Below are 72,089 nucleotides of genomic sequence, written 5' to 3'. Positions count from 1 at the left end.
TCCCAAACGTCCTGGAAAACAGTTGACAATAGTTGTAGAAACTTGCGGTTGTGGAAGCTGGAATATGTATAGAGCTTCTGCACTGGCACACCAGTTAAAGTATACCAGAGATGAGAGCCGTTCAACAGTTTATTGTCCTTAGTTTCCCACTTCAACAGTTGACTGACAGATGATTAAACAGTAATGCATCCAGTACACAGTCAACTGGGAAGGATTAGCGAGGCTTCATGCTAACCCACATGCTGCAGCAAACAAATGGAAAGGGCTGAGCAGGGCCTCATCAGGCCTTTTATCAGTTCAGGTGTGGCCTGACAGGTTGTGGCAAAGAGGTTTGAGCATTTCAAATCCTCCCTGAAAGTGTTTTATTAGCAATTAATCATACAAGTTTTGAGCAAGCAGAACATAAACCTAAATACGACATCTTTGACTTCCAGCAGTCACCTCTCCTCTCATGCACAGCCACTGTATGTACTGGCGCCGGCTTTAGAAACTGCGTTGGTTTGACTGCACTTAAACGCTCTGCTACGAAGCTAGTGCTAATAGGAGAGATGACTCCCTGTGATTTCTCACAATATAAAAGCCATTTTTGCTTGTGCTACATTTTACTCTTTTGCATACTGGGACATTTTCTTGCGTACCTGGACTTTTCACAAGCTGCCGGTTCTCTTTCCTGCCCTGCCCTCTCCATATCAGCTTCTGTGGGCACTACGCAATGCTCACCTGTTCCCTTTCTCGCCTGCCTGCTAATCTCTGTATATTGCAGAGACAGAACAGGGAGAAGCTCAGTGCCTTTTATGCAGCTGTGTGCATAAAGTTGCTTGTCAAAGTCACTTTTCGTGAACTGACCAATCAGCCTTGATCAGGCGGGACATTAAAAAAAGGTTGACGCGCTTCAGAAAACTTTTTTTGTATTATTGACAAGTTAGTACTTTAAGCTAAGGTTCAGCAGAATGCTGGGATTTGTTAGTCACAAAATTCTGCAATTATTTGTTCAGTTATTGGTGTTCAGGCAGCAGTGGTTAAAACATAATTCATAAGAAAAGCACTTGCCTAGTACACAACACAAAGGCCTTCCAAAAGAAACAAAAAAATACAATGGCAATACTATAAAAAATAATAACAACATTAAAACATAGCATTAAAACAAGGCAAGATCAATTTGTCATTATATCTACCCATGTAATAGATGATTTCATAGATAACTTAGTGTATGATTGCCTGTTTGTCACACGAGCTAGATCATCACTGACAGCATCCCGCAACAGTCCTGACATAATCTGGGAAAAGAGTGGGAACCCTTAGCACAAAGCAATACAGTGTCATCCAGTAACACACTGCATTGGCCAGTCAACAGGGCAATTTTATTGTTTACCTAGTGATCGTACAGAGGGAGGATAAAAATACTGAAAAGGTGTTTTAGTGTCTGATAACCCTTCAAACTCATGGATGTATTAAACAGACTGGGCTTCATGGATCAAGGGCATCTGTTTGGTTTCAGAAACGGGAAGGGAAGCAATGAATTCAGAGGTTGTTAAACAAAAATAAATTAATAATATTGAATGCTAATTCCTTTGTGAAATTTTTTAAATAAAGTTGCTACACTTAATAATACTAACTAAATAATGTTGTATTTTTATCTTTACAACACAGAGCATTGTCATTTACTGCACTACCTTGCAGTGAATATTGAGAAGAATATTAACTGTTTAAAATATTGACAAATTATTTTTATAATTTATAATACAGGGAAGCCAGAGAGACAAAATCTGGGGCAAAAGACAATCCACAAAACACTCGTAAAGCTTTTGAGGTGATGCCACAGTAATTATTGACAGCAGTTTATATGAGTGCATCAGTATTTAATCCCAAGTAGTAATTACACTTTTTAAAAAATAAAATAAAACAGAGCTAATTTTAGTTAAAACACCATCTTATGGTGGCAACGGTGTTCCTGCTTCTCTGTGGCGTGAATAACACTTCATACCTTCATTCCAACATTCCAGTGCTGAAACTTGCTCCATCCTCTTTGTCTGAGCTGCAGAGAGGGCTGCAGGATGCCCGTCAGTGGCATGGCTCATATAATGACTTATTGATAGGAAAGGATTCTGTGTGCCCTGTGAATATTAGCATGACACCAGCTTGTCGCAGTATTGCTGCTTCTCCACCCAGAGCATTGCTAATGCAATTACATGTACGGGGCCTGTACACAGAGGGTGCGCTGCTGTCATTTCATATTCGTTTATACATCTTAATCTTGCCATGCAGTAGTTTGGCTAGTTTAGTCAAGCCACAAAGTAGCCTGATTATTCTGGGGGAGTCCTTTAAAATACAAAATTACATTGACGGTGTAATTTTGTTGTATGACTCTGGCACCAATAGAATACTTAGCACTCTCTACTACTACTTAAATGTAGGTAGAGTGGAAGAAAACAAGACTAAGGGGAACAAGGGATATATTGTATACATGTCTTTTATATTTATTGATATATATTTGTATGTATTTTTAGATTTGGCTTAGTTATACATTTCAGCTTAATCTGTTCTTTCTCACACAATCATAAAAACAACAAAAGCAAACATGGACTCATCATTACTAAGCAATGGAGAGTTCCCACATGTTTCCCAGTTGAAATCTTTGTACACTGAGATGAAAAACATTTCTAGCAGGGCCAACTAAATGATCCTGGAGTATCAAGGGAGCTTGGGATTCGGGAGGGAGGGGAGATGGTTGCTAGATTCCCAGCATGTCCACATATGACAGTCCTTTGCCCAGGGCTGGCCGCTGCAGCGACATTGTGCGCCTGTCATAGATGCCCTTCAACAGCAGATGAAGCTGTCAGCAGGACGATGACTTTATTCTGACAGCCGCTCCGCCCTCTCTCTTCAGAGCGTTGCAAATAAATATGTTGGGTTTCAAATCTGCCAAGGCAGACGTTGGACAGTGGGTCAGGGGGCCAAACGCAGAGCAAAAGCATTCCCTTCCCCTCGTAACCTGTTCTCAATGAGCCTGGTCACCTCGCCAGGGCACCCATTCAGAGTGAGCCATCCAAAGGGCCCCAGGGCCCCAGATCTCACACACTGCCTGTCGGGGGAGTTTTCTCTCTCCCTCTGACAGCCATCACTCTCTCTCTCTCTCTCTCTCTCCCTTTCTCTGTGCATCTCTGTGTTTGCCATGTTGGAGAGCCAAAAATATCCTCAGCAGAGAGAAATAGCTAGTACACCGAGCAGTTCAAACCATTTCTGACAGAATGTGATTCAATCTGAGGAGGATGAAATGACCTCTCCCCACTGACTCAGTGTGAGAAGAAATATTTATTCATAAAGTTTCTCTTGATGAAGTCGAAATGTCATCATCAGAGCAACATGCAGGTAAAAGAAAAGCACAGGTTTGTATTTTGTTGTTTGAATGGAGCTGACAGACCATCTGCAGTGTGAGATCTTCCCTTCCTTCTCCTCTCACCTCCTTTTTCTCCTGTTGTGGACACAAAACCATGACTCATCTTCATCTTCATTTTTCAAACTAACTAAACGTTATACAAAAAAAATGTTTTCAATTTGCTTGAAAAGTTGTGTGTGGTATCAGAATACAAAGAAAAATTAATGAACAATTTTGAGAATCCATTAATTAACTTATCAGAATCAGCTTTATTGGCCAAGTATATGTACACAGGACTTTGACTGTGCAATGTACTTAACTGTTGTTTTTGTTGCTCTCGGTGTAACAGAAATAAACATACAGCTAAAAACAAGGACTGCAGAACATACATACAGTGTCTATATACAAGTCAGACTGTTTCGGTAAACAAGAATACAATAATAGTGCAATGCTCTTAGTGCAAATATGCTGGAATAACTCTTAAGTGATTAATGTAACATGTTTATATAATTGATGTAATTGGTTTTGGTCTTTTGGTCAGACAAATCAATATGAAGATGTCACCTTGAACTCCGGGTTTTGATTTTTCACTGTTCCCTGACATTTTATTGACTAAACGGTTAATCAAAATTTGAATGATGAATTAACAATGAAAATAGCCTTTGGTTGCAGCCCCCATCAGAGTAAAGTTAATGTTAGTTTATCCCAAAAATGAGTTACTGCACCATGAAATAAATGGAAGCTTGCCAAGGTTACGGAGGTGTACCCTGGTGAAGATGGATGTGTGAGGAGGCTGTAATTGTTGATCTGTGACTCAGACAACCAAGAAAAGCGACTCACCCACAAGACCCTGCTTGAAGCTGAGTAATTACAGCCTTGCTGTCTTTACCTTTCCTTGAACCGGGTCTTGTAAATATTCTTAGTTAAATCCTACATTTAAGTTAATTAGAGAAATCACCAGTGATTTGGTGGGTGTAGCTGTCATCAGCTGGTTATACAGTTTAATGTCAATTTAATATATGAATCATTTCTGTTGAAAACACATATTTTATTTGGTAAGCTGAATATATATATGTGCTATATATATGTGAGGACATACACGTGACAACAAAGTATGTCTAAAGAGACATGCAACTTATTTTATAGCGGAACTAATATTCTTGTGACACAGTGGGGTCGGGTCATTCTTGGTGGCACTCTGTTAGCATTAGAGGGAGAACGCCTGAACTATCCGACGGAGGATGATGTCTGGATCTCCGTGGCTGTTTAGAGATGTTATGAAGATTTATTCAGTAAAGAAGATAAAGCTTGACGGTTCCTTTACTCCCCTTAAAGTAACGCGGCAAATGAGGCGTGTGACGACGTGAATGTCCGAAAAAATGCCTGTAACCAAAGGAACTCCTTGTGTTCAAAGTACAAGCATTGTGTCCCATATCTCACAGCATGATCTGCTATTGCTATGGCAGCTAAAAGGTTTAATTAAACACTGTGTAAGCAATAATTCATCCTTCCATCCATCCATCCATCCATCCATTGTCAACCGCTTATCCTGCTTACAGATTCCCGTACAGATAATTAATTTTAATTTTAATTTTTGGAACTTACTTACTTAAGAGGACAAACAATTTTGGCTGTCAGATTAAAACAAACTCTGGAACCCACCAATTTAAGTACAGGACATTTCACTTATTATTATATAACAGATTAGAGCTTCCTGTTATATAACACATCTAAATGGGGAGTTTCTCTTACAGCAAAACTGATGCTAGTTTTTGGATTAAGATTTTATTTCCTCCATTTCTTTGACATCGTGGACTTAAAAGTGGAACTTTTTGACAATATTAAGAATATATATTTTACACTATCAAAAGAAACACTGCAAATATTCTGTTAAATGATATTACCTAAAGATAGAAAGTGTGACATGGTCACACAGAAACTCAAAATCCAGGTGAAAGACAGACAGAAAATAGTCCTGACCTCTATTGGCTTTTCCGCTTTTTAAAATGTAAAAGGAAAGCTTTTGTAAAATACATATTGTTAATGCTGTTACCCTGACAGCACTCTAAATAAAATCTAATGCAATGTATGTAAACCAATGTAATTACACTTCAGCTCAATAGAGTAATGCCTGAGTTTGCACTCATTGAGATGCGTTTTGAGCAGATTTAGCTCTTTCCTGTGCAAATCCATGAAGAAGTAGCTGCAAGGAGAGTCCCATCTCCAATAAAACAAATAACAGTCCGCTATCAGTGTGTACACTAGTGGTGAAACCTCTCTTGATGTCAAATGATGATTTAGAGGAGAGAACCAGCATCAGAGAGGCTGTTTTGGCTAATTTGCTTCTTATTACATTTGGTGAATAAGTTCTAAATTGTTTATAAAAGGTATGTGCATGTCATTACATTTCACATTGCTTTTTTAATAAAAATAATTCACAAAATGTAAAAATATGGTGACAGACCTAGTTTGAAATTTGACTGCTGTCCATGCTGACGCCTTTATAAAAAGACATGGATGTGACAGAGGAGTTAGATGTTAAACAATGTCTGTGATTGATAAAAAAAAAAAAAAGTTTTGCATTTTCCAGACCAAACTGAGTCTTGAGATCTTGAAATAATGAGAAAAACTGGGACGTTTGACTAAACCAAATGAGGGCTTCATTCTCTGTGATGGACCTTTTTGAAAGATTCACGCTCTATGAGAATGAATAGGTGCAGCCGTCTTCCTGTTTATGGAGGAATGAGTCGTGATATGTTGATATCCTGACGATGCTGACTGCTTGTCAGGAAAAATGTAAAGCAGAAGGACTATCTAAACCACTGACTCAAACTCAAAACAGAACCGTTGGAATCCTTTATGATCAAAACTTTGGACTCATTAGTGCTCCTTCTTTTGTTTTTTAAAAGCGTCCGACCAGCCGAAGCTACGGCAGTTTACTGTTCCAAACTTAGTAAAATTTAAGAAAATTTAAGCTGTATCTCTTTCCTGCGGTTTTAGGCTGTTAAAGCTGAATATAGCACTATATTACCTTTTTCTTTATCACTAACACATTTTAAGCTTGCTGCTTGAGGCCGTATGGACCCAGAGCCCCAACGCCCACCCCACACATCTCAGACCCATAGCCTTATAGTCCTTAAGAAGAGAGAAAAATAAAAAAGGGAAGTGACAACTTTTGAGTTAAAACATGTTAGGCTTGAGGAATTTCAATGATTCTCTGATCCACTGTCATCTAATATCCCGGATCAGCAAGATTACAAACAGCCAGTATTCAGGAGTTCAAGAGGTCAAGGGTCACAGCACACAGACAATATTCCTTTGACCCATGAATGATCACTAATGATTAAGAAGTGCTAAGAAGGAAATAAAAGTCCTTCTGTCTTTGTTAGGAACAATGCTACGCTAGAGGCAAATGCAAACCCAGACTGGGAATCCTCTGTGTGCACAGAAATGTCTCTTTGGGCTACTTTATATATTTGCCAACGAATGTCTACATCTGTCATTGTCCCCTGTCCCCTCTAAGATGTTAATTTCATAGTTTCATGTTCAACATTCCCCCCAGACATCTAAAATGTTTAAGTTTTTCATAACATCAATTGACTTCTGTCTGTTTTCACAGGCCCCTGAGATAAAAACACCTAGTTTTTCTTGACTGTTTAAAATAATATTATAATTAAAGCACACAAAAGAAGAAAAAGAAGAGACATAAAGGAAGGAAGGAATCATTCAAGCTGCAAGAAGCTGCAAGAAAGCACAATGGATGGGTAAAGCAGTAGAAAAAGAACATTTATTTATTTAATCAATAGGTCATTTTTGAGAATGTCGTTTGCACTGTTGTTGAATTGTAATGTTATACTGAAAGATATTAAAGATATAAAATAAAGACAGCCCTCAGTAATACAAATGTTCATGAAGAGAGGATTTATTGCAGGGCTGTTGTATTAGACTCTGTTGGTTTTAGCTGGGTATACTTATAAATAACTTTGTCACCAGCAAAGGTTAAAAACTTGTACAGCCAGCTGGGTCTCAGTTTTTTTTTAATGTTCACTATAACTTGTTGAAGACTTAATGGGTTGCTGTTCTTAATTTCAACTTCTCTGTGGCGATCTTTGGTGAACGTTATAAACAGTAACACTGAGGATCTACAGGTAATTTTGAAGCGATTGTCTTATCACTTCAAAATTTACTGCCACTGGGTAGCAGTTAGCAAACCTCATGTCGCCAACGTCCTCTCAGAAATGTAGAGACTTTTTGAGCTTTTAATATAGTGCCATTAGAAATAGTAGCCACTATGAGACCAACCTCACTTTAGATTAGACTTCTGTGCAAAGTAACATGACCTGGCTGTATATGTATTTTTTGATAAGGCAGTTTTAAGTTAAGTTTAAGTGTAAGAGTTAGGTTTTAGTCTGTGGGTGACAACTTAAATATACAGGTACCACACAGGTATATGCTGAGTGACTATTGTATCATGCTGTAATACAGATCATTTCTCCAACCCCAAACCTCTCAGCCCAGTCGCAATCTCCATTCTGCAGAAAATGAAAATGATTTTAACACTGAATCCAGCTTTAATATGCGTATACAGTTAGGCAGTTTAGTCCGGTGGTTCCTTTTAGGTCCCTTCCAATGGGTCCCAAGATAAATCTGAGTGAGATGAGTATTGCAAGAAAGAAGAAGCTTATTATATATATTTTTATGTAAAATCTTTATTTGAAAAGCAACTAAGGACCATAGCTGTCAGGAAAATGTAGTGGAGTAAAAATACAATATTTCCGTCTGAAGTGTCTGTGAAATAACATAGAACTAAAATACAAGTCCCTGAAACTTACCTTGTACTGAAGTATGGTACTTGAATACATGCACTTAGTTACTTTTCACCACTGTAAGAAAGTATCAGCAACAAAGCCATCCAGTGATACTAATATTCCTGTCAATTTGTTTCTAATCAGCGAGCTTCCTGTATGAAACAACATTGATCACTTTAAATGTTACAATCTGACTGCATCTTGGACATTATGAGAAACTGACATTTAATTTTATACTTTGATATTTACTACATCTACAGATGTCTCCGGTCTGATCTGACTTTGCCATAATGTGTGATTTAAGTGTTGGCAAGATTTTCATCATCCCAGTATGATTTTTCCTTTTGCCCCAGTTGCCTTTTCAGTAAAAAACAAAACAACCCCCCCCCCAAACTTTTCAAAAAGGAAGATTTGCATCTTAATAGATCTTAGCAACAGCAGAGGCCCTCTCCGCACTGTGCTTTTCATAAACACATGCGACAGTATGCATTAACAAACAAACAAACAAAAAATACTATTTCACATGTCAGATTACTACCCATTCCAGGAAACTTGTTTCGATTGTGTTGCTGAAACAGATCACTGATAGTGATGCATTAGTGGGGGATTAACATGAATTTCTGTGCACAACAAAGCTTTAATCTCGGCTCTGACTGGGAGGACGGGCTGCCGGGCCTGGCCAATGAGGTGCCTCTGTGTCGGTATCATATCCACGCCCATGGGTGTCTCCTGTGGTGGTGCAGCCCAGCCTGGCAGCAGACGCGGTGACAGACGAGCCCCTGGGATTCCACCTGTCAGCCACAAATGCACTAATCGACAGGCCTCATATAAGCTGAACTCTCTGTCACCTCTCTGTCAAATCTTCATCTTCTCATTCCACTGACAGATTTCCTCTACCCACCCCCCGCCCGCTTTCCATCCATCCCAAACTCCGCCCATCCACCAGCCTGCATAAAACGCACCAACATCAACCATCAAAACAAGATTCATTCTGTCATGTGAAAAAAATATGAAAATTGATTTGTTTTTGCTTTAAGGAATAATTCTAAATCTTCTGTGCAGCCTCTTGCCACTCTGGGACAAACCCTGTCCCCTCCACCTCCCTGCCTTTCAGCTTTAATGTGACAGAGGTGGGCTTTAATGTTCAGTAGTAATTGGGTACGAGAGGGAGAGACTGTTTGGGAGGGGAAGGAGGAGGAGGAAGGGTCATGGTCAGGTTTCTCATGGAGGTTATTCTGCATCTGTCTCTTAGCAACGGCAGACCACTCTTTGTACAGTCCTTGAGTTGATTGGTGCATATTTTTTTCCCTTCTTGGTCTCTGAAGTGTTTTGCGAGGGGGCACCTCGGCAGACAGGATTCCTCCCATATTCACTGCTTTTAAGAATTTGTTTCCATGAGCATCAGATGGGCTCGCTGAGGCGCGGCACTCGCCGTAGCTTCGCCTTCTCTAAGTGTAAATGTGCATTATTCAAGTGAGGAGAAAATGACACATTTGAAACAAAACAAAAACGCAATCTTTTCAGTGAGCATTTCAGATCAGTGTTTCTTTAAAGATGATTGTTCTTTAATTAATAATCACATTTTCAGACCTACTGTTTGGAAGTTTTGAGAAATGACATTAAATCAAGTGACTGTGTCAGAGTTTGGTGGTTTGATGCTCCAGCTCATCATCCCCTGAGCATCTCACCTCTATCCGAGCCAGTGTCAGGGAAAGGGCAGCCCGGGGTCAAAGGTCACTGCAAGGAGCTAGGGGAACCTCTTGATTCACAACGTCAGCTTGAAGACATCAGAGCAGGGAGCCAGAGTGGCTTGATGTCAGTCAGACACAGAACAGGATTAAAAGGGCAATTCAGGGACAAGGAAGAGAACTAAAGGAAGAAGGAAAGACCTTGTTCTCTTTCCCCAGCAGCTTGGATTTGCCCATAGATAGATAGATAGATAGATAGATAAATATGGAGGTGGATAGAAGGATGTTCACAGACTGGACTGGAAAACACATGATGGATGAAGTCTGGATAATTGTAATTGACACGGCGCAACGCATTTCCAACAATTAAATGACAAAAGTGAATTTAGTAATTGTCAAGTGGAACTATTAATTGCCTGTAAAGACTTAAAGATGATTTATCTTTGATCTGACATTATGTTGTTGCCCATGTTGAATGTAGATTTAATGCTCTTCAAACAGGCTTTCCACACAAAATGTGAAATTGGTTCTCAGATGCTTTAGCCTGCAGGTCCGTGTATTGCCAGCTTCCAGACAGATGGAGCTTCAATTCAGTAATGAAAGTGATTTTAATTAGTTATCTCACAAATAACACCACTTCCAAATCAATGAAGCCCCACAGGGACACCAGAGCAACTGCATATGTAAACTTTTATAGATGATTAATGTGGTTGTTCTGTATGCGTGTGTGCGGCTGTAAGACGAGTGGAAACCTCTCTGTGACCTGATGTGTTTTTGAGAAAGAGGATTCTGGTCGTTTTAGCTTCAGTCGGTACATCTGATTAAAAGCGTTAAGTTAAGCCCCTGTACAGTAGGTACCACTGTGTACACCTATTTCCCGAATAGGACACAGTTTTACAGTCTTTACTTTCATCACATAAAAGCGCAAAATAAGAAACAAATAGCCTTAAGTAAGTCCGTCAGTAAATAAATACGTTCATGTGAGGAGATCCAGGATCGTGTACAATAAAATTAGACTTGATAGGACACATTAAAATTAATTGGCTATGTTGCCTATGTCAAAGGATTTATGGCGGTAAAATAGGCCTACCGTAAAGTGATATTGCGCTTTCTTCTGTCGGCCCAAACGCTCAAATACACCCGGGGTCACTGTAGGAATAGGCCTATTTCTTGTTTTCCATCTGTTAATCTAACCTCAATTATTTTGTTCTTTTTATTGCAACTAGCTTGTTTCATTTTGAAAATAGGATAACTTTTTTTCACCCAAGACTTGCTTTTCACAGTAGAAATGTGAGAAAAGCATGTCAAAATTATTTATAGGCCTAGAAAAAATCTAGAAAAAAAAATTGCCTAACAAAATATCTTTAAATTAAAGAAAAAGAGGGGAGGAAATGAGAAATGTAGGCTTTTTGGATGACAAACAATTACAACAGAGCTGTTTCAAATATCAGAACTGGATATTTATTATGTTTTCCGCTGAATTCTTGAAAACAAATGTAATAATCAAGACGTGATTCAGTCAATGGCGCAAAATTAATATATAAACTATCCGATGGCTCTGAGATACCAAATATTAGACTAGGCCTATATTTCAAGCCACAACTCTCATCACAAGTATTTAACAGTTTATTTAGGAGCAGGTGATTCTCTGAAATAATTGCCAGCACTTTGTGTTTGTACGTTTCCAGTTAGATTCATTAACAGACATAAAACATTAAACCATTTAACTCAAACAAACCAGTGTTTTAAAAATAACAGGAAAACAAGAGAAAAAGAAGAACTGACAATGTAGATTTCCATCGTCTATCGAGTGCGTTTCAAAGAAAAGTCAAACAGCAACAACAGGCGATATTCGGGATATTTTCCCCCTTTTCCTCTTTTCACAACTTTAAAGCTGTATCTCCGCTCTACGAGAGGCAACGATATCTTTGTGTGCTAAAGAAGGAGATGATGAAAGTGACGTTTTTGTTCTGTTTCTTTTTCTCTCTCTAAGGATGGACTGGACTGGAAACAGGAGGAAAACGAAGTCGCTTTATGTTGCCCGATTTCATTTCAACCCAAGAATGATCCCAAACCTCTTTGAAAATCTTCTGGATTTTTAAAATACAGTAAAGTAATTTATAAACGTAGCCTATATCAAGGCAACGTAATGGGGTTGAAATTAAATTTGTCGGGGATTATGAACCAGTTCGACATCATTATAGATTTGAGAGTGATAATTATGGGTTTAGAGCATGTCATTGAAAGGCTTCAAAAGCTGCAGTCAGCAGTTATTTCACATCACAAATAAAACTGGAGTTGGATGACCACGTCCTAGTAACCATTTCATTTATTAACATTCCGTTGTAATTCTCATAATTACATTGAATGATTTATTTATTTTACCACTCTGCTGTAGAAAAATAAGCTTAAAATAGGCCTATATTGCACAGACTTGTGTACGTGGCTCCTATTCAGTCCCTGGCTACATTAACACGGAACAGCTGGGAAGCGTGCGGCTGTGTTTACAAAACTAATGGCAGTTGCCTAACAATAGCTTTACATTTGACGTTATATAATTTCTTGTTCAATGCTGTTCAATCGTTCTCAGTATTTTTCAGAAGCGTCTACATCCTAAAAAAGGTTCAAATCAGGGACGTGCACAGGAATTTTGAAGGGCAGTTGCTCTGACCTGAAATATTAAAAAATATACAAAAAGTAAAAACACTTAAATACAGCACTCAATAACCTAAACTACTATTAATAACAAAACAGAAAAACATGACTCGAGTCATGAAAAAAGAGTTCCTTATATTATTGTTTATCGTTTTTTTTAAACATTATTTTTTATTTTTTTTCCTTTTTTTTTTTATTTGAAAATAAATAATCTAGATTGAATTGACAGATGGGGAAAACTCGCTTCTAATAAAATATTAAATAAAAAAACGCTTAGATTTCGGAAAAAAATACAATCCTTTTTTAACCTTTTGGCTTCCCGTACATTCAGTTGCGCTTCTAGCTCGTATTCACTTCTGTTGGTACGTATCACGTATGGTAACTGGGCAAAACTACGCATGATTTGTTGTAGTATGATTGCATAAAGGAAGGAAACAGGAATTCCGGTAGGGAACAGAATCGACTGACGTGCAGGCAGCGCTGCAGCAGTGCAGCCACTTAAACAGAGTTTGCCCTTCCCCTACTGACTTTCACTTTCGGTGCCCGAATGGAAGTGAATGAGGCTTTGCGATCGCGATTATTTTTGTTATTTTATTTTTTTTTCTCGGAAGGGCAACTTGAGTCAGGAAAGGCAAACGGGCAGTTGCCCGGGCAACCAGAGCAACCCCCCTGTGCACGTCCCTGGTTCAAATGATTTTATATTCAATATTAGCGACTACTGTATTGGTTCAGAAGGTTAACTTGCATCATAAACAAGGTACATTTCATCATCCCACAAAAAACCTTTAAGAAGAATATTTGGGTGGAACATTATCAGATAAATATTTAATTGTATAAGCCAGGCCTGCATATTATTTGCCATTAAGTGTATTCTATTAAGCCTTCTTGAAATCTGTAAACATCGTGATATTAAAGCTTCCTGTGGGCCTGAGCCTCCAGGTTATAGTTAGTCCTCACATGACATGCTGAATATAAATATTAAAAAAAAATACTCAAGAGTGATCTGATTGGCTACACGCTTTCATTCCTGAAAGCTGATTGGCTATAAGTCCAAACCGTGCTGCTGTAATGACTGTATTCCCCACAAACAGCAGAGGCACATTGCTTGTGACTTGAACCAATCTTAGAAAACTGACGTAAATACGGAAGCAAATGGAAATCAATTTGTGCAAGAGTGCTGGTAATTCTCTTGCTTGCAGATCTTAGCCTCCAACGAATCTCCTCCTCACACTCCTTGGCATTTTCTTCTGTTGGACCTGTATGTGTGTGTGGGAAAGTGCTCCATTGTTTTTTGCTGGCCCTTTGGCCAGAACACCCAGGGGCCGTCGAGCGCCCTGCTTCGTCCTCCTCAGGGTAAACTGTTGTGACAGAGCACTCAGGGGCCTCTCATTAGCTCTCTCTCCACTAAGAAGCAAAGAAGGTGCTTTAATCCTGTCTGTCCTCCTCAATCTGGCAACACAAATGCGATTATAATTCCATTCTGCTTTCTTGTCTTTTGCAGACTTTCAGACTACCTTTATGAATTAATCCTTATTAGCAAAAAAGCATGTTTGTAAAGAGGTGTTAAGTTAGGGGTCAATTTGTGTATTTCTCCCTGGTCTATTCCCTGTAGAACAATAATCCATTTTTGTGTTTTGGTTGTTGTTTCAGTCTTTACAAGGGTGATTAATATACAAAAAATTAAGTTGGTCCAATAATTGTTTAAAGAGTAAAATTCACACACAAAATCCAAAACCTGAATCTGCTTTAAAATTAAAATAAACACATCTGGCATGCAGGGTCAACAGTGTGTGTGTGCTGGTTGTTGAGCGTTTTGTCAACACTTTAAATATGTTTCCATTGGTTAACTGTCTCATGAAGCCCAGCGTAGCATAACTGCGGGAGAAAAGCTACATGTTTCCCTGCAGCAGGTCTTCAAATAAGGCAAATTCAAATAAATCTTGACACACGCATAAGGTCTGTCAATGGGAAGCAATTAGTGTGGTTAAAATATCTGATTAGTAACAATAGTATATAGTCAGAAACTGGCTCGAGAACACCAGACAGCTCTGCTTTCACTTCCTTTCATAGTTTCAGTACATCAACTCGTGCTCGCTCACACACACACACACACAGACACACACACAGGCATCACACACACACATACACAAACAGCACACACACAGGCACACACACACACGCACATTGTTTCTTCTTTTGCAAGTGGAGGCAGTCATAAACAACACAGAACTGAAATGGCAAAATAAACAAACAAATACACTTTATTTATAAATCTTGAGTTATAATTTAATACGGTACCAATATGTTAACCAATATGCTTTCACAGTACATCAGAGAGGTTGTCAAAAAGAAGTAAACACAAATACATGCTCTCTCAAAACACACACACACACACACACACACATACATACACACACACGCTTTCAGTTCAGCAATACCCTGCAGTGGCCTGTTGTGCCATTAATGTGGCCTGGGCTCATATATGCATGAATTATAATGAAATACATTTGTTACTTGACCTGGGAGGTTGTGTACAGTTAATTTATCCCATTGAGAAACTGTATTTACAGTATACATCAGGCCCAGTGCTCTTAAAATCTCTCTTAGACGGTCAGCGTAAAAACCTGGAAACGTACATGATTTAGAAGTGTTTGATAATGCATTCATCATTACTCCATTAATGTCATTACTTTTCCCCATAACATGTTAGCCACCAAAAGAGTAAAATTTTGATTCGAAATATAAAAATATCAGATTAACGTACAGCTATCTAACATTCAACCTCCTTCCCCTTATCTGTTTTTGCCATTAGCCTTGTCGTCATCTCTCAGTTTAGATGTGAAAAGTTTAATTTCTCTGAGTGCTAAAATTCAGTAATTTGATAAGAAATAAACATGATGTTGACAAGTTTCTGATTCTTCAAATGGAAAAAAAGTTTTTAAATTATGGCAAGAGGGAAAAATCACATCTGTATTAACTAACATATTTAAGGTAATATTAATGTAGTGTAATAGAAAGTAATGATTTTACCTATGAAAGGAGTAATACCTTACTTGGCGCAACATACACGGATCATATGAAGTGCATTACAAACATTTTTTGCTCTTGTTCTTAACTGTCCGTAACTGAAACAGAGCATTAATCTCACCTCTGTACACAATTGAGCAAATAGGTCAAATTTTGTGTTAAATCTTACTGAAATGTTCCTTTAGACCAAAGTGCCATGTCTGGAAGGTATGAAACAAAAACAAAAACATATCGACACAAGACAATCCCTGCAGTTTTCTCACTGGCCGGGGCAAAAATACGTAAAACATTTAAAAAAGGAGCCAAAACATAATTTACAAGCACGATAAATATACACACGGGGTCCAATAAATATTGTTTGTTATCCCAAAAATCTGTGAGTGGTCGACCCACTGCAAAAATTGTCCATCGTCATTTCATCTCATGAAACATTGTTTCTCTTTGAACAGGTAAAAAAATCTGCCAGTAGGATCAAATCATTGAGCATTGGCCAAATGGTAAATTTATTTCAGTAACCTTTCTAGACACATGCAGAGTAAGGCAGCTCGCTCCTCTGGTATCAAGAAAATGGTTGCTGACATTAAGAAAAATGATGAAAAGACATAATTGTTTTTACATTGCATGTGCCTGTAATTATCTCATTATGCTGGCAGTGTTTTTTCTTGTTCAAAACAACAGATTTTATGCCGCACTGAAATGACTCCATTTGAGGTGTGGGACCTGTCCTGACCTTGGTAGCATCACTGTAGCTTTTTCCTCTATTGAATCGGCATGTAAGGCCAGTTGAAGCTGCTTCCGGACAGCAACATGTCCCTTATCAGAGTTTCTATGGGGGTTTTCCCCACCAGACGAACGAAGAAAAGCTGCTCTATGACAGAGGAAGAGACGGTGCGGAGGGAAGGCAAGCGGAGCAGCAGCTTCCCAAACCTGTTAGGCTGGTTGGGATACTGGCTCCTCACATACTCCTCTAAAGCACACTGGGATTTCTCCTGCAGACCCTCGACATGGGCCATGTCCGACAGACCACAAGCATCTACAGACAGAGAGAACGACAGCGAGACAAAAAAGAACCAGGAGAAAAAGCAGTCAAGACCAGTGGGTCAACCAAGCATCGGAAGGACGGTCAGCTAAATGAGGGATAGTTTAATGTTGCAGTTATTTCATTAACTAGGTTAACACAGAGTGACTACAATACACAGCAACGTAGGGAGGACAGGACCGGTCAGTGGTTGATGAAGTGTTGTAAGTCAACTATGATCATCACAAGGCAAAAAAACATCAGGCCTAAGAACCCAAAGTGCATTATAGCAGATTTGAATGTATTTTTTAAACTTGAAATAATTTACTTACTAGCCTATATCACTGATTAAGGCATTAAAGCATTTATGACTGGCTTCAAAAAGTTTATCATTTATAATAAGCTGATCTGAGTAAGTCTGGGTGATATAGTAACATAAAGCAGGTACATATAACACCCACCGTCACCAATTTTTAACAATAAATTAATATATGTCAGCGAGACATGGTCAGGCAACAATGGATAAGCACAAAGGTGTCAAAATGTAATACATAAATCAGACAAACCTCTGCATGATGGAAAAATAATCACTATAGTTGCCCTGTTGTTGAGATAAAATGATATCTCATCAATCTCATGGCATCAGGTATCAAAGATGGTGCTATTTTACCATCAAATCTAAAAAATGGTGTTCAGAACAAGAAATAAAGAAACAGTATCAATGTGTCAGAGCACACTCAGAGTGTCAAGTGCTTTACTGTATAAGACCTTTACCTACTGTATGTTCAGTATTTCTAGGAGACCCCTCAGTTTGTACTGTAATGCTGCAGGCTGGATGGCAGCAGGGGTTAAAGAACGGTCTCCGTGTCCCAGTTTAAAGACACGTGCTCTGATGTGCTCATGGGGACTGAAATAGACCTACATAAGAGACCTTTTTTTTTTTACTATGCTGCTACTCATCCTTTTGGTCCTGTTCATGATACAGCTGTCAAGCATCATTCTGACACTTATTCAAAGGCTCTGGAATAACTAATGCATTTTGCAATCCACAATTTCACTTCAGTAAAGGTCTTTTTGAAATAATTAGTTGTAAGCCAAATTCAAAGGTCTAACAATTTAAAGATATCACAAAAATAAATATATCTATTTGTATTTATATCTTTGGTAATTTGTGTTTAAAGCAATGGTAAGAATTTGTTATAAAAAATTTACATTTCTCCTATTTAATTATTTAATAAATAAATAGATGCAAAATTTAAAGCCTGCAAATTAACTTCAGTTAATTAAACTGCTTTCTGTTCAAATAAACTGATAAAACAGTAAAGTTTTTAAATTTTTTTATAAAATATTACATGGCCTTAAACGTTAGATATCCAGCCCTGTTTGTTTTTTTTCGAGGGCTACTGCATGATTCATGCAGTGTTTCATATTTGGGGGCAGCAGGAGTTTGATGCAGTTTGTAAACCCACCAAACTCACTCACAGCCTCTTATATGTTATAATAATAAACTTCATAATACTTCTTTAAGGGCTGGCAAACTGTATGAAGTCATTTACATGCACGGTGGAGCCTAGAAAAAATGTTCTGTTAAAATGTTTTTTTTCTTCTCTTTCTTTTTAGGCTTTTAAAATGGCTTCATAATGATTTGGAAGTCAGAGTTTTGGTCAAATTGAAATTTGCAGGAAAATACGTTTTGCATCAAATAATGCTTTTTACTATTTTTTTTTTACGGACCCATAACACCAAATATGCGCATTTCGCGGAAATATACATTTAAGTAGGCTTAAATACATATGTTATGCCTACATAAGTTCTGAAACGCATTTGTGGTTTTCCTAGAAAGGGACACATTTCTGTGAAAAGCTTTTTTGGGGTTTAAACCAGCTTTTTATTTCCCACCAATATTCAGACCGTCATCATTAAACAGTCGTTTTCTGAAAATATTTATTATTTAAAGCATAATTTATTGTTTTTCCGTTTTGGTCTTTTTAAACGCTTTTCTTGACAATAAAAATGTTCATAGTTGACGTTTTATTTTCATAGTGATGTTTTATTTAAAATATCCTTATTTAGTTCGTATGCCTGGTGGTGGTTTGACAGGATCATTTTCTTCACTATCACACCACTGTCCACACGTCAGTGTACGGAGAGAAGCATTTGCGAAAAAGCCACCCCGGCGTCCATGTTCGGACAAGCGAAAGACAGTTTACCTGTGGTGAACAGCACGATGGCTTTGATGCAGCTGTACTCTGCTGAATCCACGTGCAGCACCTTGAGCTTCTCCACCTGGTCCTGGAATACCCGATGTGGTCCATGAAGGCCACCACCCGGTCCGCGGACATCGGGGACGCATGCAGGCCGGCGGCGGCCAGCAGCGGGGCGACGTGGACGGGCATGGAGCACTGGGCGGCGTTCAGGACGAACAGTTCGCTCCAGGTGAGGCGGAGCAGGGCCACCTGGTCCGTCACCTGCAGGTCCGGGAAGAAAGGGATGTTGCGGGCCCACTCCACGGCGCTGAAGAGCATCCGAGCCGCTAGCTCACAGATGTTCTCTATCCCCATAATGTTGTTGCCCTGCAGGCACTGAGAGCCGAACCTGGAGGTCGGGTAGGGCTCGGCCCGCAGCAGGAGAGAGATGTATCCCGATAGATAGGAATGGCACTGTAGAGGGTCTCCGTTTGTCAGCGCAAACTGGCCGTGATAAGACTGGGTAGGAAGTCTGCCTCTCTGGACAGCTGCAACGAAACAGCAGAAATGTCAGATAGCGCTACAAGGGGATTAATACAGCCCAGATGACATTTAAAGAAAAGCAGTTAAACGCAGGAGATGTCTTGTAAAGTAACAGAGATGTCATTTAAAACAATAGAACATCTAAAACACACACACACACACACACACACACACACTTACATTAGAGTTCATTTCTAAGGCTAATTGTGGCATATGGTGGACTAGTTCTTCAGAAATGGACACGAAAAGGCCTAACTGTTTTAGACAGCTCATGGAAATAAGCTCGATTGCTCGGGAATCTGTTTCTAGGCCACGACCTGCAGATAATGGCGCACGAGATTTTTTGTGGGTCTTTTAAGGGTCTTAAATTATTTCAAATTGTTTAAAGTCGAGGCCAAAACTGTCGCATTTGTACCCTTGAGTCATTGCTTCTAACCTAGCTATTTATGGCGAGTAACTTCATTTGTAGCCTACTCAGTTTTTATGTTTTGGTGTTGGAATCTGTAGGCTATCCAACTTCATTCACATTTTTCTAGCTTATAGAACTGTTCTTAAATAGCAGTTATTCCCGAAGAGGTAATCGTAGGCTACAGTAGGTTACGTTGGGCCTGTAAGACCAGCATGCGTGATGAATTGCCTTCGAGCAGACACACTCACACTCAGTCCACATGCGCAAACACATTATCTACCAAAAACGTCACTCTTTTGAAAGCTTCAATTTAAAGGGGAAAAAAAGCATCGGCATTAGACTAAAATGTAGCAAAATGACATTCGACTTTGGACATGTGACATTTAAAGCAGCTGCGTGCTTCTTCAGTCACACAATAGCCACGACGGACATAAATCGGGCGAATAGCAACAGTAACTAAACATGCTACGAGATGCTAGCTGGAACACACTAATCTCTGTGAGATCACAGGCCAGGCAGGAATAGAGACTATCCGAGACAAATTGTCCAATATGAATATATGAATAGGCGGAAAAACACATCTCTTCAATATCACGGACTAGACAAAGGCAACACAAATGGCCGTGTCCAGGAGGAAATTTTGTAGACATTAGCAATACAAATGTCGCACGCACTGAATATATAGCAGTTTACTGGACAGACATGTGAAATGTCAAAGAAAATAATGTCGATAATTTGGGAGCATTTGCCTATGTGAAACTAAACCGTGTCCTGAACCTTGTAGTACTGGATAATATGATGTGATAATACCGATAGCAACAACAGGAGGACGCCAGCCCGTACCTTCCCTCCTCATCCCGACTTTGAGGCATTTCTTGAGGCGACAGTACTGGCACTGGTTGCGGTGGTGCTGGTCTACGGGACAGTTCCTGTTGGCCCTGCAGGTGTAGGACAGGTTCCTCCTGACGCTGCGTTTAAAGAAGCTCTTACATCCCTCACACGTGAATTGTCCGTAGTGCTTCCCGCTGGATTTATCCCCGCACACGATGCACTCGATTTGCTGGCTCTGGTGTTTGTCCATGGAGGAGGAGGAGGAGGAGGAAGAGGACGTGTTGTTGTTATTGTTGGTGGTTGTCGCGGTGGTGGTGCTGGATGGATTGGGCGGCGGTGCGCCCTGGGGTGCTGCTGGGGGTATTTCCAGAGATGATGCCGGGTTCATGTGTCCCGCCAGCTCCCCGGGCAGAGACAGAGGTGCAACCTGGGACACCGAGGAGGAGAGGGTCCCCTGAGTGTCCCCGACCCCCTCGGCGTTTCTCCACGCCACCATAGCCATATCGACCGTCTCCAAAACTTTGCGCGCCCAACTTTCCTCTTTTTAAGCTTTAATTAACCCACACGATTTTTCTGCATGAATTACCAATACACGTTCAAGGAAACCGCTGCATTGTTTGACTACAAAATTAAATAGCCTACAGGTTACGACTCAAATAGAGCCGGTAAGATAACGGCAAAATAATTCTAACGCTCCACTTCACAAGTAAGGAATGTCCCCCAGTCTGTCACCCACAAACAGCTTCGGCGCGTTGGAAATCCAAAAAGAAAGCGTCAGTCAGGCCGAGAATATGCACTTTAACATCCACAGGAGGGGGAAATAAAGACACATAACCCGGAGCCAAAATCCACTGAGGAAAGCAACGTTATCCCAAAATATACAATCTGATCCTTTCTGTCCTGTATGTCCAGCTTTAAACAGAATACCATGCGAGCAGATCCTTCATCAGAGATGTTGTCACCGGACCAGGCTTTCCAGACGCTCCCTGTTCTCCCGATCAGTCAGAAGTTACATTAAAGACAACAGAAGAGAGAGAGAGAGAGAGGGAGAGAGAGGGAGAGAGAGAGAGAGTAATGGATGGTGATTTTGATGATGCTTTGCTCCGGGACGGAGGAGGAGAGTGGTGCGTCCACACGTCACGGGCTGTGACTCGGTGACGTCTGCGTTTGGGGCGGGGTTTACAAGCTCCCGGAGCAGCGGCGTGGGGCTCCAGTTGGATTTCTACTGATACACATTGCTGAGTGTGGAGACAGCACGTATCTTCCCCTGATCGTTTCCGTTTGCCTTCTCTCTCTGTTTGTGTGTGTGTGTGTGTGTGTATTGCACAGTGATTCTGTCAGGCTATTGTCTGTGTCAAATATAGCCTACATTTAAGGAGAAGACATACTTCGGCTCACACTTTATTAGTCACACATGAGGAGTGCATGAAGCGGATCCAACTGCAGTAATTTGATGCCACCTAGTGTCATCAGTAAATTACACAGAAAATTACCTTATAGCATAGACTTAGGAAAACTGGCTTGAGGAGATACATGTAGCCCACTACATTTGTAATGAATTGTCCTCAACCTGCATGTTATTTAAAGTGTTCATCAGACATACATGGAAGTATGTTTGATTAAATTCTCCCCTGATACCTCTGTGGCAGAAGCCTGACTGTAAGTTTGCATGAATGTACTTTTCTCCATGTTTTTCATATGTCAATAATTTTATGGGGTTTCCATAATATTTGTTAATACATTTTTACATCTACTTAATTTCAATTTGACCAAGGAGAGAAAACTTCTAGGATACTGTGTTACTGCTTTTCATCTCTAACCCTACCATAGTTCAAAATTTCCCTTGCTTTAATTGAATATTTTAAAAATAATAAGTCAGGTCAAATACAAAGAAAAACAATTTTTGCACAGCCAGGTGTCATGTGTTTAAAATCAATATGAAATGTATTAGGCTAATCTTATCTACCACCACTACTAAAATATATTAGTAGCTAAAATTAAAGGCACTGCCATTCCTACAGTGACACAGAGATACACTGGAATGATTCAGCGCACACTTTGTATTTTTCCTGTTTAAGATCTAATGTGTGTATTTGTGCTACTAGTTGCTCTGATTGTAGATCTGTAGAAATTAAACACTTCTTTGCACTTATAAGATCGCATGCACTGTGTTGTCCTCTTGTCCCTGTCCCTCCAAATACAGTTTTAGTTTTAGCTCCTGATGTGTTTCTGCACCGGCGTCAATGACTCTAATTCCTGTCCATTTTTTTTAATTCAATGATGAAATTATCTTGATGTTCATGGAGACTCTTGGTAGAAAGTCATCAGCACATGAAAATGTCTGCATGGCCATTTCACTGTTGACTCATGCTCCATGAGTCCTGAGGCTGAGTGTACCGTCATGTTCTTCCAGACGGCCAGCTTTGCAGTCATCCAATGACTGCTTACACACAAAACGAGCTCTGCTCTGCCTGCTAACAAAACACACGGCTGACGTCCAAGACCAATCAACAGTGGAAGGTCAAGGCTAAAGTGTTTACCACACTGGATGGCGATTATGCATTCCTCCACACTTTAATTCATCCAATGACAAGTCCAGTTAACATTAATCACAGATTTGGGAGTTTAAAGATAATAAATCCCCCCTGATTTTGGCGATCTGGTGCCCTTTAAGACTTATCACATATGAGGAGCTAAAAGCTAGCTAATTGGAGACAAAGTGTGGCAGAGTATGGCCAGCAGAGACCTGCTGTGTGTGCAAGACCACCAGGATGTGACTGTTTACAGCACAGTGAGAGGCAGCGCTGGCTTGCTGCTCAGTGATCTGCAGCATTTTTTTAGGCTTCAAGGTGGCTCCATAAGCATATATCGTTGAATTACAGCTCCTCGCTAAGCTCTTTATCCCCTCTAACCAACCAGTGGTACCATATGGTTATCTGTTAAATCCACCAAGTGTTTAATATTTGGACAGATACCGTAAAAATACCACAGGTCTGCTCAAGGTGAGAGAGATGGGGCAATGACAGCCTCTGTGCTCATTCACTGGAGGAAACTTAAAGAGGAAACACACATACAGGAGAAAACAACACTTCAGAATGAAAGTATTAGAGAGTGTGCTTTTAGAATTGTGTATTTTATGGTCTTCTAGGAAAATGCACCACTATTCTTGGAATTTAGAGTTAATGGGCGTGGTGTAAGCTCATTATGCTAATGAGATTATTGGTTGTAAAAGTACACTGCAATGTCCTTCTAGTGGTTTGGCAAAGCCTCAGTGAGCCTGCAGATCCAGGAATGCCACAACCCTGACCTGTAGACCACATCTAGGTAAAGGAAACACATGGTTGTACCGGAAAATCAAACAACAGCATTTACTACTCTAATGGTTATTTATTGTAAGTTACACAGAAGTGCATGTGTGAATGCATTGTGTCATGTGGTGTAAAACAAATAACCAGAATCAAACCAAACCCAGCAGAACAAAGGTGTAGCACATGTGAGAGAGAGAGAAAGCTCGGGGATGGCTGATCTTAAATGCATGCTGGGAGACCAGGTGCAGCCAGTAGCACAATCACACACTTTGCCTAACAGGACCTAAAGGGAAGACAAACACACAAGCACACAACCTGAGCACTACACTACCAACAGGCTGAGCAGAACCAGGGGGCTGTCACCCACCTTGAAAGAAGGAGGGGAAACCACATAACCTATGTAGGTTAAGCTCATGAAGATCAAATAATAATTGGCCATGTTAAATTGCAGCATGCAGGTGCAACACTGGAATCCACATTCACATCAAAATGCTTTACAACCCAGATTAAGTAATTGTGATTTACACTACATGCAGTACATAATTATTATTATTATTATTATGGGCTAAGAGGATATAAATGTGACACCCACGCAAGCTGACTACACCTCTAGTCAGGTGGATGTTGGATGGAGCTATGCTGGAAATTACTTTATGTCACTAAACTCTATGACCTAATAAGAATGATAAATGTATGGTTACATTACATTACTGGCATGCAAATGTTCTAAAACTAACACGAGACTGAGGAAGACGTCAATCAGCTGCCATTGGTACATGCCCACGCAGTCCTGAGGGAGGCCTAACCAGGCAGCATACAATGAACAGAATTATAAACGCAACACTTTTGTTTTTGCCCCCATTTATCATGAGCTGAACTCAAAGATCTAAGACTTTCTTTATGTACACAAAAGGCATATTTCTCTCAAATATTGTTCACAAATCTGTAAAAACCTGTTAGTGAGCACTTCTCCTTAGCCTAAGACACACCTGTGCAATACCCATGCTGTCTGATCAGCATCTTGATATGCCACACCTGTGAGGTGGATGGATTATCTCGGAAAAGGAGAAGTGCTCACTAACACAGATTTTGACAGATTTGTGAATAATATTTGAGAGAAATTGACCTTTGTTTACATAGAGAAAGTCTTCGATCTTTGAGCTCATGATGAATTGGGTCAAAAACAAAAGTGCTGCGTTTATCATTTTGTTCATTGTAAGTGAAAACACCTGTTTGCGTCCACTTTGGCGGACTAGGGCCTTTAAGACTACAAGTAATTCTGAAAGTTGTAGTTTTATGTTAAAAAATGTTATGTTTTATATTCAAAGTTAAACTATGATTAAGTAAAGGTGAAGATACTGCTACGAAGATCATGTTTTGAATCACGTTTTTAAATGAACGTTAACCTTGGTAGCAATTCAAACAAAGCTGGAATCTCTTAGGCTGCTAAGCATGGCCAAATCCTGAGCAGAGGGCAACAATAACTCATCAGTTAGGTTAGTGTACTTCAGCCCCTGCTTCACTTGTGACTGCTGGACCACCTCTCACCTTTAATTAACCCAAGACCGCTGACCTTTGACTCCTTCAGGGCTGCTGTGGCATTCACCATGAGAAAAATGTCATGCTTGAGAGACACATTGTGCTATAGATCATTGCGCAGTGATAACGCACCACCAATGATCTTTCCAGTTGTGAACAGAGCCAACCTGGCAGAGTATAGGGATCCTCATTAGGACTTGTGCAGAGCCCTTCTTAGCCTTTGACCTGACAGACTAGAACTCATTATCTGGCCCAAGATTAACATAGCTGAGTAAATGATCAAAATACATACAGCTCAGCCTTGACTGGAGACACAATCTTTACAGTGGAATAAGACAGTTTGTGTGTGTGTGTATAATTGCCACTATAACGTGGGGAAAGCAGCTTTAAAAAAAAGAAGAAGGAAAACACACCTTTTTTACTTTTTACTTTTATATACAGTAAATTCAAATTACCTTGCTTTACAGCTAGCTAATATTAACTTGCCAACGTATATTACTCCAGACTTGGATAAACTGTTACCATAACTAAGTGGTTTAGTAGCTTAGTTTAGCTAGCTTTGTAGCTAAGACGTGTCACTTAGAGAGACTCAGAGCTCTGATATTTGATTGATAATTTGAAGATAAAATTAGGTAAACATTACAAACGTTAAATAATGTTGGTGTGGAATTAAAATAATTATTTAGAGCAAGATTATGAAGTTATTTGAAGTATTTTTTAACACAAACTAATTTTCTAATACGAGTCATTTTTGACCCACCTACTGAAGAATGGAGATTCCAATGATCTATGTATTTAGGGTTAATGGAGTGTTTCAACATCTGCTATGTCAAGTGTTTTTTCTTGTTCGGTTAAAGCATGACTGTAAAGAGGGCAGGATCTGGTGTTTCAAGGAAGTTTCCATGTCCTTGATCTGTGGCCACTGCAGGGAGGTGATGCTGGGAAGTTGTGATGTACTGGATGTTACATTGGTTCAGACGGCTGTGTGAAGGCCAGAAGGGACATGGACAGTTGGAGGCTTGTCTGAATGACACAGAAACTCAAAAACATACAGTCTGTCTTGGTGCTTTTCAAGGTCAAATGGCATGAAAGACTCTAATTCAGAGAGACTGTCCCTTTGCATCTGTCTGCTTTTGGGTAACTGTTGTAGTTTTCTAAGAGGATGGGAGGCAGGTTGCATGTGTAGTCCTTTTAAAGCATTAGAAATTATGCATGGACAATTGGAGACAGCATAAATGGTTTTATTTTGGTGTTTAAGTGATGAAATGGTGAGATTTTACAGCCACTGATCTCTGGACCACCCTCTTAGCATTAACTTGGTTCTACATTTTCGAAGGCAAAAACAAACCCAAACCTTCTCAGTTTTCTACCACAGGACCAAATGTCATTCAAAGCAAAGGCCCTTCTTTTGTCCTTCACAGCAGCACATTTCCTCAGACTGAGAACACTGTACGGTATTTTGATTGATCATGTATTTGTATCTATTCATAGAGGCCAGATTCATCATTCCAATTTGTCAAGTTGCTGGGGTGCTGAGTTAATTATGTGCGGGAGAGCCACAACAGAGACAACCTGTTAAGACTCATCTGAGGTTTCCCTACCTCACCTCAGCTCCAAACGAGCAGCCAAAGCTTAACTGGGCTACAGGAGCTGCTTGGCACCATGGGTAATTAGTGTGATGAATGCTTTAGCGGAACAAATAGTGGCAGTCGCCTGTCTTGCTCATCGTGTGGCTGTGCTGTCGTAGCTCAGGGGCTGCGAGCTCATCAGGGTAATGGATGATTCTGCAACTGGACCATCCCTCAACCAAAGCACCACTACTGAGCTTTACAGTTTCTTTTCTGTCTGAAACAGTACTTCTTATGTTCCTGAAGGCATCTATGCTGGTTATGGATGTCAAGAAGTGCATGTTTGGAAGGTTACTGACAACCAATAACAGTTTATTCTGGAAAAATGTAATCAAGAAGGTCTTTTTTAAGGTCTGAACAATGGAAAGGTATTGGAATGATGTGACAAATCATTATAAATATGTTTTTTTTATACACAGCCTCACAGGACTGCATATATGGATATGCAAACATCTTCTTACTAATCCTCTATGGGATACTTTTCCATGCCTGGGGTAGGGAGCCGCCACTGCTGAAATGATGGATCACATTATTAGATTAGAGGAGAGCAAGGACAGCCAGCAACTCGAATTGCAATTCACAGCCTCTTCTGTATATGGACCTTTTCTACATGAAAGGGATAATTGGGCCGTTGTCACTGAGTCAGAGATTGTTTTTTTTAACAATGCGGGGAACCTTGCAATAAATCAGCTGTCAGAGCCACGTCACAAGACAAGGCATTTGTCAAATATGCAAAATAATCATTTTGCATACAATGTAAAGAGGAGTACATCATCATTTATTTGAAGTGAGGAAAGTCCAGATTTCTAAATTTTTCCAGCAAATGAAGGGCATATGGTGATATTGTCTGCTAGATGAACCTCAGGGCAGAGGCAGCCATGAAGGTCTGGCTTTTTGTGTTGTCATTTCAGTACTAGCTAATGGCCCGTGCTTACTCTATGCCTTGACTTTTCAACCCGCTGTGACAGTGAATAATATGCGGCACATAAGGATGAATCCTCAGCCATGTCATCCATGTAGCAGAAGCTGAATAGGTTGGCTGCCACAGACAGGTAATCCATAGCTATAAAGGTAAAAAAAAAACATCACAAGTTCAGTGAATTGTTTCGATAGCAGCCAGACCCACAGCTAACAGAGCGTGAAAGACAGGCAAGGTCGTGGAAAGGTTATTCCTGGGTCCAGGAGGTGAGACTTTGGGGATGTGGACACGTCAGTCCAGCAGAGTCCTCGGGTCAATGTGAAGACAAGTGGAAGACACATTTCTCTGTCAGCACGCAGAGAGGCCGCACGGGCTCAGGCTTTTGTCGTGAAGTCCCAAGTCATTGAGTCAATAGCCAAGGAACATGACACAACCTCTCACAGTCACTCGGCATCAAGCGGAACAGGGAATGGCATGCTTTCCATTTCACTGCACCATGGCCCCGGCAAGACCCCGTCTGCACTCGAGAAACAGGAGAGGTCTCAGCCCCAGCTCTCGCATAAAAGCAACGCCGCAACCTGGCCCCGAACACGTACATCGCTCCCTCGAAGCAGCAGTACAAGGTGATCCACCGGTCAATCCATAACCCCGGCTATTATCTCCACTGTCTGTTGTAGCGCGGCAGGGAGGCCTGGGGATAACCAGAGGGCTTGGATGACAGGAAATTAGATCATGGCAAAGCACAAGCACATTTCGATTAAACTGATGTCAGGATTTATCTTCTTCTGTCAGTGCGTTTAGGCGGGAAAAGAAATGTGACCTTTCACCCTATCTGATCAAGCACAGACCAACAGTCCTTTATCACAAGCCTGGCTCAATGTCATACAGCAAACCACATCATATTGTCTGTGCATGACAATATCTAAACTAATAAAATTAAGGATCTTGTATTCTTCATATCATCATCTAATGCAGTGGATGCATTAATCTAATGTAAGTAATGCAATCTTTTGGGATAGCCATTTAATTTTGAACATTTGTACATTTACCAGAAGATGAATCCTACTGACTTTGGCGATCCCATTACTTTTTTTTCCTATTGCAGATGAAGTTGACATTTGTGGTTTTCAGCCAGATTTCTCAACAAATATTGAATGGATTGTCATGAAATTTTGCTCAAAAATTCATGCAGGATGAATTGCAATAATTTTGGTAAACCCTTAGCTTTCCATCTGGTACCATCATTTGGTGCACATTTGAATTTGTCTACTATTTTGTAAACTAATGACATTACCATCAGCCTCAGCTGAGGCCTAATTTGTGCTTAACGCTAATTAGCAAATGTTACCATGCTAACACACTAAACTATGGTGGTGAACATGGTAAACATTACCTGCTTAACATCAGCATGTCACTGTGAGCATGTTAGCATGCAGATGTTAGGGTTTGGCTGAAAGCCTCAAAGAGCTGCTAGCATGGCTGCAGACTCTTAGGCTGCATTCAGAACTGTATATTAAAATACTATTTATACTAATTATGACATCAAATTGAGTATGTACTGTGTTCCAACTGCTTAGTATGTAGATTTTGTTTGAGCTTACCGGACATACTCAACTGCCCCAAAATGCATTACGTCTCTTCAGACTGTGCAATAATGAACATGTGATGCAGTCACACGATATTATGCTGGTAATAGTATACTTAATGGTTCATTTAGTAGACAATATGCAATACATACTGATTGAGTAAGTAGTAAACAGTATGTTAGTATGCGATTTTGAACACAGCCATAGTCTTGTTCTGCAGAACTAATCATTTTGACATTTGGTGAAAAATATTTCTGGCTGTGGCGCAGGTATTTGATTGATGAGTTGATGTGATTCTGGCATACTGAATATGAAAACTGATAATTCAGTGGTGTGAAAAACATCTTACAATGACAATGAGATCTGATTAACCAGGAAATCATCATAGGTTTGTTGATAATAGTCAGGCAGAAAAGGTCATATTAAAAACAAAAATAGTATATTTAATGTATTTACAATAAACATACAATCATGTAATCCTTTCCAAGAAATATACAGAACATAAAGCTTTTAAATATAAATTCATATAATTTAAAGAAAAATAAAACAAACCCAAAGAAGCAATTGAGCATATCCAAAAATCTTTAGTGATGCTTTGAAAATATAGGTGATATTTTCTTATTTCAATGCCCTTTTCTTTTCAAAGGTACCCCTGCAAAGAGCCATGAAATTCACACATTGAATACCACCCACAACATAAGCACATAACGCATCACTCTAAAACCGTCACTAACATGGTTAGCACATGGTTTCACTTTAATCAAAGGCAACATGCTGCCTAAAGGCTCAAACCAAAGGATTAACTATCTGCATACGAAGAGTTTGCTTCCAAAATAACATCCATCATTTACAAAACATCTGTAACAAATACTTAACAGCAACAAAAACAAATTATGGGCCTATTTACAGGACAAATCTCCACTGATGCCAAAATGTCTCTTGAATGATAAACATTAGGACTATTTTGCCCAGAAATGTTGTATTTCGGCAGTAAACTCTTCATATGGCAATATGTCTGTCACTAAAAATCCGCTATAAAAGTCAACCTTCTGTTACCACAAGGCAAGGTCGTCAAAAGAGGATAATGAGAAAAATAGGATGTAAAAAAACATTTATGCTCCAAAGTTATTTTCTCATCACAAGGCAAAACAGTCCTGTCGCCGCAGGTGAATACAAGGTCAAGCAAGCGCTGTCACACTTGCCAGCACGTTAGACAGACCTAGAATAAGTTGGCTTCTTCTTCGCAAGTGTTGAATTTTACAGTGCACAGGTTGATATGGCACAACATAGGCTCCCATCAGAAAGTCTCAGAGTAGAGCTTAATATCCAGGCACAGGTGCAGGACTGCTATCAGTGACATTTTCTACAGTCAACCTTATCTACTGTACAATGTCAGGCAATAGCTTAACATTGGTGCCACTTATTTCAAGCAAAGTATTGTTTTTATTTGGACCAAAGCAACAAACAGTTATCAGCTTTGCCATTGATGGAAAGAGAGATTAATCTAAATTAGACAATACCTTCACTAGTAGAAAAGTCCTACATATTAACAGTTATTACATCCTAAATAATACTGTTTTCTAGACCCATATACAATATTTTATAGGCAATATGTTTTTGGGACACTTTTGTATGATATGGTAAAAGTAAGTGGAGGGATATCACAGAAAGGCTACATACAGCTGGAGGATCTGCTCTGAGCTCCAGCGTGTTGAGACAAAGTTCTCTGCAGGACATTACAAAACACTTCTATGGTGTCACTTTGGCACTTGTATGGCACTATTATATACACAGGAGTCAGCACTATGACACACGGGACGTTACAGTTATCAAAGACAGCACCGCCTATTGGGGGTTGCTGAGGAGGAGATGCCGGCCAGCTGGTAATCTTAGTGAACACCCTCCTCTCTGATAGAAGCTTCCTTTTTTAATTGTTTGTACATCTTAGCATAATGTCTGGCTGTCCTGAATGTCCTGCCAGGAGCCAGTCCTCCCATCAAGGAGGGAAACAGTTTCAAACACGTCCTAATCAGTGCCCCAAAAATTCTACCATTTTAGGAATTTAAGTCACACCGCAGTGCTTAAACTCGGTTTGGCATGGCTCTGTGTTGAATGTAGGTCCTTAGTAGATCTCCAACATCCTCTAACAACTCATCTGTTCTCCCCATTTGATATAATATTCTCTTTATTATTTATGATGCCGAAGCACCATCAATGTATAGTTTAAATCTAATACTGTTAGTTCATTGAAGTGCTAAACTAAATAAATCATCATTATACATTAAGTGTGGATCCAAAACCATGTCCACCACAAAAAAGTACTCATAAAACATGAGTGGCAGCATTAAAAGAAACTGAATCATGGAAGGGTTTTAAGTGGCTTTAACTAACTTAAAATAACATTTTAGGAAATATACTTACTTGCTTTCTTGCCAAGAGTTAGATAAGAAGATTGACAATATGCTCATGTTTGGATATATGACGCTACAATCAGCAGCTGGTTAGCTTAATTTAGCACAAAGATGGAAAACAAAAACAGCTATCCGGTAACAAAATCCACTTACGAGCACCTCTAAAGCTAACATATTAACAACTTATATATCTTGTTTTTTTTGGGGGGGGGGGGGGGGGTGCACAGGACCATATCTTGGCGGTGCACAGTGACTTCCTGGAGTAACCCCCCATCTGTTGCTTTTTACACTTTGGTTTTTGTGTGGATTACACAAACGAAATAAAACATGTTATTAACTGAGCTTTACAGGTCTTGATAGGTGGATTGTTTAACTTTTGGACAGATCCATGGCAGCTGTTTCCCCCTATTTCCAGTCTTTACGCTAAGCTAAGCTAAATGGCTCGACAAGAAAGAGAATACACATATTTCACAAAATGTACAACTACTCCTTTAACACCCAACATCAAAGGGATTATACATTTTGGAAATAAAATCTATGGTAAAGGTAAGTAGCTCAATAAAGGTCCACATTTTTGATGCAAAACATATTAAATACTTACAAAGTAAGCCAGAAAAAAAGAATATATTCTCTATATCAACTGGATATGTCAAAAATCAGAATCCTATAGAATTCCTAAAAAAATAAAAACCAATTTGAAAAAAACTATGTTTAGACAATCACTGCAGTGTGAGTGATTATGAGTCAGCTGAGGTTTGCTAAAAGTGGTCAACATCACAATGCAGTATGCATTATAAAGCTTTTCCGTGGTCTAAAATATAATTTGGAAGCCATTCGAGTTAAATATGTATTTAACCATTATCATGGCCACAAAACCACGGAGTCTGTGCATCTTAGTGACATACTGAATATTTCTTTTTTAATTACTGCATGCATTACCAACATGCTTTTAAATGAACTAATTCTGGCTGGACACTGTGCGTCATGCTATGCTGTGTCTCCTGACAGCTAGCCCACCACGATCATCATGTCTCACTTCCTTGACTTGGCGCTCTACTTAAATGCCTTCACACTCTCAGCATGTACGCTCCTGTGAGCTTTGCTGCTGTTACTGATTCTATTAGTGAAGGCCTCCTCCCCCACAGCCTCAGCCTGCTTTGGCACTACTACATACATGAACTCTGGAGAGTTTTATTTGCTATGTTCCCAGCTTGTTATTTATCATGTTGCTATGTATTCCATGCATTACTGCTGCAGGGGGCGTCCCCAAGAGTAGAATTACACCACCAAGTCAAACTGTATTTCTGTCTCCACTTGCCATTGACATGAGTCTACCTGGCAGAGTTATAATGGTGGTTCGGTCAAATCACTGGTTAGAGAGATTTGTGTAACTGAAATGTTACACGTTCAGACACTGAATTATCCTCATGTGTGTCTTGTCTAACCCTTCTATTATTCTCAAATAGAGGGATTACACCTATTCAAGGGGCTGTACTCTTATTTCTTGCTGTTGCTGATTTGTTGGTTTTCCTTGAGTGATGTGCCTACTAGGGCCCCTGTTGTCAATGCATCTCTCTCCAATGTATCGTTTCCCGTGTTTGTTATATTAAACTTGAGGGAACACATCAGTCAGTTTGTAAGTCTGTAGGGTTGCGTAGTAGTTATGACTGTATGTTCTGTATGTCTGGAAAAGTGCTCCAACCATGAGCCAATATATATGCATCATCTAATGATGAACAACCATGCTGTCATTCTTTCTATCTGACATCCGGACCTGAGAAGTACTTCCTTCTAAAGGAAAATAAACTGTCTAATAAAGCTTATGAATAACCAAAATTTCTGCTTGTCAATGAGTTCTGGTCTCGTAACATATCTAAATTTGCAATTTTAATTGAAATGTTGAACTAAAAAAGATCCTTTCAGGGGCATTCTGGTGGATTAGTGGTATGATGCATTATCTGCGGTGGCAGGGGACATTTGTTGCATGTCATTCCTCCTTTCTTTCCCCGTGTTTGCTGTCAATTTATATTCTGCTGTCAAATTTAGGAAAAACTGCCCCAAAACAACTGAAAGAAATGTACAAAAATGAGTGCAATGTGGATATAGAGTTTTTGGGAAACTCTTTGTTTTTTTCGTTATATCTGATGTTTTGTTTGCCAAGAAGATAAGACTTTTACTGAGAACGTTCTTCTAAACTGATATGACACCAACGGAACATCGCACATCAAATCAGTTGGAATTTAACAGCCTCAGCTCCAGTCTATAGTCCCAGTGCAGACCACCACTATAATACAGACTCCATGTTGTCACACAGCTCGTGGTCCTCCAGGTTGTATATGAACTTTGTCCTGTTGGCTGGGTTCTGGGTGATCTCCTTGCCCAGATTGTCTAGAGTCACATTAGAGGCAAAGAGTTCGGTGGGTGTGAGATAACCCTCGCTGTTCTTGATGTATTTCTTGTAGTTCTTTCTCAAACACTGCCACGTGGTGGTGTACAGGATGAAGGCTGAAGACTTGAGGACAATGGCGATGCTGACGTACAGATGCCTGTAGGCCACATTGTCGTACAGCATACAGGCTCCCTTCTCACCGCAGACAGTGCTCCAGAACAGACACGTGGAGTCGATACCCATGCCGAAGATTAGAGGGGGAGGGATGAAGCCTGGAGCAGGAGGGGAATGTGGACAGACAGCAGGTCAGGTCAAAAAGAATCCCACTTTGAGTTCAGGTTTCCTTTATATACACACAGACAGACCAATAAAGAGTCACCTGCCTCTTGAATTGTCTGTTTCCCTTTACATAAATGAAGACACTTCTACTATAAATTTCTCCAGAACAACTCACCAGAATGCAGGAAATGACCTTAACCCCCAGGACCTGTGTCCCCTCCAATATTGAAATGAAACTTACGCCCTTGCATGACAGTAAAGTATAAAAGTGAATATGTTCAATTCCTTACCTATCAGTCTCAGGAGCAAGAACAGGACTCCAAGGGCATAGGATTTAAGCTCTGGACTTACAGTTCTGAAAAAAAGACAGAAGTGGTGTGTACTGGTGAGCTCAATACTGAGTTTCATTCCCAGTGAGGTCAAACAAGTGGTAGACCCTGTGGTTAAAGGATAATTCAGATTTATCAAAACCTAGGTCTGATTTCTGCAGCTTTGGCCTACATTTCTTTCAGTTATGATTAACATTGTTCACACCACAAGTAGTTGCTGTTATCTGAGAACATGTCGACAATGCACCAAACAAGGTTGAAATCAAACACAACGAGAGTTACAGTGGATGAAACCATCATTATTATAGACATCACTTTCATATCTGCACAATTAATACAAAGCTAGAGTTTTCCAGTGTCCTTGCAAACTAACTGTGACGACGAGACTTGGTGCCCTGCCAACAAATACTCTTGCACATAACTCCCACGTAAACATGTCGTTTTTACACTTCTTTGTTTGCTCAAATTTCACAAACAAAATATAAAGTGTTAATTGTTAAGCTTTAGAGGTCCTGGTAGGTGGATTTAGTTATTTTTGGACAGAGCCAGGCTAGCTGTTTCAACCTGTTTCCAGTCTTATGCTAAGCTAAGCTAACCAGCAGCTGACTGAAGCTTGTATTTATTGGACAGACATGACAGTACTGACCTTCAAATCTAACTCTTGGCAAGGAAGCAATTAAGATTATTTCCCAAAATGTTTTTCTAAAAATCTGAATAATCCTCTGACTGCCCGTGTTCAATTCCCTGCTGCCTTCTTTTTAGCAATGTTGCCATGTTCCCAGATCACAGCAGTTAACTTGGTTAGTGCAATGCTTTTCAATCTGTAATAATAATGTACTTCTATTTAAATGTGGCCACTAATATTAGAATAAGTAATAAACCTGAAGCATTCTTTAATATGTAGAAAGATAGGCATTATTTACTATATCTGTGTAGAGTGGTATTCATATTCATGTGATCACCTGCAGCTCTGTACCCTACAATGTTCTTTGACAGGGTACGCAACATAATGTTACCCTGTGTGTCAGTATTATCTTTCTCTGTACCACAGATGACTGAAGTGACTCTGATTTCATCATTTTGCCTTTGATTAGCCATAAGTGTCAAGAGCTCCCTCTTGTGGGCAGTCTACGTATAGCAACAGGTCTCCTTACCTGATAAGGATGATGACAGAGGGTGTCTGGGCCATAGCTCCGATCATACTGCACACGCAGATAACACACAGAAAGGTGAGAAAGGCCTGCTGACAGCCTGGACTGGGACACTTTCCTGGTAAAGCCACCGCATCTTCACTGGTGCTGGATATACACGTACAGCTGGTCAGGTTCTGACACAAAGACGAGAAATTGAATCAAAATGTTGTTATCCCACTTTGAATATGTAGATCTAAAGCATGACCGCTGCACTGTATGTAAGTAAGTAAGTCAGTAAGATGTATTTATATAGCACCTTTCACAGGTAATAACTGTGCTTCACAATAAGGTGAGATACAATTTATTAAAATCTGAAAAAAATAGTAAAAACATAAATTAGATAGCCATAAAACTCTTGTCTAACTAGAAGCCTGTTTGAATAACATATAGTCTTCAGTTGCTTTTTATTATAGAATCAACAGAATTTAAACACACAGAAAGGGAGGCAATGCATTTCACAGCCAAGGTGCCACTGCTTGAAATGATCAATTGCCTTTGGTCTTAAAATGAGTGTCGGGAACCACTAATAGCCTCTGACCTGATGACCTAAGATGGGAGTATGAAGCTGTATCAAGTCAGAGATGTAAAGAGGAGCTTGTCTGTGCAAGGCTCTGAAAGTAAGGAGCAGTATTTTAAAATGAATTGTAAACTGGACTGGAAGCTACAACAGGTGTAGTGTGCACTCTTTTGCTAATGTGAATTAGAAGAGTTCTAAATAGACTGGAGACGGTAAAGCCTCTTCTTATTCAAACAAGTAAGTAAGTATGTTTTTTGTCCCTGTCATTTAGTTTTCTCCAGTGTCCAAGGTTAGTCATGATACATCTTGTTTCAGTGTTAACTTCTTCACTCACTGGTTTGGTGCAGCCTGCAAAGCAGGCTGAGAGGTAGGTGACTCCATTGGAACCACAGACAGGGCTCACTGATGCTGTGTAGCAGTTACAGTTATTGATGCACGCTGACTCAGGTCGCTGCCAGGACAGCAACGTCCTATGGAGGAGGTCAAAAGTCATGTTAGGTAGTATATGTATGGTGTTCACATCAAATGGAAATAAACACAACAACAATTGTCTCACTTTTGTATAATTTTGATGCTGCATGGACATTAATTTATAGATACATTTTTAAAGAATAAATCAGCAATTGATTACATATTGAACTCTATGGGCAGAATATTTAACCGTTGTACACTAATGGCACAATGTAATCAGTAAATTATTATGTAAAGTTTCAACCCATAGAGTACAGCACTTAAGCAATTTTCTCCCCTGTGGGCTTGTTATCTGTAATTTGAGACATCATATTAAAGATATGAAGAATTGCTGATATTTTACTGTTAATGCACAATTATGGTGAAGCTCAATAAATCAGCAACAAAAACCTCCCTGCTTGACATCTTGTCTTCCATAGTGACAAGAGTGGTCTTTTTTGGCTAACTTGAATGCTGAATGAAATATTAATGCAAACAAAACAACACACTTGCAATACATTGTATTGTTTGTGCATTTTCTTTTTTAACCACGTGAGAGCAGTTGCTTTTTTTTGTTGCATATTTTTTCTATTTAGCAGGTATGAAGTGTAAGCCATGCATAACTATCAACAACAAGACCCGTATAGTACTTTGGTCCTTGAAATCCTTGAAAAGACTCCTCATCAATAGGTTTCTCTGCTTACTCGTTGCTGTAGGCGACTGTAACCCCGGCGACAGGTCCGGTGTCACAGCCCAAGAAGAGAAAAGAGACGTAGCAGGCGGTGGACACCAGGTTGACAAGCATGGCCATGCGGACAGCGCCCAGGGCTGACAGGTTCAGCTTCTTCACCAGCAGCCCGCCAAGGAAGATACCCAGACAGGCACAGGGGATGGCCGTCATACCTGGGGAGGAAAACACAAGGATGCACAATGTTTCCAAAAATCTACGGACCTTTTTCTTAGTAGAGGTTTGCACTGCACAAGTGTTGTCATTATGCTTCTTACTTATTTTGGTTTGTTATAACTTTAACAGCCTGCCTGATGGTTTAATGGTAAAACACTTTGGGAACAAAAAAGGTTTGCCCTCTACTCAGACAAGATTATGGGACACCTACCTAGCAGCTGATTAGCTGAGGAGGTGGTAAGGTTGAACTGCTGCTCCAGGTATTTTCCCAGGAAGGCAGCAAAGCCAGCAACCACAGCGATCTCCATGCAGGCTGCCAGCGTGATGCAGCTGAACACCGGATTAGAGAGAAGGTGCCTGGTTACCCGGGGGATTACTGGGTCAATGGAGAAGAAAATGGAGACAAAGAGGATATGATTAGTGGTAGAACAGGTAGAGAGAGAGAAAAGAACAAAGAGAAGGGTTAGGAAGGACAGAGAAAAAGAAAATCATGATAATTTCTGAGCTTTAGCATTTACCAAATCTTTTTTCTCTTCAACTCTTTTTTGCTCCTCCTTACCTCTCAGATGCTCACAAACTGTGAGTCCGCTATTTATATCAAACCCGTGAATGGCCCCGTTGGGTTTAGAGCCCTGGTACTCCAGGTTCAGGGAAGAAGGCAGCATGGCCTGCTCACTCTCCCCCCCACTGTCCATGTCCTGCTCATCCAGCGCCTGGGGGAAGCCAAACATGAAGAGGGACGACACGAAGAGTAAGGCACTGCAGAGGAGGAAGCCGCCCCACCACGCCCCGATCCAGCGAGGGTCATCTGGGGTGATGTCCAGCTTACCTGGACAGGAGGTAGGGTGGATGTTGAATTGATGTTGCCACATGAATTGGATTTTAGTAAAAGTAAATTGCACCTGTTAATAATTTTTATATAATTATAGTATAGTATAGTATAGTATTGTGGTATTCCTCTATTGTGCAGTAAGGTAAATACAAATGTAACTATTGCATTGAACAAATGAACAATATTCAAGGCAGAATCTGAAGAAATGCAAATGCCAACTCACTGGTGTCGATGAAAACAGCATCAACATAGACTTTGGTACAGACAGAACCTAAGATGAAGCCACAGGCTGGGCCAAACACTAACGTTGAAAATAAAATACCTGCAAGACAGAGAGAAAGAGAGAATAGACAGCATTAAAGAGCCAGCCAGTTATAATGTAGTATGTTTTTTTTGTGACCAAATTTTTATTGGATTGCCTTTTTTCCCCTTTTTACATTCATTATGGAGGAGCCATCACACATGAAAAGCAAATAACTGAAATAATGTATTGATGCTGCAAAACACATGTACATCTGTTCACTAAGGTTATCACATATGCATTAAAAATGTACATACATTTATATTCACGCAGTGACATGGAATGTAATACAGAAAACATCAATGGTGTGAATAATACATATAAATAATAAATATACTAAAGCAAAGAACCCAATATAAGCACATTTTGACAGTACTGAGTTAATTTTAGGTTAGCTTAGCCGATACTGTGATAAGATAATTTAAAAAAACAAAATGAAAAATCCACCCACTGTCAATCAACTACAATCTAGAAACAAATAAGCAAAAGAATGAATACAGTAAGTGAATTTCACTTCATCTTTCAGCAGAGGGCAGCATTGTATCAAGACTGTAAAGTGGCTGCCCCTTTTATTAATTATGTGGTAACATGGAGCTTCCTACCGCAGAGAACCCTCCTGTTGTTAAACCAACTGTAATACTGAGAGCAAACTGTATTCTATTCAAGGAAAGATTAAGTATTGAATTAATGCCAAGGGACTAAATTTCTTCAGGTGTCTCCCAATGACAGATTTATTCACTGTCACTGTGATATGCAGCTCATAGGTTGCACAGCATAATTAAACCAAGACTATATCTAGTCTATCCAGGGGGGTCATAAATAATCAAGCAGGAAATGGGTTCTTAATGTTTAACCAGTGGGGAACCACTGATGCATTAGCACTGGTTGATTTGCTCTTAGATTTGCTCACAGCTGCCCTGCTTGCTGCTTTGGTTGAGAGGTTTCCAGTAAGCAGCGGCAGACTGTGTGTGGCAGTGGAACACAGTTATCCATGCTGGTGGCAAGTGGAACAATAGGCGTGACTGCTAAGAGCAGAGCCCAGAGCAGAGGAGGCTGCTCCCTACAGATAGAACGAGATGGCCAGTCAATTTTTCTGTGATGTAAGTAATGATTAGTGCTGTGGTTATCGCCTGTGATAAATCTGAGAGCAGAATGGCAGAAAGAAAACTTATTTCAGCCAGCCTTTTTGATTTCTGGTCGCCATTTGAAAACTTGTTTCAGCACAAATGTTTTATTAAGGATCATGTTTAAAGCACTCTGGGGTATTTTTAAATTCTAATTTAGTGGGTACACAGTTTATATTCGTTTTCAAAGGTGAATGTTGGAAAGGTGAATTACAGTTTTGTAAAGATTTCACGTTATCAATTAGGACTAAAAATCACTAGTACAAAACCAGATACCATATTGTCTAGTTTTCACTGGTGTTTTTCAATAAAACAGAGACACGCTAGCGGCCAATTAGCACTTAACACAAAGTACAGCTGAAGCTGATGGGAATGACATTGATCTCGTTTTGCAGGTATTTGGCCATAAAACAAAGAATGAGACAAATAAAAAAAACTGACATGATAATGGTGATTGTTATCGCAATTTATCCTCTGGGGGAAAATTAATGATCTTTACTAAATTTGGATATTTATCCAATGGTTTTTGAGATACTACCACCAAAGCCCCACCGCTACTTGGCATGGCTAAAAAGGTATAGTATGTACATCTCGTAATTGAGTAGCCTAATATGACTAAATCTGAAAAAGACCACAATTAAAAACCTTGGCAAGTGTAAGGTAAGAGTGTGACTCAGTGTTTTTTGTTGTTTAGCGTGAACGTAATATAATTTAAAACAGAGTACTTTAATCATTGGTACTGAGTTCAGGACAATGGTGTTCTCACAGAATATCAGTAGTAGATACAAACACAAACCATACAGAGCAGGGCAAAAATACAAATCTTTAAAAAAGCATTATTATTTAAAAAAAACATTTCATTCCCATTAAGCTTTGCTGTACTAACATACACTAACTGTGACAAATGAATGTGGTACACTCGGACCTATCTCTCTGCCTTTGTCTGACTTTCTCTGTCAGCTAGATACATTATGTTCATTTCAGCACAGTCACTGATGCCAGCTGGGCTGAATTCAGGTGATAGAGGAGGTCTGGGGTTACACCAGGGCCATCTCCAACCAATGAACAACCTCCCATCTCCAAATCTGCCTTCCACTAGGATCAAACACAGGACAACACAACTAATCTATAATGTATGTGATGCAGGGAGGCTGGCAAATACACACACACAAATGAAAACGGCAGTGAACCTGCGGAAAATGTTGGATCCCAGCCAGTCTTTCCACAATACATAAAAGCTCCACATTCTCTAAAGACCACTGTGGGAACACACAGCTTTATTGTGTCCAGTATACATAACAAAAAGATAAGAGCCTGGAGTGGCCTTCAAAGTGAAACAGCTGATGAGAACAGCAGCAATAAGCACGATGACGGAGCATTACTGTAAAGCTTTGCTATACCATGAGAAAAGACAGTGAGCTCATAATCCTATAGCAACAGCTGCTAGACTCCCATCAGGAGAAGCATTCAAGACTGATGCCAGTCTGTTGTTTGGACTCAACAGTAGATCTACAGTAGATCTAAAGCCCATTCCTTGGAGAGGGCTTTAGAGGCTCATAGCAGTAAAGGAATGTGTGTAGGGAGGTACTGGTGCTTTAACCATATGGTACAACCTTTGGCTACTGCATAGTAACAACAATATACAGTATCTGAATCTTGTAAAATGTATTTTTGCTGAAAGAAAGATTGATTTGGATGGGGGGACTGTTGAAATAAAAGTTGCTGCATTGTAGTTTGACAAAGCAGAAAACCACTGCAACAATTTCGGAATTATGATGTGCATGCATTTCTAAATACATTAATTATAAAAATCAATGCGTCTGAGGTTAATTTTCAAAGGATTGGTTTAATCCTTTTTGATTGCTCATTAGAGGCAGAATGTAAATCCTTCTGGAGTTATTGACTTTGCAATGATTCCAGTTCTGCCTCAGCGTATGGGGACGAAAGCTGCAGATGCTTTCAGTGGTGTCTTCAGTTGAGTTACAGCGCAGCAGCACATATCTTCGGAACATGCAATCAGCAGAATAAGGCACAGGGAAATGGTCGCAACTTTAAAACTAGCCTTTGTGTGAGATCCTGAAAAAGCTTATTTACTCCCACTTAGGTAGAAAAATAGCAACACACATGCAGAAAGTTGGGAATAGTATGCCTGAATATCTCTAAAACAGTATCAACTACAGTTTGCATTTTGGAAAAAATAAACATGATTACATTAAGTTCATCATTAAATAACTCTTGTTTAGTCTGTAAAATTTATTCAAGGAATTGACTCCCATATGTTTCTAAACTACCTCCATCAGTTAAAACATAGTGCTATCAGTCAGTTTCAAAATGAATTGTTTCTCCAAACAGTTGTGATCTTATTTTTAGCATGTGTGGAATTTGAATGTTTGTGCTGTTGCAAATTAAATAGATTTTGATTAATTTTAGTTTTTTAAAACCTGTACTTTTTTTTCCCACAATGATTTTTAGCTAAAATCATCATAGCCAACATAATACAAGAAAAATGGGGAGAGAAAACTGTTGGTTAATGATGGGGAATTAATTCTGACACCCACCTCAAAAACACACTGTAGGCTGTTGTAGCAGTACATGCTTTGCCCAGGGGATGCTTTGCACTATAAAATATTTCCATATACACTTGTTTCTTTCACACTTATAACTTTGTGTCACATAAACCTAGATGACTGAAACTAACTGTAAGAGAAATATATATTTCACAGGTTTATTTATTAAAGTACAGACACTTTAGGACATGTAAGAGATTTATAGATTACTTAGATATTCTTGTAAAACTCTGGCAGCTTATCTGACCCAGCCAACTGGAAATGGCAGGTAGAGACACTCCACTTAAGCTTAGAGCTTTTAGAGGATTTGACTACATACATGCATTAGGTCTGCAACTTTTTTTCTATAACACTAGTATTACTGTTAAACATTAAATGTACTGAATGTATTACTTTTAAAGTAAAAAAATATGTCAAGCCAACTGCTTGCTAGATATCAAACTATGCTGACTCATTGGATAGTCTTTTATGGAGTTAATGAGATGTGAATAATGCCAGGGAGAACTTTTAACACGGTTTAAAATGGTGGGTCAGCTTTGTGGGGAGTCCACTGTGACAGGTCACATCATACATTTTTGGTTAGATGCCTGAAATAAGGTCTGTGGCACGAGGTTAAGAGATGTTCACGTTGTATGCTACAACATAAAATGTGTCAGTAAAAACCTTATGAATTTTGGAGCATTTAGTTGCAAACAAGTGGCTAAATGAGACTACAAATGTTGTCAGGGACATTTAAGTTAGGGTAGGTAATGTATTTCAGAAGCGTTTAATGTTATAGTTGTTGAAATGAAGCATGAAGGAACCTTCTTCTCGCTGTCTGAAAGATAATCATGCCAATTCTTCATTTACTTATTTTCTAATTTGCTCAATTTTCCCCCTCGGGATCAATGAAGTTTCATCTTTTCTTACCTAATTTATTCATTGACCTAAAAGTACTAGATTTAAATATACAAGAGTCTATAAATACGGCCTATAAAACACAACCATGTATATGTTTTAAATTATAGAACGTACAGTAATCTCTCCCCAGGGAGCTAAAACCCTCAAATTCATTGAAGAAATACTGAGGACATGACATCTGTGTCATCAGTTGGTACCTACAGCCCTGATTGCAAATTATTATAGAGTTCTAATCTACTGAAGACTCGCATAGATATAAAACCAGGAATGTAATAAAGGGAAGTTCAGTTACCCACTTTTACTACAACAAGCAGTACCAAACTGGTTTGTATAGTGTTCATTTGAAATGAGAATATAAATTATCAGTGGTCACCTGGTCATTTTTATTGTTAATATTGTTACATTTGGTCGAATAAAAACAAAAGTGATAAAAATCAGCCAAACATGCAGGTAATCACCGGTGTCCTGCACCCAGCTGTAATGAATGTAGCAGAGGCAAGGTCACACTGTATGAGACGGGGATCCTATACCTGGTCACACTGCCAGCGCATGAATAATTTCTCACTCAGACTCACATTATGGCACAGTTCAATCACTGGCACTTTGTAACTTGGCAAAGGTACCCCTGAAAGGTGCACATATAAAACAACCTGGGCCCGTCTGAGCAGACAGTGTGTGCTAAGTCAGCATCCATTCCTTCCTCTTCTGTCCTACAGTGGAAGAGTAATAACTCTACTGGAGTAAAAACATTTTGCTGCAGTGGACTCTCAACTTGCAGCATCACAGCGCTTCATTACACGCATTACAGCAATGAATAGAAGCTAAGATATGAGGCAGGAAGAGAGAAGCTGAGCCAGCGGCTGCAGAGCTGGATCACTCGGGCTCTGATGGCTCTTTTACTTTACTGCACTGTTCTGTTCTATCGGTTACTGTACTTACTTACTCTCCTTTACTGTACTATGCTGTATTGTTGCTGCCATTTAGCACTCTGATACAGACCTAAAACATTCCTGTTGGTGTTGGTCTTAAAATAAAGCATTGCACAAAATAAACCTGAAGATGACCTTGGTGGAAAAGTTCTCCAAAGACATCACCAAAGTTATCAACAGTTTATCCCGAGGGGAACTTGAATGTGTCCACCAAATGTCAAAGCAGTCTAACAGTTGTTGAACTCTTGACTCAAAAATACAAATGTAAAGCTCATAGTGGTGCAAGGGGAAAAGTCAGGATTGCCATAAACAATAGGATTCTGTCATGGCAATCGGGACCAAAGAGGTGGACTGACTGACAGGCCATCCCTTGCGGCATGCTGCTAAACATTAGTGTTTTTTTGTAAAGACTGATTTTAAACAGAAAAATGGGAATGCATGGAAACTGGAGTCATCTGAGTACCTTACTGACTCTATACACTGTAGTGGTGCTCACATTGACCTTACTGCATACTATATTTCAAAATAAGATTTACATATTCCATTAGCAAGATACAAACATTTACACAGCACCACATACTGAACCTCATTAGGACGTAAAGCAGAAACTATTTGGGGCTACATTATTGTAAAAAGCCCAGAGCATGAATACTCTAATTGAATAGCTGCTTTTCTGTTAGAGGGTCTGTGAGCAATACAGTAGATAGGAGGGTTAGTTGCCTTCGCCCTAGGGTATCAGTCAAGCAGCAGACAGCAATCAATAATCCAATTACAGTCCAGCTCGGACATCATACTGTAGTCAACAGAGCACAGGAGCGGGTTAGTCTTTCTGTCGGAAACCATCTTCTTATCCGATCAGGAATGTATCACAGCTGATAATATAAGCCACGGGTCAAGAAATATTAAATAGACCTAGACATACTGTAACTTTAATGTGGATATATAGGCTACTGTATGCACACACACACACACACACACACACACACAGACACACACACACACACACACACACACACACACACACTATGTGCATGCTATCATGCTAAACTAAGATGTTTAACAGCATAAACACAATATCTGCAAGGTAACATTGTCATTGTGCTTATGTTAACATGCTGACTTTAGCATTTTTGCTCAAAGGAGAAACCGCTGCTGTGCCTGGTTAAAGCCTCACAAAGAGACTCCAGCCTAGATGTCTGGACTCTGGACACTTTTCATCACACAGATCCCACTCTTTATTGCTTGTGCTGCAGTGTATCACTGCTGCATTACTCCAAATTTTGAATCTGTTTTTGTTCTCCTCTCATCTGCCAGAAGGCACACTGATCTGAAGGCCAGCTAAGTGGAAAAACAGTAACTACAGGAGAGGTGCATGCTGGGGGAGTTGTGCCATGACAACTGGGAAGTGTTTCCTGGTTTTGTCTTGAGTTTCCCCAGTGTACTAAATCTCTTTTTCAGGCAGTATTGATCCATATGGGGTGAAGATGTGGCCACAACAGAGCAGCCTCTCCTTCCATCATCAGGTTTGTTTGCGAGCCTGTGGAGAGCTGCTGCTTTAATATTTAATCACTTGGTTAGATGTTTGCTAAACAACTCCTAACTGCTTCTCTGTCACGATCCATTATTCAGGGGTTTTCTTACAATGTTACTGTGTCTTCACACGTCAAGCTTGTCGAACAACGCCACCGCCTTGAAAAGGAAGCAGCAGATAAGCAGCACACAACACATACGCGCTGTATAAAAGAGCGGGCTAAATGCAATTACTGAGCCACAACAGACAACGCAGCAGTCACACTGTTGGAGGTAACCAATGCAATCACTATGCCTGGATTGTCAAAAAATGCGAGATTGTTAATAGATCCATTATTCTTTTCTCTTGCGTTCTTTTGCGTGTCAAAGGAAGAAGCTTGGGGGATGTTACAAAGAACACTGTACCTTATAGACTAAGACATAAAACAGTGACCATGATAAATCAGAGTCAATATTTGTGACCAAAACACAATGTATAGAAAATTCTAAACTAACTGACGAATGAAGAATGGGAAAAGAGCAACAAATAATTGCTGGATTGCTGTTAAGAGACGTCCTTGGTTGCCTGTCTGGACTGTCAGATCCACTCTGTCACAGAGCTAACATGAACAGACAAACACAATCAGATTCATGCTTACAGGCAGTTCTGACTCTTAGAAGTCCGACTGAAATCACAATTAGTCATGCTCTTTTGTTGTGAAAATCATGCCACAGTACTTTAAAATTGTAAATATTTGGCAACGTCGGTCAGTCACAATTTGATGAATTGGCATGACGAATCCTCCAGAGTTTGGGGATCGATTTATCTCAGTGAGGGTGACAACTGTTGCATGGGTTGCCATTAAAATTTGTTCAGGTGTACATGTTCCCCTCGGGATGAATTTTAGTAACTTTGGAGATCCACTTACTTTAATTTTCAATTAGTCCAGTACTAATTGACTGAATACCTGCATTGTTGTTGGTTGATGCTAGTTCACAAATATGAGCATGCTTACATACTAAACTAAGGTGGTGAACATGGTAGGCTAAACAATATACGTGCTAAACACCAGCATGTTAGCATTATCACTGTGAGCATATTAGTATGCTGATGTTGTTGTGCTGATGGTTTAACACATATCACACATTATAACGGGGCAATGTTGGACTAGCGCATTAAATTCAGTAAAGTGCAGAGAACACTTTAAAATCTTCTAAAATTATAGCAAAAAAATATAAAGTGTAGTGTCTTACATCAGACATCTGGCATGACTTGGCCTCTAGCCAAGCAGGGGTAGGGTGGGTTGTTGGGTGCTGTGCTAGCCTTGTTTGCCCCCGCCTCCCACCTCCTCCACTCTGAGTACTGCTGGCAGAGACTGTACAGATCAAAGCATGCTCAGAACAAACCGCAGGCCTTCTCACCCTGCAGGTCTGCACTGAAACGCAAGCAGGGACAACGCAACTAGCCAAAGACAAGAAGAGAAGCCTGTAAAGAGGAGCAACTAGCCACATGGTAGCCAACAATACTGTATTTTTTATTTTCCTTTAGTGCCTTTTATTTATCCCATAAGGGCAAACTGATGAATCCACAAGAAGAGGAACTTCAGCACAAGAACTTTTACAGAATAACATAAACAACAGTTGTGCTTTGGCTTATTGCTACATCAGCTCTGTAAGGTTTAATGTGATGGTGATTTAGTATATATTACCATATAATAACTGAATGTCATATCCAGCTGTAAAATATCCCAATAAGTAGAGATGCAGGGATATGCAATTTCTGGGTCGATAACATGAACTGATAATTATTGATTCAATACCATTACCATTATTCTTGCATTTGCAAAAATGTGAATAGCACAATATAGGATAGATTTTTAGATTGACCAGTGTACTTTCTCACTGTCAGTGCAATCTTTCTAAATAAACTGCAGCCAACCCACCACAGTTGCATGTTACTTGCAAAGTTTGGCAGTCTGACATGCTGACAAGCATCTATCAGTCTGTCACATGGTATTACTTGCTTTTACTGTTTCCATTCATAGAAGAATCACAGCTTTTGTAAGAAATACACATATCAGATTTAATTATTGTCTGAAATCCTATTCTCAAAACAATTACAACAATTAAATGTTTACATATACATTCCTTATTTTATTAATAATGGGGTGTTTTTTTCATTTGTCCTTTGTTTCATTCTCTCCATCTCCCCAGATGGAGTTCTGCTGCTAGCAGGTCGCTGAGCGGTGAGAGCAGGAATGGCACATACTGTAGCCTCAGTGCCTGTCTCTGTACTGTTGCCTAGGCAACTTTGGCAGACAAGCTGTAATGTGTGTTATGTCGATCTCTTGGTTTCTGCTGCAAGTATAACTGCAGTCCTCTGCTGCTGGCCACTGAACATTTCCTGAAGTGTGGAATAAAGTGCATTGCTCAAGGGCACGTATGTGAGAGAAGGCAGGATCAGACCTGCCATTCCCCTGTCAATGACAATACAGGGAATATAGGATATTAAATTGTTAGAAAACAATCTTCTGTTCACTAGACTGCTTCTCTAACGTCTCACATCTAACAGTGACCCAAAAATCTGCACCTTTTCTACAAATTAGCTGTTTCAAAACATCACTTGTGAGATGGAAGATAATTTGGGTGCTACAACAAAATCAAGGAATGTAGTATTAAGGTTCTCATTTATTGTTGCGTAATAGATAAGATATGGCATACATTAGCTACTACACACAGCAACATAGTAGTGAATGACACCATTCAAAAAAGAAGAGCATACAAGTATTGATGGACTTGTGCATCCCCCTCCACATAACTAACATGTTCAATAGTCAGGGATATTTCCATCCACTGACCAAACTCATTATCTGGGTAGGATAAAACTAAGTCTATACTGCATAGTGCAGTATCACAGAAACATGTTTCTGGACCTGTCTCATGTCCTAAAATTGCATAGAGTATTTAACTATTTTTTAATAACAAGAAATACAATTGTGTGCACTGGAAGTTGAAGTTACAATGTATTTATTTTCTGTCAGCAAAACATGTTAATTGCAGTGATACCAAAGGGCCCTGTTTATTTATTCTAGCTATTAAATATATTCTTATTTTTATCTTATCATAGGTGTCATTTACACTGGGGACGCTGGGGACATGTCCCCACCACTTTTTGAAATGGCTGATTTGTCCTCACCACTTTTTTATTAAGTATTATTTGTTATACTTCTATTGAAATATAGCTTGCAGATAAATATCAAATGAAAATGCCTTTAGAAAGGTTTATTTGCACATTAAGAAAACATGCAATGCCATTAAAATATGGCAGAAACAAATGTGCATTGTCCAAAAAAACTTCTTTGTTGCCAAGTTTTCTGTTCTCCCCCTTTGAACATGCCAAAAGAGGAGGGAAGACTAAATCATGTCTACATATGTGTTGCCTCAGCAGGGATGAAATTACATGAGAAAAGTTGATCTACAGGAGAAACAGATCTGAAAGCATCACAGAATGCCTGAGAGCTGCACTGCATTATATTATATTATTTTATGTATTTTGAAATGTCACCTGTCAACTTAATTTTGTGTTTCATAAATAAAATTTCATTAACATTAACAATTCGCATTTCCACCATAAATTCGGTACAGAAACTTTCACCTGAATGCAGGTAAAGAAGTGTTTAAAGATCAAACTTTCCTGTGAGAGGTCCAACCAGATCCCCCTATGTCCCCAACACTTTTCAACACTAAGTGACACCCTTCATCTGGATAGAAAACAATGAACAAACTACAGGGTCAACAAACCTCAGTCTGTGACTTAGACTGACTAAACATGACAATGGCAAAAGGACACACACATGCACAAACACACACACACTGACACTGCATGACATACAGTAGGTCTTGATGTGAGCTAGAGGAGAGGAGAGGCAGGCTAAACAGAAAGTTGTAGATTTCTATTATTTGGTTCCAGTGTACCAAAACTACTGACCACAATAGCCACTTCATCATCCGGATGAGACCGGGCAGGAGGTTACTTTGCATCATTTCAGTCACCCTTCCTCTTTTAAACAACGTTCAGTTTGTTTAGAAGTAAACGGAAATAAATTAGTTGACAGGTGATCTATGAGAAGTCGACTGTGGTAAGACCAGCAGTTAGCTTAGAGAGTACAGATATATCAATTATACTACTTGGGATTAAGATGATAATCCACACTGATCCTGTGAGGATACTGCAACACCTTCAGAGCTGGTAGGCATTCAGAATTCAGATTCAGATTCATAGGCAGAGATGCTTGCTGGCATGAAGCCTTAGTCAGTGTCAATATTATTACATTAAGAGGTATATGTCTAAAATGTGAGATGCCTTATTTTCAAAAGAAATTCTTACTTTATATTTTTTTCACCTTCTGGGCATTCATGCACACTGACATAGGAACTGAAGTTGTTTTATTGTTGTACACTTTTGATTTATTCAATTTCTGTAATGATCTTTTGTATACTCTGGTGTCTATTTCCATTTGTTGTGATTTGATTGTGACGCCTTCTGTATCTATACATTGCACTGCGCATTAACTAAAGCCTAAAACCCGCCTTACCTCCCAACAACTGCTTTCTTTAACCTACTTTGCTGCATGTGCACCTGTCATTAACCATTTGTCTAACTAATCATGACTAAATATGATTCAGAGGAGATTATATGTATTAGTAATAAGATTTTGTTTACTGTAATATGGTAATCTTATCATTTTAAAATGAGCCTCGGTGTTCATAGATAGTAGAGCTGATCATTTAGTGCACACGTGAATGATTAATGTCATAGGTCATGTTTCACTTGCACCAACATAATCACCCCATTTACTTATACTGATATAGATATTATGATTGTTCAGATTTTATTATGCCATAAGCCTTTGTTTTTTATTACTTCCAGTTAACTGCAACAGCCAAATGCAAGAGCGTGAAGAATCAAGCTGTTGCTAGTTGTTGTTTAGTTCAGGAATCAAGGAAATGTTTTTTATGCTTTTTATTGCTACAGCGGGACTGGCTCTAAATCATCTTCTTCATTAATTATTAGCTGTAAATTTTAGCTTAGCCAGAGCCAGTGTTGTGGTTGTAAATATTATTTTCATCTATCATTTCTTTCACTCCATCCATAGACTCCATCTTCTGGTGTAGAAGAACAGACATCTGGCGTCATCGAGTGCACTGGCATTTGCACCCAGTGCCATCAACAGCCGTTGATAACATGCCAAATCTAATTTCAGTAACAGTATATTAGAACCATATAAGTGGCTCAGGCATAAAACTAAAGAGACCATTCCTTCCAAAAATATGTACATCAACCGTCACGTTGTCCTGTCAAAGATCCCAGATGGGAAGGACAACACTAAGGTATGTACAACAGGCCACTACCAGTGCCAGGTTTGGGGTTTCATTAAATGAATTGTATATGTGGAAATTATCATTATTAATCACTTTCTTGATTTTAGCTGATTCCTTCTGGTAGGTTCAAGGATTTGTAGTCACTTTGTAGCTAGTCCAAGTGTTTGCTGTTCAAATGCACATGATTAAAGAAATAGTTTGACATTTTGGGTAAGAGTTAGACGAGAGAAATTTGATACAACTCTCATGTCCACGCCATAGAAGCCAGTGAAGCTCAATGTGGGAAGATCCTAGCGGCTCTGGCTGTTGCCATCTTGGCAGTGTCTGACTCTGGCTAATCCAAAAATGAGAGGTGGAGCTCAGGCGGGCCAAATGAAGCCTGGTTGCTGAACCACCTAGCAGCTAGCCACCTGAGAAGGCACCCACCTGTCACTCACTGGGTGAGTTCTATATTTACAGGGAGTTATGTGCAGGAGCTGGTGATAAGACTTGACTATCAGCTTATATGTTTCACTCGTTCTCAGTGCTCAGTGCTACTCACCTATGTACAGCGAGGAGTCCTTCCTGTGAACATGGTCATCGATGTACGACACTCCCAGAGGCTGGACAGGTGTGGCTCCAATGCCCAGCAGAACCTGGGCTCCAATCAGCAGAAGGTACATCATGTTGGTGTTGGCCCTGTTGCCACATTTAAACCCAGAGTCTCGGTTTTCTGACCTGGAGGTGTTAGAGCAGACATCTCTGCCATCCTCAGCGTGCCACGAGTCCCCGGCCTCATACTCGTACTGATGAGTCAGGAACTCTGGCAGGGCTGACAGTAATGCCCCCAACGCCATGACAATCCCGCCGCAGCCAATAAGGCGGGGTCTGTGGGCCTTGGCGCCAAAGTAGCTGACAAACAGGATGAGGGCCAGGTTGCCAATTTCGAAGCTGCTGGCAATGACGCCCACATCGGCACTCTGGAGGTTGAAACGTCTCTCCAGAGTGGTCAGAACACTTACCTGACAGAGAGAGAGAGAATTAGGGAGAAAGAGAAAGCAAGTTTTATACAGTGTTTTTACAACTAGTAGCCACTTAAGACTGTATCAACCTGTCAGAAGTACACATTTTATACATTTAAAAAATATTGTGTAATATAATGAGGCAGGGCACTGAGATTAATTTCTTCAGCTATTCAGTAAAAGCAGGTATGAAAGAGCCATCTGCCACAAGAAATCAACAACAGCAACCTGTTGACGACACACAGCAGTTGAGCTGCTTCCAACATCTTCATCACCACACTCCTCCTCCTTTATCCAAAACAACCCTGAGGCTAGCCAGATGCCATCCTGGGAAAAGGTGCATGTGTGTGCTTTAGGCATAAACCTAATGCAGCTGTTCTAATTATGAAACTGACACAAACACATTGTAGCAGCTGTGTAAGTATGAAGTGCTCCATCAAATGTATGCTGGATCATCAACAGGACTGACGATAAAAGGTTGGCCAGGTATTATTTTAAACTTTTATTAATAATTCATCCACAGCAAAAGGTACAGCATAAGCCTGGAGACTTCTTGAAGCAATTCCAGATAAAAAGGAGAATGCAGCCATGACTATGCAAGTGAAATGAGATGGATCACGTATAATATCCATTCATCTTTTCTCTATATTCCTTATCCCATTTATCCTGTCACACTAAATTGCTGCAACCAGCGACCATTTTCATGAATGATTAATCTGCCTATTAATTGATGAATTGTTTAGTGTATAAAATGTTGAGAAAAATCATAATATCCTAAAGATGACAACTTGAATATTCCCCCTGAGGATATTCAATTTACTATCACATAAAACAACCAAAAGCTTAAAATCCAAACAATTGAGAGGTTGGAACTAAGCAATGTTTAGCATTTATAGTTGAAACAATGAATCAAAACAGTTGATAACAAATAGTTTGTTTGTCTATCTTATGTTCTTGTCCTCCAAAAGAGGATGAACTATCTGTAATGCTTCACTCTTATAAGTGCAAGTGCAGTTGTTACTTTTTACTTTGTGTAGGTCATCACTCTGATGAACAGCTTATTTCTGACTCACAGTGTTAGGAACAATTTCTGTGCAATAACCCAGTAACTCTGTCTCTAATCAGCCACCTGTTCACTGGTTACCACTTATTATTTATTCATCATTCTCTATTTCAGTGCTTTTTATACTATTCATACAGTTATATTGTCATATTGTATATACCATATACCAAATCCAGCTACCTCAAGTACATAACAACTGCACATAATGCTTATTTATTCCAGCATCCTTTGCACTATGATCCATCGCACTGCGTACATGAGTACATGGATGTATATGTACCAGTATATCTCATCCACCCCGAAATGTACATAATAATGATAGTAATAATTTTACTCCTGCATCCTTTGCACTCTGGTCACTGCACTATTTGTCAATCTGTCTATATTGTGCTTGTTAATAGTGTGTATATTTGTGTTCTCGATTTTATTTCTCGATTTTATTATTGTGTTATTGTATTATTGTCTGAGTAAGCACAGTGTGAGCACTGTACAATCCTGAGTCAAATTCCTTATATGTGTACACAACCCTGGCAAATGAAGCTGATTCTGAATTTAAAATTTGTTACATATTGACATGTAAATGTCTATCTTGTATGTTTCTTGTGGTTGTCATCTGTAACCTTTTTTAAGCTGCTGTCTCCCTTGTAAAAGAGATCACTGATGTCAACGGGTCTTACCTGGTTAAATATGGGTTAAATAAAATAATTACATAAAACTTTGTGCACTGTTTACTAGAATTATTACAAAGTTGTAATTCACAGTTCCCTGACATTATAAGCTGTGAGGACACAGTTCAGAGGTGACAGAATCTAAACAACAGGGTTAAGATTTACTCTTGTGGCCGTAGAAGATTTATGTATGGCTTCATTCACTGAGAACTGATGGACATGTACATAGTACATGTTTAACATTCCGTATTGAGACATTTTAGTCCAATCCACTTCAGTGTTTACAGACAGTTCAAATTGTTGTAGAGCTTTAGAAAATGGAGAAAAGAGAAAATCTGCCCATTTCAGTCTGATGAATGTATACTAAGCTATGGAAGGCGGTTATGCAAGTGCTGCTGTACTGACAGATCTTCAGTCATTATAGCTTGTCTTCTTCAAAAGTTTCACTGTGATTTATTTGTAAAACAAAATAATGTGCTACTGAAAAAAAGAGGAGAAAATAAAGGCACACTGTGAACCAAGAAAGTGGCTGAATTATAGAGACAGACAACAAAGAATGATGAAAAACAACATTTTATACAGGAGAGGATAGGCAGTGCTTCCACAGTGCTTTTGTCTGCAGCGGAATTTGCTAAACGTGCACTTATGGTTTGGGATGCTGGTTAAAAGGACGTTCCACTGCAGTCTTCAAGGTAAATACTAATGGATTTATATTTGTTACTGGTGCAAAACCCATTAAAATCAACTCGTTTTTATGCCAAGTTGCAGTCTTCACACATGTGGAAGACGTTTTTTTTTAAGGCAAGTTCAAGCATCTTTTTCTGAACAAGGTCTCTTTTTCAACATCTCTATTTGACAACGTACAGGTTAGATTCTGGAGATTAGCTCAGGTCCTTACACAGATTATTTCCATATAATTTTTGGCCTTTTGTTGTTTTTCTCACCTGAACCAGCACGCCAAGGCTGCACCAATAGAAAAGCCACATGTAATGAGAGTCAAGCCACTGACATTATGACTGTGAATGAAGATGACTTGGACAGTTAATTGTTCTCCCCCCAACCTGCATGTGCAGTTATTTATAGTATCAAGACTGTGCTGACACCTATCAGGGGAATTGGCTTTAATTAGGCAAATAATAGACCTGATTAAAGTGGCATCATATTTATACTGATTTACAGTAAGTGGTTGAGCCATCTCTGACTAATGTAGGTAGACATCACCACACACAAATACATTAGAAACTGCTGTGGTTGGCTTTAGACACACCATAAACAGATATGAATACATTAGGTGTTAGGGAAGATACTTCACTTTCACCTCTGCATCAGTGATGGTGCCTGAAATCTTTGCAATTTAAGAGAAAAGTTGCATTTTCTTTTGGCTCCTAAAATCATTTTACCTTTACCGTTATGTGTTCATCTACTGAATAGAGCGTAGCACTTTGACATCCATCTAAGGATATCAATGCATAAAATAACACCTTATTTTTAAGTGACATTGAAGTGTAAATTCGTTAAAAGTGAAAGGAAGCTTTTCCGATAATGAAATTTACGCTATGTCGCTTCTGTTGTGGCGATCACGTCATCTCCTAGGCCTAGGCTATATCCGCCAGTGTCAAAGGCCCCCTGCATTACTGATGCATAATGAAGAAGAACCGGCAGGTGGGATGGAGCTCCTGACCAGTGTTTCGTAACCTGCTCTCCAACAGACCATCCATATACGCATATAAAATTCACCAACAACAACGTGGAGTCTGCGGCCGCTGTGACGCGCTTTGTGTCATGCAGATGGTGCATAGGCCTGATGGATAATACGCAGCAAGTCATCAATCAGTGAAAGCACCGCGTCCCGTGGTTACTGGAGGGTGTGATTATTCTGATGTGATCAGAATAATATGATTATTAACCGTATCGTTACTCACTGTCTGTCTGTGCCGGTTTGAAGGGCGCTGCGTTAACCCGATGTTACCTGAGATAAAGCCTACTGAGATACGACGTTCCTTCAGACCAACCTTGTGTCTGTGCTGTCTGTTCTGTAGAAACTCACCAGATAGGCGCCCACTGTGCCCTGTGCCAACATGAGCGCACATTCCGACACCAGGAAAATCTTAATGTTGGAAAAACACGAGGTCTTCTTCTGGTTGTCATCCTGCTCCGGGTCGTCGGTGCTGCTCCGCTCTGTGCAGATCTGGTTTTTAACCTGCATCCTTCGGCTCAGGCTCCGGTCGGGTTGGACGGCATGAAACTGAAGGGGTCCGGTCCGGCGGAGGGCATCTGGTTATAATGACGAAGTGCACTGCAGAAGAAGTGCGAATCTCTTGTCAGGAGCCCGTCTAGGCTAGAATATACAGCGAGAAATACTGCTGTCCACTCAGCGTTACGCACAGTCCGTCAGCGACCTCTCTTCACCGCCTGTCCAGCCAGTGCGTATCGGCTAATACGTAGGCTACGCATGTAGCCTATATATGACGGCTTCTGAAATCCGACGTGGAACTACAAGACTCTGTTTTCCCACATCCGGGATGTGACATCTCCACTCACGACCGGTACCGACTGGATTTGGTTTCTCAGCCCGGTTCCGAGCCGCAGTTCTGCGTCCTTCAGGCGGGTGTTATTGATGCTCCTCCTCCCCCTCCTCCCATCTATAGGCCTAGACCAAATCACAGTGAGGGAGGTGTAATCTCTCTGTGTTTCTCTCTGTTCTAAACCCTTCTCCCTCAATGTGTTTCCCTACATCATCACTTTACCTTTGCAGCTTAATCATAGCCACAAAAAAATGCAACATTTCATCAGGGCACTCTCTGAAAGATCCCTATAACACACACACTCACAGTGACAAATCAACTGGATCAACATGACACAGCACATCTTTAGCCTCCTTGTCAAGAACAAATGTTGTGTTCTGTACATTACTTTGCAGATTAATACTGCAACAATAAACCAATATCTTTGTGAGATGGGTTCACATTTAACAGTGTCCCTACATCAGATACCATCTTTGTCGGACTTGTCCACTAGTCCAAGGAGGCATTATGTGTTTGGATCTAGCTTTTAGTGTGTTTCGAACCACCACGCCACAAAATTCATATCATTCTGTGTTTTGACACTTGTCTATTTTATTTTCACTATAATGTAATTCACCATGAGATATCCTAGTCATAGAAGAAGGTCACCACTGTCCTCTCCGATTCTTCATCAGTGTCTGGTGAGGTGCAGCGAGACATGAAATTCCACAGCTTCTCTAATGGAGCTGCCAAGTGCTGGAGGTGTAGTAGACTGAGGTGTGTGTGTGTTAAGCAGCTTTATAGTGTAAATGTACAGAACAAAGCTTTGAAGCTAAAAGATGTTGGTGAGGATGCTCAGTCATCACCATGCTCATGATATCCAGAAGTAAGAAGTCAGAAGTGACTGGATTTGCTGTTCAGTCTGTCTTGCTGAAACGCTTTGGCAACATTTCTGCAACATAAAAGCAGCAGACAGTAGAATGTTTTCAGTATGACCGAGAAGATCGACACAGAGAAAAGTCAGGCAGAGGGTTGGGAAGAGCAACAGTGGATGGATGGATGGCTGCTTTATTACCGTTCCATTGTGATACCATTGAATTTCCCCGTTATTAACACTAAGTGCCTATTATGGTTTTATTACTGCTTGTAATTAATCCGTGGTTACACCAAATGCTGCTGTATTCTTTTAATTCCAACATTTTGGATTGTTTTTAAAATGTCATTTTCAAATGTCTCATTCCTAAATATCTGGAATAATCTGAAGGTGAGAGCTTAATTTTCTGGCTCAATATTTAAATCTGTCTCCATGTTCACCTCTGTCTTGTTTGTGTAATGTTTATGTAGAATTCTCATCCCATTGCAAATCCGAGAGATTTGCAATGGGATTTATTTTATTTCTTAGTGGGGTGCAATGAAACAAAGTCACACTGAACCTTTGCCACTCATCATCAACACTGTCTTTAACTTCCAGAGATGATGGCCATTGCCCCGTATATTTATGCAGCATGCATTATCTTGTTATATGTTATGTGGCGTTATGTTATTGCATGTAATAATAATATATAATAATGATATCTTCATGCTTGACTGAAGTGTACTCAGTTAGCTTCAGGATGGTTAAAAATTGAACACTTGCCACACAAGAACTCTATTACACACATCAGCAGCCCACTGTATTGTACTGCTGTAGCTGTTCTACATGAAAACAAGGTAAAGTACTGTGGTATCATTGTGGACAAATGCTCAGGGACCATTACAATCTACACCATATTTATTTTATGATTTTCACTTACTTTACGCTTCAGTATTTTGACACTTACAGTGGTCATTCCCTTCCTTAGAGTGACTAAACGATGAGACAGTGGTGTGCATCTTGTTAAAGGTAATATTTGTACAATGTTCTTAATAGCTGTCATAACTGAAATTGTGGCCTCTGTAACTATTAGCACATCATGCCAGCCCAAACAGTATGCATTGATTGTGTTTCCTTATCTTTGGCAATGTGAAAAATAAAAATTACAAAATTACTTGTATTGCTAGTGCAGTGTAGGCTATCGAGCTACCAATCAAGTGGATGTCATGTAACACGCCACTGTGCTTTGTAAAGTTACTGCCTCCTGGATATCTGGATGTGATGGTTGAATCAGACCAGCAGCACCCCCAATGGGCCCTCGTCTGTAATACTTCCATCAGCTGTACTATGATTTGATGAGAGTTTGATATGAGTTTCATGCTAAAAAAGTAAATACTTTGCTGGTTGTTTTTTGATTTATTTAATCCCATTTTACCTGGTATAAAATGCAAATATTCACTTTGAGTCCTTCCACCAATTCTCATTCATTTAAATTGATACAGCTATATGTGTTCCCCTGTTCGATCTTCTAGTTCTGCCCTTGGTGTGCTTCAACTGATTGCTGAATGAAGTCCACCTGGCCTAGGAAAGAGGTCTTTAAAAGCTCCTGTGCCAGCATCAGAATGGAGAGGCTTTTTAAATTGGGACTGCTGATTTTTCTGCCGCTCAGCCTTGTTTTAAAGTTGTTTTTAAGTGGTTGGGTTGGGTCAGTGTTGGATTATTGTTTGCCCCATACAGCCACCTTAAGGATGGGGCATTACAAAATAAAAAGATATCAAAGGGTTTGTCTGGTTTGTATCGGTGAGTTAATCCGCACTGAAGTTTTTCATGCAGAGGAAATGAAAATGACAGTGAGTGGCAGGACAGAGTGCCACAGAAACAGTAAAAACACAGGGCAAACATCTTCCATCATAACCATGAAATGAGAGAGCACTGAGTGCCAAGGTCACTTACCACTCACCCCACAGCTTTTAGTTCACAATATTCTTCAGGCCATTCAGATGCTCTATCACGACCAATTCAATAGCATCTGAAGCAGCACAATCTATCAGGCAAACTGTAGACTCAGCAGGAACAGCATCCATTTCTCATGGAGTCACTCAGAGTACCCGGGGTGATTTAAGCTCAAACACAGTGCCTGCTGATGCATTGCAAGCCAACTGAAGACATTATTTTAGGATGCCTCTTAATCACAAGGTCCACAGAAAGAAGAATGCAGTCATGCATTTATCCTGTAACAAACAAATAAATTACCAGAAGACAGATGCGAGCAATGTCAGAGTTTATATTTAATGCTAAAACATTTGTAAGTTTTGGCTTTGTCAGAAACAATACGCGCTATGCTAGCTATATAAATATACAATTCCCCTCATCTTTAAGCTCGGGTCCTCTACCAGAGGCCTGGGAGTCTGCGGGTTCTGCACAGTATCTTGGCTGTTACTAGGACTGCACTCTTATGGTCAGAGACTTCAGATGTTGTACCTGGAATCTAGGAGCCACTCTCCCAGTTTGGGGGTCACAGCCCCCAGTGCTCCGATTACCACTGGCACCACTGTTGCTCTTACTCTCCACATCTTTTCTAGCTCCTCTTTCAGCCCTTGGTGTTTTTCGAGCTTCATGTGTTCCTTCTTGTTGATGTTGCTCTCGCTTGGGATTGCCACATCTATCACTGCAGCCTTCCTCTGCTGTTTGTCGATTAACATGAAGTCTGGTTGGTTAGCCATCACCAGTTTGTCAGTCTGGATCTTGGGAGTCCCACAGGATCTTAGCTTGGTCATTCTCAACTGCCTTAGTAGGTGTCTTTTGACCTTGGGACTTCCAGCCCATACTCATGGCAGATGTTCCTGTACACTATGCCAGCTACCTGGTTATGGCGTTCCATGTACGCACTTCCTAGCTGCATCTTACACCCTGCTGTTTTGTGCTGTGCTGTCTCAGGGGCATCCTTCCACAGTCTGTATCTGAGGTCCTACCTGATGTGGTAGACCGCAGCCTCTATTGATCTTGTACTGAGTGCCTGTTGTTGTGCCATATATACATACATAGAGTATGTCGTTTCTGTGATTGATTTGTCAACGAATGTTGAATATCTGCACAAAACAGTAACTCTAGGTACCTCTTCAACTTTCAAATTAAGGGAGTGACTAAAAAAGAACTGTGAATAAATTTTCTGGCCAATTGTCAAAAGGAATAAGAAAAATGTACCGAACAATGCACACAGAGAGGTACCACAGCAATGCTATTTTATAGTATGTAAAAAGTATCCCCAAAATAATAAAAATTTAAGTAATCCATAGAAAAAAAAATCACAAGATTTGACAACACATGACTTGAAAGCATAGCTGTCTATCTGACAAATTTTATTTGGCTTTAAATTTTTCATCTGTAATAAATGCTGGAATTAGAAAAAAATAATATGGCCACAAAAGCATGTGTCATCATTTATCAGGTGGTCTTTTTTAAGCCGAACGAGAAATGCAAAGCACAAAAACAGCAATTGTTCAGTTGAGTACATAAGTACTTTGTGAGCTGTAGCTCATGGGAATCTTTTGAAAGGTGTGTGTCTCTGACTGTGACCTTCTTACTGTCGGTTGCCTGTCGAGTTGATGATAAAGCGACTCAAGGTCATTCCACTCTTGACCTCGAAGGAAATTTCAATAATTAAAAGCATCATTAAAATGACTTGCGCGAGTTACTATTCTATTAGGTAGAGTTGAGATTTACAACCGAATCTGTTTGCTGAACCAGCTACTATTTTAAACAGCTAAATTACTTTCAATGAGATCAGTAGCAGTAAAACATCTCCCAGATGGAGATCTGTAGACAAGTTACTAGTGCACACACAACTTTACAATTACAATATCCCACTTGAATGAAAACACACTAGGTCTCTATAACCCACAAGCTGGTTGAGGCTAACCTGGACCGGAACCATGTACCCAGTAAGATCAAGCCCCTCATCCTGAACTACTACGGGAACTCCAGTCTCTGATTAACTTCTGGTAATGTAAAATCAGACTATTGGTCAAGGCAGCTGAAACTGTGCCAAGGCCCTCTGTCCATGTCTGGTGTTCACAGCCCCCCCATCAGAGCCTTTATGGATGACCTCAACAAACAAATCTCTATGTAGGGGCCTACTAAATATGGTTAAATGAAAAGACTGTTTCTTTGCATGAGGGATCTTAATGGGAAAAAGTACACCTTCCACGATGCTTTGCTCTTTGTGAATTCCAGTGTCATGATAACTTATGCTGCGTTCCAGGCAACTCAGAACTGGGAAATTTCCGACCTCCAACTACAAAAACTAACCTGGAACGCCACCTGAAGTCGGATTTCCTGCTTGTGAATTCGGAGAAAAAATATGTAACCCGACTTCACAAGTAGCTGCTGAATTACGTCACAAAACAATGTCAGCGCCCATGGATGCACACATTGTAAATGGTAATCCATAAACTAAAAAGCAATAACAAGTATATTTGCATGTATTTAAATTAAAATAACACTAACAGTCATATAGTAAAACCTGTTCTGCATGTACATTGATGTAGAAAGATGTTAGGCCAATTAGGTAGCTGGCTACAGTAAAGAATCTCATAAAGTCATCTTCTCTGCATAAAAGTTATTGTTAAAAATGCCAAAACATTAGGAAGCGTAACCTACAACATTGACTGACTTGAGGATTACCAACTGATGTAGGGGTACACAGAACTAGTAAAGTAGGCTATAGGCTATTTATGTCAGTTGTTGCAGTTAAACTGCCATCCTTTTAATTAACACCTAAAACACTGCTGAGGGTGCAACTGTGTGTACATTTTGTCACGGTCAGCCCTGGTTTTCGTTCACTTTCGGGGTCATGCACCACCATGCACCTGGAACGCATTGAGGTTGGAAGTTGGAAGTTTCATATGTGCACCACTGTATGGGCCCCAACGTTTCCAAATCCAAGAGCTTGGTAATCATTTGGACATTTCTTTAAGTTGGAACTGTGATAGTACAGATTTCTGTACTTGGGACTTTATTATACTGAAGGGGTACCTTTTGGTAGTGATACCTGTACAGGTTACATTTATTTTCATTCAGTTCACACCAGGGGCATTTTTAGGATCTTGAAACATTGGGGGCTTAGCCCAGCCCATTAAACTTCATATCTTCACATAATAATTGACTTTTCGGCACCAATTTATTGTGGAAATTCTTTATGTAAAGGGACACACAAAAGTCAGGTAGCCCGCATGTGGCTGAATCTTTGTGAGCCGGTTTCACTGGTTGCTTTTAAATGACTTGAAGGCTGGCAATTCTGCCTTCAGATGTTATGACTGATTTACTCGTTTGATCGTCCTTGTTGCTGAATTGTGGTGAATATTTAAGAACATTTTGATATTTTATGACCTTGTTACTGATTATTTATTTCCATCTTAAATTTGCAATTGTGCTACTGCCTGCCTTGGCCAGGACACTCACAAAAGAGTTTTTCTGGTTTAATAAAGGTATAATAAAACAATTTAAAATCTAAAACTGTAACAGAATATAATGCAGAGCAGCTCTCAGGCATTCTGGGTTGCTTTCAGATATGTTTCTCCTGTAGATCAACTTTTAATATCATCACTGCTGAATCAACACACACGCAGACGTGACTGATTGAGGTAACCTCTTTAAATGTGCATGTGGCACCTTTTTACGTCTTCAATAATAATTTTAATTCAGTTAGAAACTCCTGGACTTTAATAGCTCCTGTGTTTCAGCAGGTTTTCTGCTCATGTTCAAAGTTCTGCACATTCAGAATCTAACTGGGTTCTATGACATTTCCAGAATAAAGGAATATTTGAGAGCTCAAACAGGATAAATCATTATAAACTATGCAATCAATCCGCGGTCCACCTGCGTGCTGCACCGTGCGGATTCTGCAAACCGTTGCACCACTACTATCCATGGTAGTGTGGGGATTTAATTTTTGCATGTTTTGTTGTGCAGGATCACAGCGTCCACATGAGGAAAGGTGAAGATCAGAGTAAAAATGGACTGTCTATCGCATCAGACTAGGCAACTTGATGAGTTAATTTTTTTAGTAGCCCATTAAAATATTCCTGCAAATGCAGTGAAGAAGCAGATTATGTGTAATTTAGCTATTTCTGCAATTATTTTCCTTTTTAAATCTCCATGAAGGTGTTTACAATTTCACTTTAAAATATCACTTTTGCTGCCCAGCCCACTTTTGTTGCCTCTGCCTTTTATTATGGAGATGTAGCCAACCAAACCGCTTGCTTTGCAGTAGCACAGGCTGCCAATACAATGTGATTACTCCGGAAGTATCGAAATAATCTTCACAACGCAAAGAATTATTGTGGCAGTAACAGGAGAGCAGCTCGTTGTTGAAGCAGGTAAACCTACATGCAGAATAAAGTGTGCGTCATGCGTAAAACCCAACATGACTATTTTATCCACCTTATTCTCTCTCTCTGTGCATCTCAAAAATAAATAGCAGCTGGTAGCTGCTGAGTGAAAGATTAGTTTCACCGGCAACATTCTGTTTATAGACTTACCGTTGCTATTATACAAATAGTAGCCGAAGTGTATTAAAGAAAAGAAACAGGCTAATGTCCGATGAAAAAAGCTCTGATCAACAACGGGAAACTTTAATATATCTCAATCAATGCAGTGATCGTCTGACATAGATCTTACAGTGTGTAGTCTTCATTTGCTCTGCAGAGACTAAAGACGCTTTTAATGCGCCGTTAATGGAAAGTGAAAGTATTTAGTAGTAACCAGTGCCATAGTGTACGCTCACTAGATTTCAGTTGTATTAGTAGAACATAAAGCCTTAAACTGAAAAGGTATTTGCCTGATTTTCTAAATGTTTGCATCTGCCCATCTCTGTGACTGTGACAACTGTTTACTGCGTAACTGCGCGCACAGCCTGGATCACAGCGCATTTTGGTTAATGAAGCACAGATTACAGACTTGTTAAGTTATGATGGAATGAATGGAAAATGTAGCAAAATTAAGAGTAGGCCTACATTAGATGTACCACCCCTGCTGCAGACACCATCACTACTGCCTTCAGCTAGAAGTAAGAGAGCAGCAATATAATAATATTGAGACATTTTTCTGCACCGGCCTCGAGCAACTTCTTTCTTTTCCATCAACATTTCTATAGGCTACATTTTGTCCGCGATTGATCACTTAGTAAACCGCCTCCTATATGAGCCAGCTCCGAAATCGCATGAGCTAGGAAGGCAATGCCAAATAAAACTTTACATTAGGATTTTGAAATGAAATATGTATAATGCCTCCTCTGCCTATCAGGTGATTAACCTCACCACAAATCCACACACGTTAATTTCAGCGCCTCTGATAAAGTGCAGCTCACAGCTTCAGGTGGAGAGGACAGACACAGAGCTACAGCTGGATCATCTTATTCTCCGCTAATTTGCAGGAGAATAAATAATAACAATAATCTCTCTCGCTCTCGCTCACTCCCGCGCAGGTAACGTTAGTTAAGCGAGTAAAGTTAAATTTTCAGCCTTTTGTTGTTTGTTTTTAAAAAAACACACGGTTTAATATTTTTTTTTATTCCATCCTAAGAGGAACAAAACAGGGAAGTGTTATTTTGAAGAGTACCAGAGTGGTTTGATAAAGCATCTTGTGGCTATTGTAATTTATTAAGGGTTCATTGCAAGGTTTAAACTTTGAACTTAAAACCAGGAGTACCAGGAGAGTAAAAATAAATGTTTTTCCTTTTTTTCATACTATATATTGTTGTTGTTCATATTTGAGGTACTAAGGTGAGCTTAGTAGTTCAACAGTGGAGGCACTTTGCTATTATTGTTCTTACATAAAAACACCAGAACTCACTGAATCTCTCGAATAAAGAGGGAAATCTGTGTGTGTGTGTGTGTGTTTGTATTTCGATTATGTCAGGGACCGTTCGTCCAATCGACTTCAAACGTGGCAGGTGTGTTGCTGCGGACTCAAGGGAGTGCACGCAACACGTTCAGAATTAATAGATACAGTAGAGTTTAAGCGGAGCCCTACAGCAGCAACAGTGGGGAGTGCTCGCTGGAGCACAGCGGAGCTGCGAGTGTGGGCGGGGATTATGCTGCTCAGCTCTGCAACAGCAAGAGCGTGGTATGTTCGCGGGGACGGGGTTTATATGCTCCGATGTGGTAGTGAATTGTTGAAACGGAGTTATTTGTCATCATTGATCATTTGATACATGTTAGATATTAATGTGTTGAAACGGAGTTGTAAGAGTTTTATGTTAAGTTCTAAGGAAGTGCTGAACATCTAACAGCATCTCCACCATTGTCATGTTGTTTCAATTTTATTAATGATGTAGGTCAGGGGTTGGCAAACAAGCTTGAGTTCCCGGTTAGCTCACTCAAGTGAACAGACCTTTCAGTCGGAGGGTTGTGTGTTCAGTCCCCCCTTGCGTGAATGTACATTTTTGTGCTCTTCAACACATTAACTATGAAGAACTGTTTCACAAGCTCACAATAAAGCATGTGCTGGAGTGTGTGCCACTGCTGAAACCAATGTGAGATGCACATTTTGAACAAAAAGTGCAGGGAGGTGTCACATTGATCCCTGTGAACGGGCACTGGACTAATAGGTTAAATTCATGATTGAAACTGCTTCCTTTAATCAACAGATTGAACAATACAAAAGGGAAATTTAAAGGGGCTATTTGTAGTTTTTCAATGAAATTACTTATTAATAAATCAAAACACAGACTCCACGTAAAGATAAAAACAACAATTAAGGTTTATATGCTGAAGCCCATCAGACCAAACAGATTCAGATGATGTTGAGTAAAAACTGGAGAAACACAGTGTGACACTGTGTGCCTGTCTGCTCTGTTTAGTTAGTTCTTAGTTTGTTATTTTAGTCTGTTCTGTATCTATTTAGTGTGTGTTTTGGGTTTCCGTCCTGTCTATCTGTTGTCTTGTGTCCAGTCTGCTAGGTGTTAATTAAATCACTGAACTGTACCTGTCAGCCTTCATGTCCTGCAACTTTCCCTAGACATCACACTTTCTGACACACGGACAGTCACGTTAGCTTGGGGCTAATGTAATGTCATCCGGTGTAAAGTTGTATCGCTTTCCACTTTACTTCACCAACTAAGGCGACCCATGTTACTATCCTGTGTACCACCGGTATTATGTCAAAGTGTTGATTTAGCCTGCAAGAAACGATGTAATAGTAAAAAGCGATGTGTTTACTAGCCTATAGTGATGCAGGCAGGGCAGCCAGCTAATGCTACATTAACTCGGACCTGCCAGTTTGCTTCGTAACGTTCACACAGCTTCTCCACCTCTCAGTTGCTGTAACTAACGTGACCCACATAATATACAATACTGCAGCAAAAAATGGCGACAACAACACAGAGGAAGACCAATCCACTAACACTACAGTAAAGTTACTTACTGCGGTCTAACTGTTATATAGTGTGGCACAATCTCATTATAATATTCAGTCCTGCTCAGTAACCGTTTCATTATCATCCAGTTCATGTAGCTGTGTTTACACTGGTGAGCCTCTGGTGAAAGATTCACAGATAGTAAAGATAGTTACTGAAAAGCAGACAGACTGAGCTGACGATGTAGCAGCTTGGCTAAATACAGTAAATGTAACGTTATCATGTAACGAGCATGGATTAGTTCAACCTGCAGCTGATAAAAATACTGTGAGAGTTTACCTGACTTTCCAGCATGTTGTGTGAAGCTGTCTCCCTCTCTCTACAGCCGTGTCATACTGCCTTTATTCCGGGAGTATTGTGCCAACATGCATCTCGCTGCGCTGTATGAAAGGTACGGAGCCGGTGTTGATCTGCCTCTGACCGTGAACGTTGAAGTAACAGAGCCCGAACATGTCTGGAGAAAAGCCACATCCTGCATGCCGGTGTTTCTGCGTGTATTGCAGAATTTCTGTATGAAAGTGGTTGTGTTTTGCTCGCTCATGAGTTCAAGCGAGCTCAGGCTGAGCCACCCGTGCTGCACTTACAAATCCTCATATGGATCCTCTTTTTGTCTATGTTATCTGTTTATGAGGCTATAACAGGGTGTGATTTTAAAAAAAACCCAGAGTAATAACTGTGATAACATTGATGACCCATAGATTTTATATTCAAGTGCCATCATCAGGTCAAAGATTTTTATCCAATATTTTGTTTTATAACCACATACCTAATAACTAAAGACATTCCTATCACTCATTACATGGATTAAGGTTGGTTAAATACAGATGATACTAAATGGTTGAACACTAATGAGATCTTCAGTTAAACTTGTCCTATCTACAAACCAGAGATAACAAACCCTGTTTAAGAAGTAGGTTTGTCTGTGGAGTCCTCCCCTCTGAGGTTTATTTAGGCCTAGCAGTGAGGACCCCAACCCATAATCCTCCTGCAGACACACCTGTAGAGGAGAGTATAAAGACCCTGGTCTGAACAAAGTCAGACATCAAGCTTCAAGGAGTCTCTCCACAGCAGCTCTTCACAGCCTCCAGACCGACCCTGAAGATGACTCCTTCTGCCAGCCTGCTGCTGCTGCTCCTGCTCGGCTTCTCTCAGGCATATCCTGTCCAGGAGGAAGGAAGCAAAGAAGATGTCCCAGATACCGTCGACATGACCACCAGGATTCTGACCTCCAACAGCGCCACCAACGAGATCCTGCTGGAAGGGGACATTCTGGCTCCCACAACCAGAAGTGCCATGATATGCTCGTCCCAGAACTGCCGCTGGAAGAAAGCTACCAACGGCTTGGTGATGGTCCCCTATACCGTGAGCAGTGACTTCACCAGCTCAGAGAAGCAGCTGATCAACTCTGCATTGAACGGCTTCCAGGCCAAAACCTGCATTCGTTTTGTCCCCCGTCAGAATGAGGCCGACTACATCAGCATCGAGAACCAAGCCGGATGTTTTTCCCCTGTGGGCAGAGTGGGAGGCGCACAGGTGCTCTCTCTCAAAAGGCCGAACTGCCTCTACTACGGCATCATCCAGCACGAGGCCAACCACGCTCTGGGTTTCCAGCACGAACATACCAGGACCGACCGCGACTCCTACGTCAATATCAACTGGGAGAACATCGACCCGCAGAATGCCTACAACTTCGCCATGCAGGCCGCCAACAATCTGAATACTCCCTACGACTACTCCTCCATCATGCACTATGGGAAAACAGCCTTCTCCATGAATGGGAAGGAAACCATGATCCCCATCCCGAACGCCAACGTCCCGATCGGCCAGATTAACGGCCTGTCCAACTGGGACATCATAAGGATCAACACGTTCTACGGGTGCTAGTAACAATGCTGATGACAAATGTAACAAATTTCTACTTTCTTTGTTTCTTTATTCTGTAATTAAAGCTACTGTAACCCATGAAACCAATGCTAAAGATTATTTTACTGAGAAGGATTTCTCAATGATTATTGAATATTTAAGCAAAAAGAAGGATTCTCTTCCACTTGGATTTCAAGATACTGATAAAAAAAACAGTTGTCCAAGAAATGAAAAAATAGTCCAGATCAAAAAATGTACTCAGTATGACAATGAAAATATAACAGTGTTATTTGCCTTGTAAAACATAATGCTCAAAATAGTAACAAAATTCAAATTATTCTCAAGAAAGATATCACAAAACGTGGTAACAAGTTAGTTTAAAGCACACTTGTTTTTGTTTTCTAAGCATTAGCCTTGAGACACATCTGAAATGAATTCTTGGATGTGATACGTTATATACAAGTTTACAGTTTACACTATGCTGAACCAGCTCTGAGATATTATGAACCGCTAAATGATTCTCGATGAAAGTAGTGTGCTGTAATACAACTCAGGGGAGATATGTAGCCAAGACCTTTGTTTTAAACTGTACAGAAAACACAAGTTATTGAGTTATTGAAAAAACACACCAGCTTAGTTGTTTATCAGAATGTCAGATCAACATATGAACAGGACCCTCTAATAAGGTAACATATCTAGGGTACATAAAGAAGGCCATTTAATAAGTTTTGCTGACTTACTCTAGATGTTTTATTAACTATTTGATGGTTTAATTGAATTCTGGCTGTAAATGGATTATTTACTTGTGGTAAAGCAAATCTGCCATCTCTGTATCTGAAACTGTGATGAAAATAAAGTTGATTTGAAGTGTCTATAAAATCAGAGACTGAGATTGAGAAAATCTGAAAAGCTTTCTTGGCAATTATGTGTGCATTTCTGAGAAAGTTCTTAACTTCAGCTCGTCATTTTCCCGTCTACTGTGAAATCACACAGTGTGTGTGGTTGAGAATCAGCTCATGAGGTAAAATGAACATCTGCGTGACACCAGTCAAGCTTTATCGTGCAAATCTGGTGAAACTGATGTAAAGTTATTGAGAATGAACCTCATTGAATGTTATCTAAAGTTTGTTTATTTCAAGTACAACCATATTTGAGTCACAGAGCTAAACTTGAGATTTTTCACAACAATTAAACTGATTTGTTTTCTTGCAGCAACCAGACTTTTATGTTCATCCAGAGGGTCAGAAGACCTTTGGAGGTTTCTGTTGCTACAGAACAGCAGTAAGTGTTGTTATGTGGCCTTCTGGATTTGTCAGCTATGCAAGCAGCGTGTCTCTAGGAATGACAACGTTGGTCTATCAGTCGGTCCACCACTTTGATCCAGACTGAGCTGTCTCAACAACAATTAGATGAATGCCATGAAACCTTGTGCAGACATTCATGGTATCTGAGAGAATGAACTCTAATGACTGTGGTGATGCCTTGACCTTTTCTGTAGCTCCACCAGCCGGCCAAAGCTTTCCTTTATCCTGTAAAATATCTAAACATCTATATGATGGATTGGCACAAAATTTTGTGCAGACATTCATGGTCGCAAGAAGATGAATCATGCTGACTTTGGTGATCCCCTGATACTTCCTCTAGAGCCACCATGAGGTCAACATTTATGGTTTTGAGTGACATGTCTCAAAAAAGATTGAATGGATTGCCATGAAATGTGGTACACACATTCACATCCCCCTCAGGATGAACTGTCATAACTTTGGTGTTCCCCTGACTTCTCATCTAACGCCACCATCAGGTCAACATTTTTATTAGTGTAATACTTTGGTGTATGCCCAAATATCTCCAAACCTAATGGCATTCCCATCAGCCTCACCTGTACTTTGTGACTCATGAGGCAAGAGCTGAAGTTGTAAAGAGCACCTTATTTTTATATTGGACGTTTAGCTGGATTGATCTCACTTCTCTTGGTTGTATCAGAGTGTGTGTGATATCTGTGTGGTTTTGATTTACCTGACTTATGACCCTGAGAATAATTGGTACAATAGTTGCAAGAAATTGTGTCAATCCAGTGACAGATCTGTGAGGGGGAGCAAATATTTCAGCTAATATTCAGATGCTGTTCATACGCGTTCACAGCGATTTATCAGTTCCTATCCGAACAATGTATTTGTATTTGTTTACCTCCCTACTTTTTAATTAACGAACAAATACCTTCTATGGAGCAAATATTAGGGAGGGATTTCAAGAGAAACACATATTACTCTGCTTAAATTAAGGTTGTTTTAACAAAGATATCTAATGTGGACTATGTCTGGTTGAAGACCATATAAAGTGTGTAGCTTAACAAATGCAACCTATTTAACCACATAGTGAAGCTGTGTTCATCCATCTTATAACCAGAGATAACAAACCCTGTTTAAGAAGTAGGTTTGTCTGTGGAGTCCTCCCCTCTGAGGTTTATTTAGGCCTAGCAGTGAGGACCCCAACCCATAATCCTCCTGCAGACACACCTGTAGAGGAGAGTATAAAGACCCTGGACTGCATAAAGTCAGACATCAAGCTTCAAGGAGTCTCTCCACAGCAGCTCTTCACAGCCTCCAGACCGACCCTGAAGATGACTCCTTCTGCCAGCCTGCTGCTGCTGCTCCTGCTCGGCTTCTCTCAGGCATATCCTGTCCAGGAGGAAGGAAGCAAAGAAGATGTCCCAGATACGTCGACATGACCACCAGGATTCTGACCTCCAACAGCGCCACCAACGAGATCCTGCTGGAAGGAGACATTCTGGCTCCCACAACCAGAAGTGCCATGATATGCTCGTCCCAGAGCTGCCGCTGGAAGAAAGCTGCCAACGGCTTGGTGATGGTCCCCTATACCGTGAGCAGTGACTTCACCAGCTCGGAGAAGCAGCTGATCAACTCTGCGTTGAACGGCTTCCAGGCCAAAACCTGCATTCGTTTTGTCCCCCGTCAGAATGAGGCCGACTACATCAGCATCGAGAACCAAGCCGGATGTTTCTCCTGTGGGCAGAGTGGGAGGCGCACAGGTGCTCTCTCTCAAAAGGCCGAACTGCCTCTACTACGGCGTCATTCAGCACGAGGCCAACCACGCTCTGGGTTTCCAGCACGAACATACCAGGACCGACCGCGACTCCTACGTCAATATCAACTGGGAGAACATCG

At 40.0% G+C, this 72,089-nt stretch overlaps 3 protein-coding genes and 1 pseudogene across 3 annotated transcripts; 2 read left to right on the top strand and 2 right to left on the bottom strand.

Annotated features, from left to right (window-relative positions):
• Positions 1-14,770: 14,770 nt before the first annotated feature.
• LOC119890819 (COUP transcription factor 2-like) lies at positions 14,771-22,435 on the bottom strand. The gene is given in 4 exon segments (XM_038702242.1): positions 14,771-16,587; positions 18,783-18,878; positions 18,881-19,306; positions 20,554-22,435. Coding segments are annotated over 4 exon segments (1,287 nt in total). The 5' UTR covers positions 21,044-22,435; the 3' UTR covers positions 14,771-16,312.
• Positions 22,436-32,160: 9,725 nt separating this feature from the next.
• On the bottom strand, positions 32,161-56,475 carry LOC119890853 (solute carrier organic anion transporter family member 3A1-like). Its single transcript, XM_038702299.1, has 10 exons — positions 56,317-56,475; positions 52,079-52,538; positions 39,049-39,147; positions 38,553-38,822; positions 38,205-38,369; positions 37,794-37,992; positions 36,974-37,109; positions 36,084-36,256; positions 34,891-34,955; positions 32,161-34,593 (listed from the first exon to the last, which is right to left on the bottom strand). Exons 1-10 carry the CDS (start codon positions 56,473-56,475, stop codon positions 34,217-34,219), a joined length of 2,103 nt encoding a protein of 700 aa, XP_038558227.1. The 3' UTR covers positions 32,161-34,216.
• An 11,406-nt stretch (positions 56,476-67,881) lies between these two features.
• LOC119890371 (high choriolytic enzyme 1-like) lies at positions 67,882-68,925 on the top strand. The gene has a single exon (XM_038701620.1). It carries the CDS (start codon positions 68,143-68,145, stop codon positions 68,923-68,925), a length of 783 nt encoding a protein of 260 aa, XP_038557548.1. The 5' UTR covers positions 67,882-68,142.
• A 2,350-nt stretch (positions 68,926-71,275) lies between these two features.
• Positions 71,276-72,089, top strand: part of LOC119890370 — a 1,052-nt pseudogene continuing 238 nt past the window's right edge.

Source organism: Micropterus salmoides, unplaced genomic scaffold (genome assembly GCF_014851395.1).
Source record: "Micropterus salmoides isolate LMB-PRFRI ecotype aquatic unplaced genomic scaffold, ASM1485139v1 Ms_hic_scaffold_6, whole genome shotgun sequence".
NCBI classification, from domain to species: Eukaryota; Metazoa; Chordata; class Actinopteri; order Centrarchiformes; family Centrarchidae; genus Micropterus; species Micropterus salmoides.
The sequence above is the reverse complement of the archived record's forward strand: the minus strand, read 5'-3'. Positions and strand labels throughout refer to the sequence as shown.

Excerpts from the sequence above, each read along its gene's own strand:
- LOC119890853 (XM_038702299.1), bottom strand. The coding sequence starts at position 56,475 with ATGCAGGTTAAAAACCAGATCTGCACAGAGCGGAGCAGCACCGACGAC. Across the intron at positions 38,823-39,048 it reads TGCTGTTTTCATCGACACCA|GTAAGCTGGACATCACCCCA; the intron begins GTGAGTTGGCAT and ends CCTCCTGTCCAG. Across the intron at positions 34,594-34,890 it reads CTTGCTCCTGAGACTGATAG|GCTTCATCCCTCCCCCTCTA; the intron begins GTAAGGAATTGA and ends CTCCTGCTCCAG.
- LOC119890371 (XM_038701620.1), top strand. The coding sequence starts at position 68,143 with ATGACTCCTTCTGCCAGCCTGCTGCTGCTGCTCCTGCTCGGCTTCTCT.